At 43.5% G+C, this 60,948-nt stretch overlaps 3 protein-coding genes across 3 annotated transcripts; all 3 read right to left on the bottom strand.

Annotated features, from left to right (window-relative positions):
* Positions 1-328: 328 nt before the first annotated feature.
* LOC128571075 (C-C motif chemokine 8-like) lies at positions 329-11,841 on the bottom strand. Its single transcript, XM_053570743.1, has 4 exons — positions 11,756-11,841; positions 2,029-2,105; positions 1,296-1,413; positions 329-869 (listed from the first exon to the last, which is right to left on the bottom strand). The coding sequence occupies exons 1-4, from the start codon at positions 11,839-11,841 to the stop codon at positions 773-775; spliced, it is 378 nt and encodes a 125-aa protein (XP_053426718.1). The 3' UTR covers positions 329-772.
* A 16,276-nt stretch (positions 11,842-28,117) lies between these two features.
* Positions 28,118-30,371, bottom strand: LOC128570636 (eotaxin-like). The gene is made up of 3 exons (XM_053570002.1): positions 30,244-30,371; positions 28,971-29,082; positions 28,118-28,621 (listed from the first exon to the last, which is right to left on the bottom strand). Exons 1-3 carry the CDS (start codon positions 30,317-30,319, stop codon positions 28,516-28,518), a joined length of 294 nt encoding a protein of 97 aa, XP_053425977.1. The 5' UTR covers positions 30,320-30,371; the 3' UTR covers positions 28,118-28,515.
* A 23,788-nt stretch (positions 30,372-54,159) lies between these two features.
* Positions 54,160-56,373, bottom strand: LOC128570352 (C-C motif chemokine 7-like). The gene is made up of 3 exons (XM_053569383.1): positions 56,198-56,373; positions 55,056-55,173; positions 54,160-54,643 (listed from the first exon to the last, which is right to left on the bottom strand). The coding sequence occupies exons 1-3, from the start codon at positions 56,271-56,273 to the stop codon at positions 54,538-54,540; spliced, it is 300 nt and encodes a 99-aa protein (XP_053425358.1). The 5' UTR covers positions 56,274-56,373; the 3' UTR covers positions 54,160-54,537.
* Between the last annotated feature and the right edge of the window lie 4,575 nt (positions 56,374-60,948).

The following is a 60,948-nucleotide window of genomic DNA, read 5'->3' as shown; positions in this document are numbered from 1 at the left end:
GAAGACTATTATAAGAGGTCAGGAGAGAGTCTTGGGTAAAGATAGGTGTGGTGAGAAAAGGGAATAGAGAAGGTTCTAGTGCGTTGAAGGGCCAGTGACAGTTAGGAACTAGAGCCAAAGGGCTGGAGCATTCTGCCCAGGTCCCGCCAAGTTCCCCCTGAACCTTGGCTTGAGTCCAGACCAGACAAAAGACATTCCTGGAGAGTGGCCTCATATGCCCCAAAATGCTACTCGCTGCTGTCATTTTCTCCCTCCCTCCCTCATTTCACCCCATGAAAAGTGAAACTAGGTAGTTTAAAATTATGTATATTTTTTCCCTTTGAAAATTACATAATCATAAACTGTAATATTAACCTCAGCAACAGCAGTAGAAATCACACATTTGGCTTGGAAGAGCAGCGATTCCCTGAGGAGTTTCACCCAGACGATCCATGTAAGGACCTTGTAACACCGCAGCCAGGCAGGAGGGAGAATGATGACATTTTGCCATGAACTTAACTGAGCTCACAGAAAAAAGAAAATATGAACACATCACCAGGATTTCGTATTTTACATTTGAAAATAGAATTTATGGCAGATACAATCAAAGCATCACTATCTTAAATATAATTAAATATTATTGAAGAAATATTGTGCATTAAATTATTAAACAAAGTACTTCTGTTAGGAAATTATAATAAGAACGTCACACTGCACATGGGGAAAGTTGGAGATAATAAATAAGGTTTTCTTCAGGTTCCATCTCTCAGTCCTGGTATGAAGGTTCAAGGCTTCATGTTTTAGACGTTTGGTCCAGACGCTTTATGGAATCCTGGACCCACTTCTCCGTGGGGTCAGCACAGACTGCCTTGCCCAGTTTGGTCTCGAAGCTGTGGACAGAGGGGCACAGTGAGACGAGGACCTTGAGGGTTCCACCCAGGAGCATGGCCTCTTAGCCCCTGCATCTGATCAGCTCTCGCTCCCTCGGTGCAGGGCCTGGGTCCAGGAAAGGAGGGAGGTCGAGGCTGGCAGAAAGAGGCCCCAGGAGGAAGCTCTGCTCCTGCTGTTCAGGTGAATCAGTCCAGGCTCTGGCTAAAGATACTGGGACAATCTCACCAAACACTTAGAAGGGCAGCCTGGAGTGATGATGGACCCCTTCTCCTGGGCTCAGTTTCTCTTTGGGGATGGGGGGCCCACGGGATCGATAGTGTATCCTCTCCTCTGACTCACTGGATGTGAACCCTGACCTCTCTCCCTTGCCCCTCAGAACTTTTGACTGGGGGATAGGGGCTGGGTTGCCAGGGTCATCCACTCACATCACAGCTTCCTGGGGACACTTGGTGCTGGTGATTCTTGTGTAGCTCTCCAGCCTCTGGATGGAGATCTTCCTCTTAACTGTATTAAAGCAGCAGGTGATTGGAATGGAAACAGAATCTGAAAGAAATTTTCCAAAGAACGAGGCAGTCAGGGTGCATTGTAAATATGCATTTGTAAGAGGAGGAGGAGAGGGTAGGTGAAGACCTAGATATCACCATCCCAAGTTTACCGTCCCAGTCTGGATCCCAGAGATAAAACGTCACTGTGCATCAGTTTCATCTGTTGAACTAGGAGGCCCGTCATGAGCTTTAGAGACAACCTATGTCATATGCTGAGATTCCCCTGAGGCCTTATTCCCCTGACACAGCTGCTATTCTGGAAGCTACACTGGATCACAACTGACACTTGAAACTTTAAGCAGTACCTCCTTCCTCTCCACTACTGCTTAATACACAGCGAGATGACCTCCACTTCCCCCAGCGATGAGAGAGTTTTTGCCGCAGTGGCTGCCCTGAATCTCTTCCCAAAGCCAGGGTCAGGAGCTCCTGGGGCCTGGTGGCAGGGGCTCTGTCTCTGAATAGCTGACATAGTGACTCTTCTTAATAACTCTCTTGGTCTCCCGTCTCCACTTGTGCAATGCAGACTCTGCAGCCAGTCTGGGGGTGACTCTCGCTGGGCTGCTAGAACCAGTGGTAGTTACAGTGCTGACCCTTAGGGAAGGAGGGGCCTCACCTGGCTCAGCGAGCCCCTGGGGGGTAAAAGTGGCTGCTGCCAGCAGCAGACCCAGGAGGGCTGCAGAGACCTTCCTGCTGCAGGGTGGGGGCAGGCTTCAGCCTGAGAACTGGAGGTTTCTTTGTCTGTCTCAGCCTCTTTGCTCTCTAGCAACTCTGCCTGCCTATTATAGGTGCCGCGCAAGCTCACAGTCAAGGAAGGATGAAATAAGACCCTGAATGTGCTGATAAGGCACCAGACCCTGAGGTGATTTCCAGAGATGAAGAGGAAGCAGTGCGCTTTCTATCTTTGGCTCAGACTTCTTGGAGAAAAGGCGGAAGGGAATGTGGTTGTGTCCAGATGAGTGTAGGAAGTGACCTCACTGGACTATGAAGGGCTCTGATTTCTTTGAAATGGAAAATAAATAAGTTGGTAGGAAAGGAAAAAGGGAAGCTGAAGTCACAGTGGAGTGAAGTCATCCTAGGGCCTGCCGCTCTGCGGGTGCCAGGAGGCCAGGGATGGTCAAGTTCTAAGGCTTTGACTGTGCTCTCTCCATCACACTTGGGTCCCTGGGGTTCTCAGCCGGACAGGCTCCTTTATAACCCAGACAGGTGGCTCCACAGAACCTGGAAAGCCTTACTGCACTGGGGCATCCTCAAGTCTCAGCGCTCTGGGATCTTCATGCCGTGGAGCAGGAACTGGACAGAGAGTGCTGGTATTATAATATTCTGGTTCCCAAACATTTACACACTCAACCGTCTTTCCAAGTGCAATTCTATGGAGAAGCCAATATTTCATGCAGATTGAGGTGAAAGGGGGTCTTTTGCAAAAGACCTCCCAACTCCCATTTTTCACATACAGGGACAGGTGGGGCAAGGAGAGGAGGAGCCAGCTTTGATCACCACCAGCCACACCTACTCCCCTCCCCGCACGTGTCCATCATCACAGTATCATCATACAGAAGTTCTGCACTCCCAGAATCTCCTGCAGTCTTCTTGTCATCCTTTACCCTCCCCCCCCCAGCAGATCTCTGGCTGGCTACCACTGATCTCTAACTCTCTCTGTGTCCTTCCCCAGCAGGTCTCTGGCTGGCTACCACTGATCTCTGAACTCTCTCTCTGTTTTGTCTTTTCCCAAATGCTGTCAATGTCGTTGGAATCAAACAGTCTGCAGCCTTTTCAGACTGGCTTCTTTCACCAAGCAGTATGTATTTAAGGTTTCTCCATGTCTTTTGGTGGTTTCATAGCTCATTTCTTGTTTTTTTAAATTAATTGTGTTTTTAATCATTGTGAAACACATGTAATATAAAGTTTACCATCATAATCTTCTTAAGTGTACAGTTCAGCAGCATTAAGTACATTCATATTGTTGTGTAACCCATCTCCATAACTCTTTTCATCTTGTAAGCTGAAACTTTATGCAAATTAAACCTCACTTCCCCTTCCCCCCAGCTCCCAGCTACCACCTCCTACCATCTGTCTCTATGATTTTGAAGACTTGTTTTTAATTTTTTGATTATATATCCAGAAGTGAAATTGCTGCCCTGCATCATACGGTAATTCTATTCTTTATATTTTGAGGAACTACCATACTGTTTTCCACAGTGGCTACCCCATCTTACATTCCCACCAACAAAGCATGAGCATTCGAATCTCTCCATATTCCTTCCAACACCTGTTAGTTTTTGGTTTTGGTAGTGGTCCCCCAAATGGATGTGAAGTGCTATCTCATTGTAGTTTTGATTTTCATTTCTCTAGTGATTAGTGATGTTGAACGAATCAACATATTAGTTACTTGTATGTCATCTTGGGACAAAAGCCTATTCAATTCCTTAGCCCATTTTTGAATCGAGTCTTTTTTGTTTGAGACAGAGCCTCAAGCTGTCGCCCTGGGTAGAGTGCTGTAGCATTACAGCTCACAGCAACCTCAAACTCCTGAGCTCAAGCAATTCTCTTGCCTCCGCCTCCCAAGTAGCTGGGACTACAGGCGCCCACCATAATGCCCAGCTATTTTTTGGTTGCCATCATTGTTGTTTGGGAGGCCTGGGCTGGATTCAAACCTTCCAGCTCAGATGTATGTGGCTGGTGCCTTAGCCGCTTGAGCCACAGGTGCGGAGCCATTGAATTGGGTTGTTTTTTTGATGTTGTTGTCGTTGAGTTTTAGGAGTTCCCTCTGTATTCTGGATATCAATCACTTATCAGATATATGAATTGCAAATATTTTCTCTCATTCTTTGGGTTGCCTTTTTATTCTGTTGATATTGTCTTTTGATGCACAAATTTTTAACATTTTCATGAAGTCCGTTGGTCCATTTTTTCTTTTGTTTTCTGTACTTTTTGTGTCTCATCCAAGAAATCACTGCCAAATCCAAAGTTATGGAGGTTTTTCCCTGTGTTTTCTTTTCAAAGCTTTATAACTTTAGGACCTATGTATTTAGGTCTTTGATCTGTTTGCAATTAATTTTTGTATATGGTGTTAAGTGTCCAACTTCATTTTTTTTTTGTATTTGGATATCTAGTTTTCCCAGCACCATTTGATGAAAAGACAACCAAATAGTCTTGGTACCCCTGACAAATTTTTTGACCATGTATGTGAGATTTTATTACTGGGTTCTTTATTCTATTCCATTGGTTTATATGTCTGTTTTTATGCCAGTACCATACTGTTTTGATTATTGCAGGTTTGTAGTAGATTTCGAAAGTAGAAAGAAGACCAGCTTTGATATTTTTCAAGATTGTTTGAGCTATGGGGGTTCTTTGACATTCTAAATTAATTGTAGAATGGACTTTTCTATACTTTTTGCAAAAAATATCATGGGTATTTTGATAGGGATTTGTATTTGTAGATTACTTTGGGTGGTGTTGACATCTTTATTTATTTATTTATTTATTTATTTATTTTTTGGTGTTGACATCTTAACAATATACTTAGCATTTCAATAAATGAATATGGAACATGTTTCCATTTATTTATCTTTAATTTATTTCAGCAATGTTTTATAATTTTTAATTGCAAAATTCTTTCACCTTCTTGGCTCATGATGCTACCTGGACTGAGAGATGGAGCCTGAAAAAAACCTTATTTATTATCTCCAACCTTCCCCACGTGCAGTGTGACATTCTTATTATAATTTCCTAACAGAAGTACTTTGTTTAATAATTTAATGCACAATATTTCTTCAATAATATTTAATTATATTTAAGATAGTAAAGCTTTGACTTTATCTGCCATAAATTCTATTTTCAAATGTAAAATACAAAATCCTGGTGATGTGTCCATATTTTCTTTTTTCTGTGAACTTAGTTAAGTTTATGGCAAAATGTCAACATTCTCCCTCCTGCCTGGCTGCGGTGTTACAAGGTCCTTGCATGGACGTCTGGGTGAAACTCCTCAGGGAATCGCTACTCTTTCAAGCCGGATGTGTGATCTCTACTGCTGTTGGCTGAGGTTAATATTACAGTTTATGTAATTTTCAAAGGGAAAAATTATACATAATTTTAAACTACCTAGTCTCATTTTTCATGGGGTGACATTGAGAAGGAGAAAAAACAGCAGCGAGTAGCATTTTGGGGCATATGAGGCCACTCTCCGGGAAAGTTTTTTGTCTGGTCTGGACTCAAGCCAAGGTTCAGGGGGAACTTGGCAGGACTTGGGCAGGATGCTCCAGCCCTTTGGTTCTAATTCCTGTCACTGGCCCTTCAACTCACTAGAACCTTCTCTATTCCCTTTTCTCACCACACCTAGCTTTACCCAAGACTCTCTCCTGACCTCTTGCAACAGACTTCTAACTTTTCTCCATAACCCCAGGTTTTCTCCATCTTATTAACTCTCAAACCAAACATAGTATCCCAGGAGTGAACCTAGGCATAAGAGGAAACTAGATGTGGAGTGGCTCAAGTCCACTCGGGGCTTTTAATAGAAGGTGAGTCTCCAATACATCTGGTCTTCAAGGACAATGTGTGTTGTGTGACAGACAGCAAAGGGAGAGGGAAGAATAGGGTCCTTCAGGGCTGCCGTAGGAGGAAGAGGAGGGTAGGGGGCCAGAGGGAGGAATCCCATCTGGATAGACTCCAAAAAGACAGGGAGATGGGGTTTTAGAAATACAGGTTGCAGCTAGATTGTTGGGGCTCTTGAATTTTAGATTAGGGAGTCAGCAGGGAATTGGGACTTATAAAAGTTTTGAAATAGCAAAGGAGAGTGGCACGTTTGCAGACATGGATTCAGAAAGTTAGCACAGGATGGAGGGAGGAAGAGAGGGCCTGACAGCAGTCCCTGCAGAGGAGCACGGGAACTCGGGAGGATGGTAGTGGGGGTACATTGAAGAAGAATGGGCCAGAGAGGGCCAGGATAGGCTGAATGTGACAACTGACGCAGGACATAGACTCATCTCATTCTATTTCACAAGGGCCTGCAGTTCTGAGAGGCAGAATTCACCCATCTCTGCCGTGGTGTGAATGTCTGTGTCCCTCCAAAATATACATGTATATATACATGTATGTATCACACGGGTGTTTATGTGTGTGTATAAGATATGTGAGGATATATATAAACACACATGTATATACTACAGTTTACTGTGTATAAAATATACTTCAATATAAAGTAAATGATAGAAAACCTCATAGAATTATTTTGCTTACATTTTAATTTATTGGATTTTTAAAAAGTCTATGTTAATTCCTTTACTTTTCTCCCTGTGATAAATATGTTCTTATTCTTAAATCAAGGCGATTTTAACTTCTTTTGATTTAGAATATATGAAGTTTTCATTTAGTATAAATACTGGATGAACTTTAATAGTAAAGAATTTGTAGGATTTGGAACACATGAGCCTCCTCAGGGTTCCCTCTGGCCAGAAAGGAATTTTCACTGCTCCAGGCTGGGAATTTTTTACTCATTTCGGGGAACTTCCAGCTGTATTGTGTAGCACCAGATCTTTGTGGAGGTTCAAGTTTGTCTTGTGTTTTTAATTCAGAATAAAGTCATTGTCTGACTTAATACCATCAGGAATTGGCCAGTTTCTCCTCTGAGCTGACTTCATCTGAGAAATACATCCATAGGCAGACAACAGAAATAGTTGTGAAAATCATAGCTTTGGGGAATAACATGGGCTAGTAAAAATGAAGGGAATTAAGACCTAAGGAACTTGGGTCTAGGCCAGGCATGGTGGCTCATGCCTGTAATCCCAGCACTTTGGGAGGCCAAGGCAGGTGGATTGCCTGAGCTCACAGGTTTGAGACAGCCTGAGCAAGAGTGAGAGACCCTGTTTCTAAAAATCGCCGGGTGTTGTGGCAGGCATCTGAAGTCCCCAATACTCTGGTGGTTGAGGCAAGGCAAGAGTTGCTTGAGCTCAAGAGTTTGAGGTTGCTGTGAGCTGTGAAGCCCAGCATTCTATTAAGGGCGACAAAGACTATGTCTCAAAAAAAAAAAAAAAAAAAAAAAAAAAGAAAGAAAGAAAGAAACTTGGGTCTAGTCCTGATTTATCTAACTAGCCAGTAACTTGCCTAATGTGACCATGTGTAAATGTTTTTGATTTTAAAGTTCACTAGCCTCATCTGTAAAGTATGGGGTTTGGCAAGTTCAGTGATGGCTAATAGCTGTCAGTCATATGTTAGCTGTTTGAATTGGTGGTGGATGACTGACAATCTTTGTCATGAAAACAGAGCCAAACCGTGAGGCATTGCCTTGGGTGTTTTAATATCATTCTGGGATTAATTAGTGATGTCTGCTACAGGCCCGGCAATAGGGAGTGATACTGCCTATGTGACACAGTTGCTATTCCAGGATTAAATAACACATGAGCTCTTCTTTAACTTGGTTCATCTATGGTGATCTGCAAAGGATCAAACCAGAAGCAAAGGGTTGCTAGGAATTGGAGTGTTCTTTGCTGCGAGCCCTAAGAGAAGTGAAATAGCATGACAGTTATAAGTCTGGACGTGGATGCTGCAAATACTGGTTAATATTTGTGTCAGACAAGGCATGGATTATTTAACTTCTTTATATTCAGATTTCTTACCTATTCTTTAATTTCTTTTGTGGAAATGGGTTTATTATGAATACTAAATTATCAGACACCAAACACGTGCTTTGAAGAGTGAGTAGCATATGGTAAATGACCAATGAGCTGGCTGTGCTCAGGAGTCAACTAAGGTGGATGTAGGTGGGTTATAGGGATAACCCTTGTAAGGTGGATGTAGGTGGGTTATAGGGATGACCCTTGTAAGGTGGATGTAGGCAGGTTGTAGGGATGAACGTTGGGAAATGTTTGTGCCTTAGATGAAAAAAAGAAACAAATGTTTCCCATAGACAGGGGAGATGCGGGGTCCTGGGATCCTGCCATGAGCCAGAAGAGTAGAATGTTCTGGGAACTCAGAGGTAATGGGAGTCAGATCCAGTGTTGATCGACACCAAGGGCTCCAAGTTTCTTGCTCTGCAGGGAGTTTGGAGAGGTCAGTTGACAAGACACTTTGATTATGCAATTTCCCTCTCTTGCCTTATTTTTAAACTGAATTTGAGAAATCCACAAGTAAAAGGTTAAAATGAAACTTCAGGATGCGCATGTTCAGACGTTGTTCTGCCCAGTGTCCAGCTGTGTTGTCTAGAGAAGGGGTCGCTCCACCTTTTCTCCTTGCTGACTTCCCAGTGAACAGTTTTCCACAACAGATTTGACAACTGTCTCAAATACAACACTTATGACAAATGTCTATGGTTCAATGGCTAATGGAGCAGCGTTTGAGATCAGAAACAACAATCTGTGTTGTTGTTGTGAAGGACAGTAAACAGCTACTCTGCGGGGAACCAGACCCGGATTCCCCCTGGATTCCCACATGGTCCTCAGGAATGAGAACATCCTGGGAGTTAGGACTCTGCTTCACATCTCAACTCTGACCCACGTGTTCTTAAAGAGCACAATACTGTAGGACGAGTTGGAAGTGGCATTTACACTTAATTTATTCGACCCTTTCCCTATACAAATGAGAGAAAGAATTACAGAGGGGAAATGATTTTTGTACCTTGAACAGCTACTTCATGGCAAGCCGGGACTTGCATGGGGCACGCCAGGACAAAAGCTGCCATGAAATTCCGTCTCAAGGGTAAGAGCCAGGTGGAGATCTACAGTGAGTTGCCCAGAAACCTCAGTGACCGTTCCCCGCACTGTTCTCCAGATCTGCCTGCGATACTAGGATGCCATGGGCACTTGCTATTAATACACGGGGTGGAGGCCTTACCTCACCCAAAAGTACAGAGTCAGAATCTTTAGAGATGATGTTTCAAATTCCCTGTTTTTGAAGTGCTCCAGGTGACTAGGTGATTTTTTATTTATTTTTTTTTTTGAGACAGAGTCTCACTCTGTTGCTCTGGCTAGAGTGCTGTGGCATCAGTGTAGCTCAAATCCACCTCAAACTTTTGGACTCAAGCCATCCTCCATCCTCGACCTCCCAAGTGGCTGAAAGTATAGGCACTCACCACAACTCCTGGCCAGTTTTTTTTTTTTTTTTCTATTTTTAGTAGAGACAAAGGTCTTGCTGTTGCTCAGGCAGGTCTCAAATTCCTGAGCTCAAGCAATCCACCTGCCTTGGCCTCTCTGAGTGCTAGGATTACAGGCATAAGCCACTGCACCCAGTCAGACCAGGTGATTTTTAACCATTCGAGGGCCATTAATCTAGTTCAAATGTATCACTCACATATATAAACTGAGGCACAGGCTAGGAAGAAGATTTACCCAAAGTCACTTTGACAATTTTGTAAAGAACCAAAACCAGAACTCAGAGATGGGGTCACCATGCCTAATTATGCACTGGAGCTCCTTGTTGGGTCCCTGATGATACCTCATAGCATCTTCATTCTAATACAGGCTCCAGAATCTTCAATGTTGTCTCTGTAAGTTCATGCAGCTGGGTTAGGCAATCGTGGGTCCAGCTAAAATGTAGATGATTTGAAGGGGGATGACTTGATGTGTCTTAACAAATGGAGCATGAACAGATTCTATGCATGGAAATGCACAGTGCAGTGCTTCAAGTCCCTGCAGCACCAGTCCCCATTCAACGCCTGATATTTGCTCGGCACAGGGAACCTTCTGAGACCCAATAAACTATCTGTTGATATCTGTCCTTGTCCTTACTAACTCAGTTAGAATGATAAGATAAACTCTTAAATCACGCTTGGACATAGGGCTGGATGTGAGGAGAAGAGGCAGACAGAGCTATTTTGTTATAAGAACTAACTTTTCATGATGACAGTGAATTCACTGTCCAGTTGCTCACAGGGCTTTGGGAGTGCCATTGGGGTGTGCATGGAAGTGTCCTGGTCTGCCTTCCTGGTTATTTGGGGGATATTTCATGATCCCAGGCTCCTGGCTGGCTTTGTAGTATAGGCTCTATGCACTGCCTCACTCTGTTCTTCCCCTGTCATTCTTTTGTCATTTGAAGAGCCATGGGAGTGAAATGGAGTTTGTCTGCTGTATCTCCTCATTTCCTAGATGCATACATTATTATCTCTATTGTATTGATTTAGCGAGAGAGAGAGAGAGGGGGGAATAGATATGCCCTAGAAGGCATGAAACAAAGTACCCAGGTGTCTGGCTGTTCAGACCAGGCTCTTCCCAATGCCCCTAGTTTCAAGTGTACTGCATGGAACAGTGTGGTAGGACATGGCACAGCATAACATGGGTTGCCTCTTATCCAGATTCTAATAGTTTTCTCACTAATTGCAGAGGTGGGGGTTATGCTCTGCTGTCACCTCACTTAGGCCGTTGGAGTCATTATCATGGGAACATCCCTGGTGACTATGGCAGAAAGAGACTCTTGTCCCAGCTCTTAAATGCTTCTGCCTGGAACAACACAAGTCACTTCTGTTTACATTTTATTGACTGAAGTAGATCACGTGGCTTGTCTGTTTTCAACATGACTTGGAGATACAGCCCTGCCTTGTTCACAGAAGAATAAGAAGTGGACATATTACCAGATGCCTCTAATCACTACCTCATGTCCACATTACCCACATCAGTTTAATAACTGTTAAGGGTTGCATAGAAGCAACTGTACTGTGTCATGTTACTAGACTAAATAATTTCTAATGCGTCACATTCAAATAGTCCATTCATTTAACAAACATTTTTTAAAATTGTAACTTGGAACAGAGTGGTGGGTCTAAATGGCTTCATAATACTTCATGTACTCCATAACATTTTAAACAAAATCCACAAAGAAACCCGCAACTGACTTTCATGTAAACTTCGAGAATAGTATTGATGATTGTCACATCAAGTTATTCACCTCAACTTAGACAAGTGGGAAGTTATTATAAAGCCCTCAGTCTACATAGGTATTAGTTGGTACTTAGAATGACATTTTTACTTCATTTTTAAATAAAGATCACAATTAAGCCTACAAAGACTAACAGTCCCTGTGTTAGTTATCTGTTAAGCTCTGAAAAGGAGCCAGTGACCAATTAAATGCTCCATATCACATGTGAAATAGTCAGTTTTGTTTATATCACTGCTTTTAAAGAATTGAGATCAAGTAGCCTACTTGATTTATCATGGTGAGTTACGCTCCATAACATTGTGAGCTAAACTTGTTCATTATCTTTGTGTCAAAATTAACAGTTCATTTTCATTCTAAACTGTTAGTATAAGAAAGCATAATAGGAAGTCAGTTGCAGAGTAGTTAGGCCAGTATAACAAGCTCTGGTGTGTTTTATGTTGCAGGAATTGGTGGAAAGACGCAAGCCATCTCTTTCAAGGCACCTTCGCTCATTGGCGTGTATGGCCACGGGGTGGCGCCTTCTCCCCGGCGCGCCGCCCGTTCGCCAGCAGCCTCGTGCCGGGACCATTCCCGAGAGAGACCTTCGGTAAGAACTTGATACTGCAATTTACAGCTCCCTGGTAGCTCCCTTTTAGCGTTGTGGTTTTTAATTCGATTACCTTTTTCATTCAAGTCTCTGAGACCGCGCTAAGCCTACATAATCTGTTTTCTCGCTGACCTGTGGCGGCTGCAATCCATGGGAATACTGTGCTTTTTGGAGAATCTGCCCTCAAGTCGGAAGGTTTTTATTTCCCCGGTGGAGGGCGCTCTACTTCCTTCACTCACCTGAAGCATTTCCAGGATTTGCTGTATTTCTAAGAACGTCTTCTGAATTGTTCCTGAGACCCTAAATCTGGCATTTTCCCCAACAGAGAATAAGACACTTGGAGGACTTTTATTGACTTTTAAATGACTGCATGTTGCTTGTAGGAAAGGACAGAATTTATCTGCATTTAGGGTACTAATTCATTCTGATTTTACCTGGATTTTCTCACTTTTAGCACTAACTGTCTAGTGTTCCAGGGAACCTCTTAGTTCTGGGTAAATCTGTGTTTAAAGCCGGAAGATGGAATCTGGCTGTGCATTTGTGTCTTTCCTGCTTTCTTCTTTCTCCATCTGTGTGTGTACATATGTGTATATGTGTATGTATACATGTATGTATCACACAGGTGTGTATGTGTGTGTATAAGATATGTGAGGATATATATGAACACACGTGTATATAAATGCACATATATGGAAATAATGCACATATGATTATATTTACAGATTTTTTTTTTTTTAGAGACAAAGTTTCACTATGTCACAGTAACCTCCAACTCCTGGGCTTAAGCGATTCTCTTGCCTCAGCCTCCCAAGTAGCTGGGACTACAGGTGCCCACCACGCTGCCTGGCTATTTTTTAGTTGCAGTTGTTTTACCTGGCCCGGGCCGGGTTCGAACCTGCCACCCTCGGTGTATGTGGCTGGTGCCATAACCACTGTGCTACAGGCGCTGAGCCAATATATTTACAGCTTTTTGCACTTAGCATGGGTCACTCACTCTTCTAAGTCATCATTTGCTTGAATTTTAGTGGCCTTATACTGTTTCATTATGTAAATATATCATAATTAAAGCATTTCATTATAGTTGGACATACATATTATATATGTATTCATTTAAAAAATAATTGTAATTAACATTATGATGAAAAAAAATCCCAGTTTAAAAACATTCGTTCATGCCCTTTATTTCTGTAGCTGTGGGATGAATACATAGCAATATGTGAAATGTGAAACGTTAACATAAATTGCCAAATTGTTTCCTAAGAAGTTTTTACTCTGGACAACATTTATTATTTGTGGCAAGCAGAATAATGGCTCTTTCCCTAATCCTTGGAACCCGTGAATCTGTTGCCTTCCATGACAAAAGAGTCTTTATGGATGGGATTAGGTGAACAGACCTTGACACGGAAAGATTACCCTTGATTATTCAGGGGGGTGCCATCTAATAATATGAGTTTTTATTTTTATTTCAGATTAGTACGAAGGTACAAGTGATTAGGTTACATTGCTTGTCTTGGTTAGGTAAAATTCAAGTTGTAGTTGAGCCCTTCTCCCAGGGGGTGTGATGTATACCCTTCCATTGTCCCCATGAGGTGAGAGCAACACGAGTTCTTAAAAGTGGAGACCTTAGTAGCTACATCAGACAGAGAAGAGAGTCAAAGGGGGAGAAGTGCTTGAGCCACTGTTTCTGCTGAAGACTTGCAGGAGGGGGCTATGAGCTACAGAACAGAGGCATCTAGACGCTGGGAAAACCCTTGATGACAGACATCAAGAAAATGAGTCTCTTGGTCCAGTAACCCAAAGGAAGTGAATTCGGCCAACATCCTGAGTAAGCAGACAAATGAATCTTTCCTAGGAACCTCTAGGAAGGAACACAGTCCTGACAGTGCCTTGTTTGGTCTGAGACTCATATTTGACTTCTGATCTTCAGAAGTATAGGATGTTTAAGCCATTAATTTGTGATAATTTATTCCAACAGTATAGAAAATGAATACATTATTATTTTAAGACTTATGACACTTTGTTAATAAAAATATTATAGGCGGAACTAATGTATAGTGGTGGAATTAATTCTAGGTGCTCCCTTTGGGGGATATTGACTGGCAGGGCTCACCTGGTTTGGAAATCTACAAATGATCTGGGTGGCAACTCTGGAGGTGCACATATGCAAATCTGACTTAATATCACTGAACGTTAGGAAAGTATAACCTCAATTACAAAATAAATTAAAAGAAAAATTCCACTATCAGCTTGTTTAAATGCTTATGTATCGGTTGGTATTTTTATGTCCATGTTGAATGGTTTATGTTTCTATCTTGTGAATCGTCTGACAGTCTCCTTGGCTTAAGAGTTCAATTATTTTTATCATTTATTTATAAGAGACTTTAGAACTTCTATTTCTTGTTCATTCCATTAAAAAGGAAAAACACCATGTCATCTTTTAATGATACAGAAGTGACAAAACTTGAAACATATCCCTGACCTCAGGATTTCCTCTTACAAGAGGGAACCTGAGCCCTTTAAAAAAAAGTGGGGACTGTCCCTTGCCAATTGCATCATACAATACTGAGGCACAGAGTCAAGTTTTAATTAGAAATTAAGTTTGTGTAAACCCCCAGCCCATGTGGAAGGTCAGTGTCAGACCTTCCTGACAGAACGAGCTCAGGATGTTTTTACCCTCCAGCGATGTGTCTTGATGGAGAGGAGCATCTAGAGGTGAGCGACAGGCACAGTAATAAAAGTCAGCTCTGTGGGAGCAGAGCCAGTGAGCAGAGTGCAGGGGAATGAGGACCCCTAGTCGTGTGGCCTAGCTAGGTAACATCAGACCCACTGTGTCGTGCAGACAATGAAGGGACATGCAAGACCAAGGAGGCAAACAGGTTTCAGTGTAAGTATCAGCCCGAGTGGTTCACTGGAAAACATAATGAGGCCTCATAAGGGCCAGGAAAAGTAGTGATGTGCTTCTTGATGGATATCCTTCATGGGCGCAGGATTAGGGAAGAGCTCCCTCTGGGATACGTCAGACATTTCTGGGCCAGGAGATACCTATTCTCCTCGCTAGTTTATTCTCCCAAGATTGTTATCTTGAAACAGGTCTAGTCTGAGACTTGGACATTTAGGGCAACGAATCCTTAGAACAGGCAGGGTAGTGGTTTAAATAAGAGACTTTGGAGCCAGACTGCCAGGATTCAGATGCCTTGGGTACTGAGTGCAGCTCTCTGTACCACAGTTTCCCCAGCGGTAAAATGGACGTGAATTAGACTAGCTGACAGAGGAAAAGGTCATTGAACAGTGAGTTGTTAGCATATGGCAAGTGTTTAATAAGTTAGTTGTCATGGATATTGATAAAGAGAATGCAGTGGTCAGGGGAGGCTGGACAGAGACCCAGGACAGGAGGTTTCCCTTCACTCTCTCCGTGCTTCCCAGTGAAGACATATGACAGAGATAGACCTTCAGGAATGCTGGTGCTACAGATAAGGAAATAAAGAGTCTCCTGGAAGCAGGGAGCATGGGGTCTGAGGATCCTCGTATGACCTGGAGGAGCAGAACCTTAGGGCCCCAGAAGGAATGGGCCCCGGGAAGACCCCAGGCCTGAGGGACACCAACAGGCCCCAGGCCTGAGTTCTGCAGTCGGAGATTCTGAATCTTCAAAGATTGCAGTCGGAAAGTCCCTTTGATTTTGCAATTTCCCTCCCTTGGTTTTCATCTGGGTTTGAGAACCCCTGGTGTTAAAAACTGAAATGAAACTCTGGACTTCCCACCTCCTGCACACGTTTGGCCCAGCAGCCTGGCTGTGTTCCCCCGGGAGGTGGCCGCCCTGCTTTCTCTCCCTCTCCTCTTTGGTGTCTTCTTACTTAAACAGTTATCTAAAGCAGATACAACAACTTGTGCAGGGGCTGGTGAATGGCAAGACTGTGTCCTGGACATGAAGTTAGCCGTGGACAGGGATTAATTAGCATTGGAAAAGAAATGAGTTTCCTGCAATGGAAGCTGTTTTCTGTCTTACGTGATCTCCAAGGAATGTAGCCAGGTCAGGTAGAAGAACGTCCGGGGAGCCACAAGTTTTGGGGACATCCTTCAGCTTCATCTCACATCTGTTCAGAGATCAAAAAAATCATAGAGATAGTAGAAAAAGACAGGAAAAAGAAGGAGAGGTGATGAGTTTTGCAGCAGGTCACACAGCTGGTCTATGATGAGCCAGGACCTAAGAGTGAACAGAACCCAAGGTTGGACTTGGGCAGGTCATACATTGCAAAGGCTGCCCTTCAGGTTCAAGACAGTGGAGGCAGAGCCTGTATGTGAGAGCACCAAGGACCCTCAGAAAACATCTAGTGTGCTAGTATGGCCTGGGCTGAACCTTAGGAGCACCAGGAGAACTGACCATTAACCTGATGAGGCTTTCCACAACCCTATGTCCTGACTCAGAATCTTGGGATAAGGCCAGGAAATCTGTGTTTTCAGAAGCAACCCTGGCGATTTTGATTCACAGCCAACTTGGAAACTATCAGCCTAGTGCAAAAGCTAAGTGGAGTCCCCCGGAGGGAAAATCGTTTATACAAGCTCACCTGCCAGTTTATGGGGAGGCACAGCCTCAGGGGAGAGCTGAAGTTTCAATAAGCAAAGATGTGCAGCCCTTTGGTGTTTGGGTCCTGGGCTCTCCAAGGCTCCAACATCTCCAGTGCTTGGAGTTTACCAACAGATTCATGCCACAGGAGTTGGCTGAAGGCTTTCTTTTTAAACATGAAGAGACATGGCGGTCACCATTTCCCACCTTCTGCCCAAGCCTTGCCTAGCTAGAGGGCCTTCTGAGTATTAGCACATGTGGTAACATCTTAGTCATTTTTATTCCAGCTCACTTCCTCACTTGGTTGGCATTTTGGTGTTCACTCCTGATTGACGTTTGCAGAAGAGATCTTGGTGGCAGGAGAGGAGGTACACAGGATTACTGGTTCTGGCATGAAAATGAATGATCTGAAACAAGATGGTGGCTCACAGTTAGGAACTGTCAAGGGATGAAAATTGGTTTTTCCTAGAAGCAGATTTTAAAACCAGTGTTTCTTCAGAACATCTTTTTTCATAAGTATCTTGACACACCGTGGCTGGAGCAGCAGTAAAATGGGTGATATCAAAGAGAGCCATCTTGAAACGTTTATTTCCAATCCAAAATGGAGCTTTATGTTGTGTTTGTCATAAATCTACATATTCTTCTCTACCAGATGACTATAATTGCAAAGTAGAGTTGCTTTGACATCTGATGGCAGGACAATAGTATGCTACCATCCTTCTGTGGACATTCCATATGAACACACAAAACCTATTCCTCTACCAGATCGTGTGTATAATAATGAAGAAACACATCATCAAGTGCCAAAAACCAGATTGGCAGAAGAAAGTGAACACCTTGAACAAGGACCCATGATAGAGCAACTTAGCAAAATGTTCTTTACTACTCAGCACTGTTGGTATCCTTGTGGACAGTATCACACTCGTCCTAAGAAACCGAATCCTCCACAGATGATACTGAGGTTCTCCAGGGAGAGAAATGTGCCTCATTTGCCACCTGAGGAAATGCAATCTGGTATATTCATTAATAGGTTATATAGTAAACTAGTAATAATAAACTGTCTTTTCATAAAAAAAAAAAAAAAAAAAGAAGATGAATGATGTTGTCGGGGGGCTAATTGCTCCCAGAGCTTTGGGTGTATGGTGGGGGCTTTGATAAAAGTCTGTGTCTAGGCAGGCAGTGCCTGAGCTGGGAGTAGGTTCGTTGTAATCCAGGTTTCTGGCTGGTAAGGGAGGGCAGGTTTGAAATACTTTCTCGTCCAACTCTTTCCTGGCCAGTGTACAAGAGGATGTTTGCCAAAATGGCTCCTGAATCATCTGCTAGACTCTCTCGCTCCCTGCCTGTAACAAAGGGAAACTGAGGCCAGAAGGAGCGTAGACTATGCCTCAGTGCACAAGGCATTAGGGACTCTTCCGGAAGCAGCCCCATGCTTCTGAGCGCCTTGCATTGTATAGGAGTTACCTCTGTCCCCATGGCTGGTAGGCATGGGCTCCGCTAATTGATCTTTATTCTTGGTGAGGAGGCTGGTTTCCATATGAGCAGCTTCTCTTTCAGAAAGAGGAGCTGGTCAAGGTCATGTACTGCAGTGGAATCTTATGAAGCATCCAGAAGGAGGATGCCCTGTGGTTTTTGTTGTTGTTGTTTTGTTTTGTTTTTAATGCACATTCCAGACCTCTGTAGTGGGGACTTAGAGGGATAGTGAGAGAGGAGGAAAGTAAACTCAGAGCTCAGGGTGGGTCTGTCCCTAAATGTGGCCCCAGGTTCCTGACCCACTCTAGTCTACTGAACGAAGGTCTTCAGTAAGCCCCTGTCTATCTCACTCTTGCTGTGATCTGCCGCCTCTCCTCCCCACTCCCCATTGCTTCCGGTTTGGCTCATTGCTGAGACCTGCTTCCACAGCCCATGCCGACCCCCCATCAGCTTTCTCTTCTTCAACCATACCTCTGCTCAGGCTGCTTCCTGCCCCGCTATCTCAGACACACTCAGGTTTCCTGATGACCATCTTGACATTGAAGATCCTGCAAAGCATGGCTCTAAGCTTGCATTCTACAATTTGTAGGTGGAGCTCAGTGGCTCAAGCCTATAATCCTACCACCCTGGGAGGCTGAGGTGGGAGGGTCTCCTGAGGTCAAGAGTTCCAGAACAGCCTGAGCAAGAGCAAGACTAAAAAAAGAAATGAAAAGAAAAGAGAAGAAGGCACTGTGGCAGGCATCTGTAGTCCAGATACGCAGGAACTTGAGGCAGGATTGCTTGAGCCCAGGAGTTTGAGGTTGCTGTGAGCTAGGATGATGCCGCTGCACTCTAGCCTGGGTGACATGGCAAGACTCTGTCTCAAAAAAAAGAATTCTTAACATGTCTCCTATTCCTGGAGCAAATTCTAGCCCGACTAGATTTCTGCGTCTTCTCATTCTTCTGTCCACCCTAAACTAACCCAGTCAGGCCCTCACCTTTGATGTCACTCCATCCTTTTTCTTTTTTCTTTTTCTAAGACAGAGTCTCATTCTGTCACCCTGGGTAGGGTGCCATGGCGTCAACCTAGCTCACAGCAACTTCAAACTCCAGTTCTTAAACGATCCTCTTGCCTCAGCCTCCCAAGTAACTGGGACTATAGGCGCTCACCACAACGCCTGGCTAGTTTTTCTACTTTTAGTAGAGATGGGGTCTCACTGTTTCTGAGGCTGGTTTCAGACTCTTGAACTCAAGTGGTCCACCCACTTCAGCCTCCCAGAGTGCTAGGATTACAGGTGTGAGCCACCACAACTGGCTACTCTGTCCTTTAAGGTAGGCTCTCCTTAGCCTCTTCCTCACTGGAAAGTGTAACCTGACCACTAAGTTCATTGCCACCTGCTGTTCCTCTGAGGTCTGGATTCACAGACAATTGGTGTTTCTCTGGGATTGAGGGTGAGATAAGACAGGAATGACCAGAGATAGGGAGAACAATTCAGAGGCTGTTGCATCGGACTGGGTGGGAGACGTCTGGCAGGACGGGGTGTGGGCGGGAGAGGGTATGGGTTCTCTGGACATTTGCACTCTCCGTGTGTATCTGCTTCCAACTTTGCTCATGCCCAGCCTCACCACCAGCTCCTTGCTGGACAAGAGACTAAAGTCCTTGAGTTCTAGGAGGCTGCTGTTGGGCACTGGAGCTGCAGTGCCGGAGATGTCCTGTCTGTCTTGAGTCTACACGGAGAGCAGCCAAGTCCATGGCCCTCACTTCCTAAAACCATGCTTCCGTCCCAATCTTCACTCTTCCAGCTTCATCTTGCCCCCAAAGAAAATATAACTGCCTGATTTCATAAGTAAAATGTACTCTTGAAAATCCCAGAGTCATACGTATAAAAATCAGAAATAGTTGTGTTCCCAGAGCTGGTGTCCTGGACAGACCCCAGAGACTGGGTCTGGTGGCCTCTACTCCCAGGTCTCCCTTGTACCAATCTGGTCCTTCTGGAAATGTATTTCCCAGACACAGCAGATCCGTGGGCTCTTTCATGCATGAGGGCAAAAGCCAGAGGCTTCTAGGATTTTTTGGCCTCTCCACTCCTCTGGCTTCTGTCTCAGAGTTTTATAGACTTAGGAGCTGTTATTTTATAGGAGTTGAAGAGTTAGGGAAGGGAGAGAGAATTCCTTGGCCCAGTCATGGTCAGGAGTGATGAAATGAGACCAGCAATCTGCAGAGTAGGCACTGAGCCCTGGCAGGTTTCCAGGAAGTGAAAGAGTATCCATGGGCTGGGACTGGGCATACTTTCCATTCATTGCCGAGGTTGGTGGGGGCGGGATAGGAAGGATGGTGCAATTGTGCCCAGCCTAAGAACAGGAAGTGCTCTGAGTTGGGTCATCTCCTGGGCTGCACTTCCTCTGCACTGAAATGCCTTCCGAAGAAAAGGGAGGAAGAAAGGAAATTGAGTCACCAGATTGTAAATAGGTTCAAAATTTCTCCTATCTCTGCCTCTGGCAACATCCCCATCATGGGCTCAAAGTGACTGGGATTCCAACCAGGAATTGAAAAGACCTTCACATCTCTAAACCTTGCTGGCTCCTGCTCAACCTAGTGTGGTAATAAGTTAGAACTTTGAGTGAATGAAATGCTCCAGGAGTCCCGGAGTTGGATCTGAGCCTCAGAGGTTATCAGAGCTGGGCAACACCTGGAGATCTAGGCATGCTCTGGTTTTCAAACCTCAGTTTAGCTGTCAAGGTCTTTCCCCAAATGAAACTATGAGAAAATGCCAATAGATCCCCAAGGCAAATGGAGCGGTCTGTGTGATGCAGAGGCTGGGGGCTCCCATCCCTCACACCAGCTCTAGGGGATAGCGCAGTATGAAAAGGGCCGACCTGTAAAGGTCCCCTCCCTGCCCAAGGCAAGGTATTGATAGAGAAGGCATGAACACAGTCCAGATGTAGCTTCTAGTGGACGCTCAGTGCAGGGTTGGGAAATTCTATAGTAAAGAGGGAAAATCACTACATCCACACAATCCTGGAAGCATCTGGGGGACATTTGTCCAGCTACCCTGCACTCCGTGTGTGTATCTGCTTCCAACTTTGGTCATGCCCAGCCTCACCATCAACTCCTTAGATGCTTGTCTTTTTCTCTCCACTCTTCCAAATTGACTTCCACCCTCCCTCCTCCCTGTAGCTCCTCAGACAATGGCTCTCTGTCCCCTGAGTTGTACATTTCATTCAACTGGCAGTAAACCTGCCAGGCCAGGCCTGCATCTTTTCTAGTCAAAGAAGGAGGTTTCCCCCCAGCTTCCTATGGACCTGTGTCTTCAATGAAACCCTTTGAATGGCATCTGGGCCTGGAAGAAGGAAGAGAGGTCTTGCCTGGAGGGGACTGGACACCTCTATTAGATGTCAGATCACAAATAGGTCAAGAGCTATGACCTTCCACTGAACTTCCCCGAGGTAAAGCCTTTGGGTGCCCCTGTCCTGAGACCAGGCAAAATGGCCACTTGTGTCTACTAGATAGACACCCTGGGCTTATCAATCCTTGAGAGTGGGAAAGGAAAAGAACAGGAAGCCATACCTTGGTTTCCCCTTATGAAAACAGGGGGACAACAGTGTTTTAAGGGTTAAACGAATTGACAAATAAAATGTGCCTTGATCAATGACTGGCATATTACAAAGGTCTCTATAAACTCAACGGTCATACTTTTTAGGAACTTTGGAAGAAGTATGTCCAGGAACACTGGGAAGGGACTCAAAGTGTAAGAAAATGGACTTTTTACAATTTCTTTCAACCGTTGACTCATGCTTCCAAATGGAGACATGTTACAGTGGTCATGGTTTTCCAAGGAATGCTTTGTGTTATAGAAAAGAAATGATGAGGAATTCCGGAGAGAGGAAAGAGGCCCAGGTATCTTGCCAGCCTTCAGATGTTTGGAGTGCTCTGGGCCTCAGAGAAATGAGGCTGATATGGTCCAAGGACAGCAGTCTCTTTCTTAACTGGGCGGGTGTCTAGGGACCCCAGGAACCTGGTTTGCTATTTGCTTTTTGCTGGTTCCCTCCCCAGACTTCAGCTTGGGGAACTTGAGCATGGAATGTCAGGCCAGCTCCCCAGACTTGCCGAGTCCAGCTGCTCCTACCCGCTGACTTATTTCTGTGTTTTTTTTTTCCTTTGGTGATGTCCCAGCAGTCACTATCTAAAGTGGATTCCACATTCTCTGTGGCTGGAGAATGAGAAGTCTGTGGTCAGCAATCACTCTGATAGGGGCCGGAAGTGAGTCCCCTATTGCAGAAACAGATCTCCTATTTTTCTACCTGATCCCTAGGGCTCCGGGATCATCAGGGAGGAGACAACCTGGACATGTGGCCTCCCAGCTTTGTCCTGTAGCTCTGTCTTAGACTTCCTCTGAGCCACGTAATTAGAGAAAGAACTGAATGGATTCTGAGAACTCAATGCTATCCATCCTGTCCTTTCTTAGATAGAAAAACTGAGGCCCGAGGACAGAAACACAAACTTTAAGGCCACACAGGACATGAGAGGCCCGTGTGTGCTTGGGTCCTCTGACATACTCCACGAGTCTTCTACTCCGGTGTGCCTCCCAGGGCCTGTGCCTCCTCTCTCCTTTCCACAGAGCAAAACCAGCTGGGATTTGCTCCCAGCCTTTCCCAAAGTTGCCTGGAAATCCTGGAAGAAACATTCTACAAAGTCATTTTCATAGGGAGCTTAGCAAGGCCGCTGACACACGGTAGACGCCTCAGTAAATAATTACAGCTGATTTTGTTGAATTCCTTCTCAATGCCAGAGACTACAGATTTTGTGTGTGTTGCCTAACTTCATCCTCCTGACCTATGTGTGAAGTAAGGGCCCTTTTGATGCTTCTCATAAAGATAAAAGAATTGAGGCTTAGAGAAGCCAAGTGCCTTATTCACCAAGCCTGTGAATGTTTACAGTGCTGGCTGCCAATTTTGCATAATCCTCTGATAGTGGGCATCTGTACCCCTATTTTACCGGTGAGGTAAGTGACGCGGGGGCAAACCAGAGCTGGAGTAAGTCCAGGAGGTACAGTACAGCCCCTAAGCCCCATTTCCACTTGGATACATTGAACTAGAATCTGTGGTGAGGATGATTTAGACTCTGTGCTTTTAGACATATGCATCTCTGGTGATTTTAATACACAGCCAATTAGAAGTCATATATCTAGTTCAAAAATTCATCATATGGTTGGGTAAACTACAGCCCAGTGAGAAAAACGTATAAGTTTTTCAAAGTTATTTTGCAAGTTAGCTTTGATAATGAAAAAGACAAAGAGCTCTGGGGGGTCTTGCATGGGCACAACATTCTGACTCAGAGATGACATGTGTCACTTTATCTCCTCCCTGGGTGGTCTAAACTAATTAACCCAATTTTGATGGTGAATGGACAATCACAGCAGCCAACAGCCTTGTTTTGAGAACATGAAGACCAGGGCTGAACCCCTGTGGGATGAGGGTCTGAGGCACTTGGACTGGCAGGGTGCTTGCTGAGGCCGAGGGAAGTCTAGAATGGGCGTCTGAGCAGGGGTTCCCAGCATCGCTTGCAGCCTCAAGGTCAGTTGTACCAGCTGTGTGTGTTCTGGGGTGGAGGATAGTTCATCCCATTAACCTTCCCCTTGCAAGCTTCCCAAAGAAAAGAGGCTTAACGGTTCCTCGATGTGTTTCCAAAACAAACACTTGATCTGAACAGCACAAGGATGGGCCCCATGGTGGAGCCCGTGATGTGTTGCCCAGCTCTTAACCTCCCAGGGCTGAAGTGTGCATTGAGAGCCAACAGCACTCAGCTGAGTTTCCTCTGGGGAAATCTGCCGCCTTGCGCAGAGTGGTGTCCTGTCCCAGGAGCAGCCTGCAGCCAACACTAAGCGGGAGCGGGTAGAAAACCCTGGTTCCTTGCCCTCATCTGGGTTGTCACTATTCTTGGAAAACTCCCTGTGGGGTTGCTGGGAGAAGGACTGTGATGGCCCCACGATAGAAACCCTCCCTCTGCTCAGCTCTGCTTCTGTCTCAGAACACACTGTGAGATTGTTTTCAGCGAGTTGGTGGCTTCCCTGGATCCTGGCTGGGGCTTGTGTGGCACCAGAAGCTTAAACACCTGCTGGGCTCTGTGCCCACGGTTACACAGGCCAGGCACTGCTGATACTGTTCCTAGTTGCAGGTGAATTGGGTCAGGAGGCCTTGGAAGAGAAGAGACAAAGCTTGGCATAGGGGATATGAGCAAATTCTATCCAGTCTTTCGCAGAGGGTGCCTTTCTCTTCTACTCCCCCTTCTAAATCCAAGATTCACCTTGCACCTAGGGGCCCACAGATCCTGGTGAGTGATTCTGTGGCTGTCCCATGGCTGGCACCTGCCTTCTAGGCATGCTGGAGTTCGGAGGGACATCCCAGGGTGGTGTATAGGGCTGAGGTCTGCCAGGCTATAGGAGAGGCAGAGAGGCATTTTGTACCCGGGGTGCAGGCCAGTGATTGCTCTGAGGAGGAGCTGTTCTGTGCAGCTCCTGGGTTCCATGCTGCCACCTAAGGGTCCCACCGGGAAGCCTTCTGGAAGTGGAGCAGGTGTGCCAATTTCCTCAGTTCCTCATTTAGGAGCGTCACTGTAGAACACTCTGCCGACCTCTTTGGTCCCAACAGATTAAGCTAGTGGTGTTTTCCAAGAGAACATTTGCGGAGTAGATCTTGTTGGGTCACTGGTCAGATACTTTAGAATATGTGATTCCCGCCTGCTCTGCAGGGACTGGGAAACTGGGCCCACAGCAACACAGAGGGAGAGACCAGTTCTAGAGAGAAAACTGAGTCAGCTGCCTCCCCGTCAGTGCTTTGTGCCATAGCCAACATGCAGAGTGATTCAAGATGTCTTGAGTGTGAATGGAGCCCCTGAGAGCCACACAATGTAGTGACCCTGCTGGACAGAGTATGACCCAGCAGGCCATCGGCCTCCAGATCAACAGCCTCAGCCCGTGCAGACTTTCATCAGTCGGGTACCATGACCATTTTCTATCCTTGGGGACATAGTCTCTGGGTGCAGACATAGCAGTCACATGACTGATGGGCATGCAGGTTGATTTTACATGCTGATGGAGAATCCCAAAGACGAGGTCTTATCCATTTGCTCTCCAGCTTATAAGGTTAGGATGTGAGGGAAGAAAGGTAGAGGGATGTGAATTTTCTGGGTCTGAGCAGTTAGCCTTTCAATTCAGCTTTGTGGGGTTCACGGCATTCCACCCTGCCTCAGCCCATCCAGCTCCCTTTACCTCTTCTCCTCCCCACCTGCCAATGCTCCGGTTCCTCCCCAATTTCCCTCTTGCCCGCACATTGCACAGTGTGCCAGCTGCTTCTCCCTTCCCATCAGATCCAGCCCCCGGCTGCCTGGCCGCTGGTCCTAAGCCCCTCTGGTCATGGCACTCCTCCCCACTGAATCAAAACCTGCAGTGCCTGCGATTATCAGGGGGACCACGTGCTCCAGTTTGCCTGGGATGGTGTTCATTTATATCTGTCATTTTATACTAATCACCAACATACCATCTTTTGCTCTTAGAAGCATCCTAACTTGGCTGATAAACATCGTGTTCATCTTACTTATTACCATCCGAATGGAGAAAAACCCTACACTCTAAAACAGTGAGAAATGGGAATGAAAATCTGAGCCACACAAATTGACTAAACAAAATTCTTCTTGGTCAAGGGGACCCCAGAGAAACTTAATAACTGTTCATAAAATCCCAGCCGTAACAGGATGGGCAGCCAGACATAGCTCAGTTTACCTACTTTCTTGTTAGTTACCACTAGGCTTTCCTCCCTAAGTGTTAAACAGAACCAGCCCTTTGGAAAGACTTGTCCCACCCCTGATTTCAACCAATGCCTAAGGCTTTCTCCCTTTGGGCTTTCGGCACAACCAACTAGCACTTCTTCCCCAAAAGAGGTCGCCAACCATGGGGTGGAACTGGACTCCCTATGTACAGGGCATTTCATTTATTTTTTAATTTATTTTTTATTTCCAATTAAAAGGAGGGAGGGTACACATCTTTAGGTTACATTGTTCTCACTTCCGGAGTTAAGTTCCAATTTTAAAGAGCCCCTCCCCCAGAGGCATGTTGTTCACCCTCACAACGCGCAGGTGAGGTGAGATCCCTCGGGGCGCGCTGTTCGCCCTCACAAGGTGCACGTGAGGTGAGATCCCGCGGGGCGTGCTGTACGCCCTCACAACGCACGTGAGGTGAGATCCCGCGGGGGCGCGCTGTACGCCCTCACAACGCACGTGAGGTGAGATCCCGCGGGGGCGTGCTGTTCGCCCTCACAACGCACGTGAGGTGAGATCCCGCGGGGCGTGCTGTTCGCCCTCACAAGGTGCACGTGAGGTGAGATCCCTCGGGGCGCGCTGTTCGCCCTCACAACGCTCGTGAGGTGAGATCCCGCGGGGCGTGCTGTTCGCCCTCACAACGCGCACGTGAGGCGAGATCCCGCGGGGCGTGCTGTTCGCCCTCACAACGCGCACGTGAGGCGAGATCCCTCGGGGGGCGCGCTGTACGCCCTCACAACGCGCACGTGAGGTGAGATCCCTCGGGGCGCGCTGTTCGCCCTCACAAGGTGCACGTGAGGTGAGATCCCTCGGGGCGCGCTGTTCGCCCTCACAAGGTGCACGTGAGGTGAGATCCCGCGGGGGCGCGCTGTTCGCCCTTACAATGCGCACGTGAGGCGAGATCCCGCGGGGGCGCGCTGTTCGCCCTCACAACATGCACATGAGGTGAGATCCCTCGGGGGCGCGCTGTTCGCCCTCACAACGCGCACGTGAGGCGAGATCCCTCGGGGGCGTGCTGTTCGCCCTCACAACCTGCACATGAGGTGAGATCCCGCGGGGGTGTGCTGTTCGCCCTCACAAGGTGTACATGAGGTGAGATCCTGCAGGGGCGCGTTGTACGCCCTCACAACGTGCACGTGAGGTGAGATCCCGCCTCTTGCCTTCCCTGCTTCTGCCAGTCGTCCTCCCGCATCCTGCTTCCTGCTTCCCCCTACCCCCAAACTAGACTATATGAGTGTTTTATTGTTCTTATGAGCATGTAATTGTTTATATATTGATTTCATATTAGTATGGAGTACATTGGATGTTTATTTTTCCATTCTTGCAATACTTTACTAAGAAGAATGTATTTCAACTCCATCCAGGTAAATGTAAAAGAGGTAAAGTCTCCATCTTTTTTAATGCACAGGGGATTTTCATGTCCCCTGCTTCACCTTTTGAGGTCAGAGAGCCTGAAACTGCACCCTTGGATCTTGCTAAGGCTGGCATTTTTTGTGCATGTAACTTGGGAAGGGGCATGAAGCTCAGTTGCACAGGTGTAGTTTTCTCCTTTCATAAACATTCATGACTCCTCCTATAGCTGGTTAAATATGATACATTCAAACCACCTTGCTTAGCATAAATTCCTGTTTCCCCTTGCTGGTCCCTCAAAGTGTTTGCTTTCTACTTCTGGCTGGAGGCTACTACGCTTCCCAAGATGGTCAGTCTGCAGGCTGCAACCCTTGATAAGAAATGAAGCTCTCCTTTCCAAAGTTATGAACTGCGTCCTTCTTGAGTTGACTGCAGCCTGACCTCAAGCTTCTGTCTAAATTTTCCCAGCATTTCACACATACTCCAACGCTAACTCCTTAGATGGGCTTCCACCCAAATTCATAAACACACTGTACTCATCCCTCCTACCTGGCATTTGCCCAAACAGTATTTCTTCTGTCCAGACTGAAATACCTCTAAGAGAGCTGCACTCTGTGCAGCCACCGAGATTGCATTTAAGTTCCATCTTTCCCATAAAGACTGCCTATAAACTGGTGAAGGGTCATCTAGCCTTCCTTTGATTTTCCAAGGTCTGAATAATCTGCCTGGAGGACCCAGAAGTGAGGCTGGGAGGAGGGAGAGCAGCACAAGGCTGTTGAAATAGGTCACCGGAGAAGCAAGCAGCCCCTGATGAATGAACGGCTGAAGTATCTGGGGTCTGTAAAACTGCTGTGGGGAACGGGAACCAGAGGACTAGAGTGGGTTTGTCAAGTTCACACTGCATTTCAGAGAAGAGGACAGCCAAGCCCAAAGGTCACTTCTCAAGAACACAGTCTCCACCGCACTACCGTGCCTCCCTCACCCCCACGTCCCCTCCTGCCCTTCTGCTCAATATCCATTCCCCACATGCAAAAAATGCTAACTGACTACAATAAAATACGCATGTGTTGTATGTGTTCCTAAAACAACATTTATTCCCATTTAACATGATGAGCCGCACTTTAGGTTTACAAGAGCAGTGTTTTCCTAAAAATACAAACTATTTCTACACAGATGATTTTTGCCAGGACCCTTACAAAATTCCAGGAAGGTAGACAGGGGAGACACCACGCTACCCACACTTGGCAGGAGATTGAATGGAGGCTCACAGCAGGCAAGGCACTTGTTCAAAGCTTTACATTTTAAAAATGAATGCTAAGTTTTTAAAACTCTAATAACTTAAATGCAATACATATTTCAAAGATTATTAAATAAAACTCATTCCTTTTGGAATGATAATGAAATTATCTCAGAACACATCTTAGAAAGGCAAAACAATTGCAGCATTTCTCAGGCTCTAGGTAGGTTTCAAAAAGGTGAGTATTTATGGCTTTGGAGATGGGGACTTTTGATCCAGGTACTTCATGAAATTCTGGACCCACTTCTCCTTGGGATCAGCACAGATCTCCTTGGCCAGTTTGGTCTTGAAGCTGTGGGAGGGAAGGAAAGCCATTAGAAAGAGCCTCTTTGAAGATTCTGCCCATTAGGACCATTTGTCAGGGGGTGAAAGGGTTGCCGTGGTAGAGGAGGAAGGGGAAAGAGGAAGGATGGCCCATTAGAACCATCTTTGCTCTTGACTTGAAGGGACCTCATGTGACCTGCACAAGCTCTCAGGCAGGACTGGGAGCAAACACTTACTGCTGTGAAAATTCATGAATTGGAAATTATAGGGTCAAATGGTCTGAGTCCACGGCTCCAAGTAACTCTGAGGCCATTTCTGACTCTGTGCCCTGGACATTCCCTTTTGGTCTGGGGGAGGGTGCAGCTTGGTCTACTTACATCACAGCTTTCTTGGGGCACTTGCTGCCGGTGACCCTCTTATAGCTCTCCAGTTTCTGAATGGGGATCTTCTTGCTGGCCACAGCAAAGCAGCAGGTGGTTGGGATAGCCGCTGTGTTTTGGGGGGAAAATGAACAGAGAGAATGAATCTCTAATGATAGGTAGACATTTCCAAGCAGGAGGTTGTAAAGAAAGTTAGCAGAAGACGCACAGCTGCAGAAGGTGGAGGTAGACTCCATCAGTTCTAAAGTCCTATCTGCCTGCCTAGGACTCAGCATCCTTCCCTCTGCACTGGGAGCCTGTCACTGCTGACAAGCTATGGAAAAAGATTTGGTGGGTGTGACAAGCTGTAACCCTGTCATGGCAGGGATCTCTGTGGCCATGTGATCATCACGGTACCCTTCATCAAATATTCTCTGTTCTCTGCTCTCTGGACACAAGGTGGACTTATATGTCTTCACCACTTTTGTTTGATTGGAGCCACTAATTAATTTTGACCAGTAAAGGAGGAGACAAGGTGATGTGTGCAATTTCTGAGCCAGAGTGTGTTGCCTTGGCAAGACCCTCAAGAGCTTTCTTTTGCTTTGTCACAGTAATGTGCCCAAGGGTACTCTTCCTTCAGTTTAGAATCCTGAGTCTGTGTGATGCAGAGAAGCCTGAGCCCGCATGTTACAGAGGTCCAGTATGAGCGAGAAATGAATCTTTGTTAATTTAGTTCATTTTGCTAGACCATTGAACTTTCGGGATTGTTCATTTCCACAACATGCAGCTAACTCATTGGTCCATGGTTCAGTCCATGTAAGCCACTGAGGATGGGAGCTTGAGTATGGAACAACTGTTTTTTCCAAACAGGATCAAAATAAGTTGCATGGAGACATTTTCCTGTGACCTCAATCCCTCCTCTTAACATGCTCTCTCTGTCTCTGAAAGCTGTCCTGGAATCTAGCAAATATTCTGGGTTTCTAATCAATAGATTTTCCCTTCCCTCCCTGCCAGAAATGCCCCGTTGCAAATAGAGTCTTTCTTGTGCGTGCCCCACTCCCAGCTCATCCCTCTCAATACTCATTTTCTGACATCAGTAAATGGGGACTGGCCACAGAGGCCTGGGCTTTTAGTTCCAGCAACTGGATCAGAGGTGGGGGCATGTCTTGCCCACTGATAGGACCTGCTTTTGCACCTTTAAAATGCAGAGTTTGCAGCAAGTCTCTAAAGATTCCTGCTGATCAGATAGTACTGGAGGTGGTTATCCTTCCCTACAAGGAGCTGGCCTTACCTGGCTGAGCGAGGCCCCGGGGGCTGAAGGCGACTGTCCAGAGCAGCAGGCCCAGGAGTGCTGCAGAAACCTTCATGATGCAAGGAGCGGAGTGAGCCTCACCTTCTCAGTGGGTCACAGCCTCTGCTCCTCTGGCTGTTCTGCCTGCCTTTTATGAGGAACACAGAGGGTGGGTGCTTCCAAGGAAGCCTTTGACTGAATAGGGTCATGATAAAGTGGGGTTCAGATTACTGCCAAAATTCCAAACCTTGGGATGTAGCAAAACAAAAAGAGAGGCGTACTAGCAGGCGGGACTTGGCATAATTTTCATCTGCCCAGGGATTGGGGTGAGAAGGAGGGGAGCATGTGATGATGAAATTAAAGTAAACATCTGTAGACTGTGTGTAGGGGAGGAGGGAGGAAGAAAACAAGGGCCTGGGAGATGAATAAATCTAAGAATGTTCCCGGGTCCCTGTGTTCACCTGGTGTTCTTGAGGATTTTGAAGGCTAGGAAGGGATTCTAAAACCTCCTCTCCCACCCAGATGCTGAGAGAACTCTGCAGCTATGACTGTTGCTGGGGCTCTGTGAAGCAGGAAGGACAGCACATGATAGCCTTGTTCCAAGGATTTAATCCAGGGATAATAGAATTTTATAGCTTTGGAACTCAGAGTTATGGGACATCAGAACAAGATGGTTTCTTTTAATTGTGACTGCCTGTGCATTTTAAAACTATTTGCTTAGCTACTAAAGTCCTTTTCCAAATGGTGTCGAAACAACCCCCTCTATGTCAAATACAATTAAGTTCACGAACTCATCCTAGAAAAAGTGCTACATATATCATTGCTGAATATCATTTAAGTCACCTTCACAGTTCTCTCTCTGGGAAAGCTATGCCAGCACCTAGTCCACCTTTCAGAGCAATTTTGGCACCTTTTTTCAGGAATGGCCATCAGAGCTGTTGTTGTATTACCCTTGAGGTCTTGAATGTCATCAAAATGGCTTCCACATTTTCTTTAACTTTGAGTATAGAAAAAAGTCACTGGGGGTGAAATCAGGTGCATGGAATAGGTGTTCAATACAGTTATTTGTTTACTGGCTAAAACCTCCTTCACAGACAGTGACATGTGAGCTGGTGCCTTGTTGTGATGCAAGAGCCATGAGTGGTTGGCGAAAAGTTCAGGTTGTTTCCATCTAAACTTTTCACACAACCTTTTCAGCACTTCCAAATATTGAATTTGGTTAACTGTCATTTGGTACAAATTCATAATGAACAATCCTTCTGATATCAAAAAATGGTAGCAACATCATTTTGACTCTTGATTTGGACTGACGGAACATTTGGATGATGGAGAGAGAATTGGCTGACTTCCATTGTGCACTTTGATACTTTGTTTTAGGGTTGTATTTGTCCACCCATGTTTCATCATCAGGGATAACATGGTGGCCAAAACATCGCCTTGCCTCTTCAAAAGGTCTTGGCAAACTTTAACTCTCCTTTGGTTTTGTTCCTTGGTAAGCTCTACTGGGACCATTTTAACACACACTTTTCTCAAATCAAGATTTTCAGTTCATATTTTCCTAGCTGTTTCTCTATTGATATTTACTTGGTCTGCTAGGCTTCTTACAGTTAGCCGATGATTTTGACACAAAATCTGATGTAGTTTTGCAATGTTTCCATCTTCTGCTCTGACCACTCTTCATCAGTGACACTTTCTCTCCCCTTGGAAAAATGTTTATCTATTTGTACACTGCTGTTTTCTTCATGGCTTTATCTCCATAAACTTGGACTAACATGTTCCTGATTTCACTTCCACTCTTGCCAAGTTTAACAAGAAATTTAGTTTGTTCCTTGATAAACAAGCTTCAACATTCTCATGATGGTACACAAAACCATGCAATTCCACTCAGCAAGATACCACAAAACGTCAACACGAACACAGCTGTGAGACACTGAAATACCAAGGTTATGAACCCTTACCAGGTTGTTTACACAGTGCTGCCAATGTAAGTGCATGGTGGCAAGTTCACAGACTTAATAGTCAGACCCTGTACACTGCAGTGGATTAGATTTGTTTGAAGCAGACTAGGCAGTCCCCTAGGACTTGGAGTATGGGCCTTCATACCCCAAGGATTTAAGGAACATATTCAGAAAACCAGGCATCTAGCCATCTAGCCTCACCCCCTGAGCATACATTTCAGATAAAATATTTATCTGATGGCTAAAAATATCAAAGACAGAGGGGACACAGAACTGCAAGGAGCCCTTTGTGTATAACTCAAGGTCCCCTCATTGGGCAGGGTGTGAGGGGAGGCAACATCTTTAATGGGGTCACCTTGGTGGACTGATGCTGGCATAGAGGCACTGCAAGGCTATTTCCTGGCTTTTCCTGAACACTCACATACGAATTGATCAGTACAGGTAGCATAGATGAGTGTGTTAACAAGAACTCTGAGGACCTGCCTTGGGTCAGTCAAATGTAGTGTTGTGCTTGACTGGCAATGTCTGTCATGGGCACGAGAGAGTGCCTTTGCTGGCCTATGAAGTCTCTAATTGCCCACTTTGAATAATTGGGTCTATAATTACCTAAGAAAGGGACCAAGTAAAGGCCAGAAAACCTGGATCTTTTTTCTTCTTTCCTTTTTAACTCTAGATGAGATAGTTTAGTGTAGACTCTGGATCCAGGAGGCCTGAGTTTAGATGATGGCTCTGTCACTGACTAGCTTTGATACCACACTTGGGACAATTTACTTAACTGCTCTCTGCAAGGGTCAGGGAAGGATGCTCATCATGCCTACCTTAGAGGACTGTGGTTTGAATTAAATGAGTTCATATATATAAAGTGGTTAAAGAGTTAACAGATGGTTGTAGGTGCTCAGAGAACAAAACTTTATATTTATTGTTATTAGGAAATGGGGCTGATTTTGTAGGCCAGGGCATGCTGGGAAGGAACTCTGGGGTCTGGGCAGATGGCTTTCTTCCAAATTTTCTCCCTGCTTCCAAGTAAAGACATGCCACCCTAGAGATGGTTTACAGGAATGCCTGAGTTGCCCATGTGGGAGATGTGATGCCTCAAAAATTATGTGAGTACAAGAAATTTGGAATGTTCTTGACCTCAGAGGTGTTTGGCTGATGTACTTGAGAGATTAAATTTCTTTAATAGGAATTATTTCATAACTCTGTGGGGAGTTGAAAGGGCCTTATGAGCAAGCAACATTTTCATTTTTGTCTTTTTCTTCCGGGGTTCTGGATTTAATCTGAACTAGAGAAACCACAATGGGAATAAATAAATCAGTCTTTAGATATCCAAGTTCTGTAGCTGTTTCATCTAGCTGCCTGGCTTTCTCTAATAAGGAGGTGGGGCAGGGAGTATGTCGGGGGTGGAGGGTGGCTTCAGGGTTTTTTTTTTTATTTCTCTTTCTTCCTTAGGGGATTCTCATTCATCAATGACCTAGAGTCTATCTACTACTTACCTGTGATTTGGTAAGTGATAAGGAGGACATGGATCTCTCTCTCTGTGGAACCAAACAGGAAACAGCCAAACACCTGAGCTCAAGAATCTTCCCAGTTTCCCGTACTCACCTAATTTTTGAGACCTCACATCTCCTGCATGTGTGACTCAGGCATTCCTGTAATCTTGGCTGCTTGAGTGTTTTACAAGGAATGGTGAGTAAGCAGGAGAGAAGGACCCCAGCAGAACTCTTGGCTTTGTTTTGCAGGTCTGCTTTGGACTTCCTCTACATTACACAGTTATAGACAGACAGGAAAGAGACGTCCACATTGACTTTAGTCCAACCCACTTTCCTTAAAAAAAAAAAAAAAAAAAAAAAACTGTAAAAGATTATCAGTGAAAAAATCCCTATGAAATGTGCGCGTTGTAGGCTGAGCTGATTCTAGATCTCAGTCTCTCGTGAAATGCATTATAACTTGAAGGTGCTAAGGAAATGTTACTACAAAATATGACTACTTGATATAAAGAATATTTTGAACGAAAGGCCTTTCACAATCAAAAAGCATTGGAGGGGCTTTTCATCCATCTGCAAAAAACCAGACTGACCCGATCAGGGGACCAAAATGGGACAACTAACTCCCTTGCCTCCCACTAAATGCTACCAGACCTGGCCCAGGTCACCCAATGGTGACCCTGGTCACCGTGTAAAACACAACACCTGTCTCTCAGTCCATCTGTTTCCCCCATCTATTCATCCTCCCTAGCAACCACTTGCTGCACCCACCCTCTACATTCTCCCCCTTTCTTCAAAAAGGCGTCTATGAAGGTATCTGATCCTCACTGAGATATTGGGTAATCATTCTCATGGTTCCCCCTAAGCACGTGGTATTTGAAAATAAACATTTCTCTTATTAATCTGCCTTAACTATGAATCAACCCTTTAGCTAACTTTCTTGGGGGAAAAGGGTACGTTTCACTGTGATCCCTACAAATTCCAGGCCTCGGTGCAAACCGTACAGTTTGTTATCTCCCCTTCTCTAGGGTAACGGAAACCATGAGTCTCCTTTCTTGTCACTTTCGGAGGAAAGGTACCCCAAATGATATGCTAGCATAGAAATTCTAATAACGTGTCTAGCAAATAGCAAGTTGTCATAAAAACAGTAATCTATGTGTTGGGGGCCGACCGCAGTCACACACAAAATTTTCTACCCCCCTCTCCTCCTCTCCTTCTAAGGCAAAGATACAAAGGATCTGGCTAGCCCCACTCTCAGAAGTACCTGTCAAAAGACCCTACCCTGACAGGCAACCTGTGGAATGTGCCCCCTCCCTGGGTAGAGTGTCCTGGCATCACAGCTCACAGCCCCATATAGAAGTGGTCTCTAACCGCCCCCAGGTGCAGACACTAGACACCATCTTTGCTCTGCCCAGGCGGGTCACCCTCCCCTTTCAGTAAACCTGGCCTGGACCTCTCCTCTACAGCCTTGTCCCAGGTGCCACTGTTTATACCTTTCACTATGCAATTATGCAAGGTACTATATTATTTTATTTCACGGAAGTCAAGTTATTTAATCCTCCTGATAACTTCTTCTAATTAAGTCTAATTTAAAAATGAGAAAACTGGAGAATTTGATAAGTTAAGTATCTTCTTCTTCTAAGAAATCATTTATAAAAGTGAAGCCTCATAAGTTTGAAATTTTCAGCAGGCAATTGGGACAGGGAGATGAGCTACTTTAAAAAGTAAAAAAAGAGGCGGAGCAAGATGGCAGCCGAGTAACAGCTTCCTTGCATCTGGGCACCGTGAGTCTGGGGAGATAGGACTCCAGGCATCTCTGGCTGGTGGGATCTGCCTATCATCACCCCTGAGAGGATACAGGGAGTCAGCGAGAGACTTCTGGACCCCAAGAGGAGGACTAAAACAGTGGAAAACCGGCAAGTGGTCGCGTGTGTTCAATCCGTCTAAACCCGCCCGCAACTGTAAGTTCAGAAGCAGTGAGACTGCAAACCAGAAAGGCCTTACCTGTGAACTGTTTTGGTGTCTTTGGACTTGGCACTCAGCTAAACTGCCTTGGGGAGAGCCTGAGCGGGAGTGTGGAGAACTTTGGCTGTTGTCTAGGGCCCCAGTCTGAGCCGTTGAGCCAGACGGAGCTAATAGTGTTTGGCTCTGGGGCACAGGCAGCCATTGTGAGCGATCTGCCCCAGCAAGCTCCGCCCTCAGGGTCGCAGAGCTAGAATTGGGTGGGAGTTGGTAACCCAGCGACCAAGTAGCCTAAGGGTGGGGTCTGAGCCGCCTTGCAGCCCTAACCCTAGGGAGCAGAGGGAGACCAGTTTTGGCACACAGGGTAAGTGGATAGCCACTTCAGCAGTGATTCCAGCGACAAGCACTTCCCTGGGAAAGCTTCTGCTCAGCAAGTGAACAAGTTCAAAGTGCCTTTTAAGTGGGCTGAAGAGAGATTTAGGGTGTCTACCTGCTGGGGTTTGAGAAACTAGCAGCCTCCAGTCGTATCAAAACTGTAATTAACATCTCATACCCCAGAAGACCATGTGTTGCCCAGACAATATTCAATAACATATACATACTGCTTTCTTTTTGGTTGTGTTTTTTTTTTTTTGGTTTGGTTGTTTTTTTTGTTTGTTTATTTTGATGTTATTGATTGTTGTTTTGTTTTTTAAGTTCAACCTTTTCCATACAGATCCTTTTTCTTTCTCAATTTTTCTAGTTTAATTATAATTTCCCATTGCTGCCTATTTCAATAATTAGAACTTCATTTTTGTTAGTGTTTCTACCACTATTATTTGGTTTTTCCAGCCAATTTTATCACGTAAAGTTTTCTGTTTGCTTGTTTTGGTTTGATTTATAGCATTTTTGTCTTTCCTCTCTACTTGGTGGAGGTGGGGTACTGTGTCTGATCAGGTTACCAAGGGCTGCTGACTTCAAGGGAACCACCCAACTGGGCACCCCCAGAAGGTGGTATTTTTTTTTAAGGTTGTATCAAAGTACCCTACTGTACACCTATATTGCTCTGTGTCCCTCTTTCTGTGCCTCTCTTCTTTTTGTCAATATTCCTTTTACCCACCCCCTCTCCTTTCTCTATTTTTCTTTTTTTTTTCCTTATCATTCGGTCCTCCTTTCTTTCATCCCTTTTTTGCTCTTCAACCTTCTCACCCTTCTGGTCCTGTAACCCTTAGTCCACAGGCACGAGAACTTAAAGAGCAAGAGGAAGTGAAAGGAAAATTAGGGCAAGGAAACAGATAAAAGAAATCACTCATGAGGAAGAATCAGCAGAAAACTCCAGGCAACATGAAGAACCAGTCCAGAACAACCCCGCCAAGGGACCATGAGGTAGCTACTGCAGAGGATTCCACCTATAAAGAAATGTTAGGAATGACAGAAAGGGAATTTAGAATACACATGTTGAAAACAATGAAAGAAATGATGGAAACAATGAAGGAAACTGCTAATAAAGTGGAAATTAACCAAAAGGAAATCCAAAAACAGAATCAAGTAAGAGATGAACGATATGAAGAATATAAAAAGGATATAGCAGAGCTGAAGGAAATGAAACAGTCAATCAGGGAACTTAAAGACGCAATGGAAAGTATCAGCAACAGGTTAGACCATGCAGAAGAAAGAATTTCAGAGGTAGAAGACAAAGTTTTTGAGATAACTCAGATAGTAAAAGAGGCAGAAAAGAAGAGAGAGAAAGCAGAACGCTCACTGTCAGAAATATGGGACTTTATGAAGCATTCCAACATACGAGTTATAGGAATTCCAGAAGGGGAAGAAGAATGCCCCAGAGGAATGGAAGCCATACTAGAGAATATTATAAAAGAAAATTTCCCAAATATCACCAAAGATTCTGACACACTGCTTTCAGAGGGCTATCGGACCCCAGGTCGCCTCAACTCTAACCGAGCTTCTCCAAGACACATTGTGATGAACCTGTCCAAAGTCAAGACAAAAGAAAAGATTCTGCAAGCTGCCAGGAGTAAGCACCAGTTGACCTACAGGGGCAAATCCATCAGAGTGACTGCAGACTTCTCTAATGAAACTTTCCAAGCAAGAAGACAATGGTCATCTACCTTTAATCTACTTAAACAGAACAATTTCCAGCCCAGAATTCTGTACCCTGCTAAGCTAAGCTTCAAAATTGACGGAGAAATCAAATCATTTACGGATATACAAACATTGAGGAAATTTGCCACAACAAGACCAGCTCTACAGGAAATACTTCAACCTGTTCTGCACACTGACCACCACAATGGATCAGCAGCAAAGTAAGAACTCAGAAATCAAAGGACAGAACCTAACCTCCACACTGTTGCAAAAGATAAAACTAAGCAGTGGACTCTCACAAAATAAGACGAATAGAATGCTACCACACTTATCAATTATCTCAATAAATGTTAATGGCTTGAATTCCCCACTGAAGAGACATAGATTGCTTGACTGGATTAAAAAACACAAGCCATCCATTTGCTGTCTGCAAGAAACACATCTGGCTTCAAAAGACAAATTAAAGCTCCGAGTTAAGGGTTGGAAGACAATTTTTCAGGCAAATGGAATTCAGAAGAAAAGAGGAGTTGCAATCTTATTTTCAGATACATGTGGATTTAAAGCAACTAAAGTCAAAAAAGACAAAGATGGTCACTTTATATTGGTCAAGGGAAAAATACAACAAGAAGACATTTCAATTCTAAAAATCTATGCACCCAATTTAAATGCTCCCAGATTCTTGAAACAGACCTTACTCAGTCTGAGCAATATGATATCTGATAATACCATCATAACAGGGGACCTTAACACTCCTCGTACAGAGCTGGACAGATCCTCTAAACAGAAATTAAACAAGGATGTAAGAGATTTAAATGAGACCCTAGAACAACTGTGCTTGATAGATGCATATAGAACACTCCATCCCAAAGATAAAGAATATACATTCTTCTCATCACCCCATGGAACATTCTCCAAAACTGATCATATCCTGGGACACAAAACAAATATCAACAGAATCAAAAGAATTGAAATTTTACCTTGTATCTTCTCAGACCATAAGGCACTAAAGGTGGAACTCAACTCTAACAAAAATGCTCGACCCCACCCAAAGGCATGGAAATGAAAAAATCTTCTGTTGAATAACAGATGGGTGCAGGAAGAAATAAAACAGGAAATCATTAACTTCCTTGAGCATAACAACAATGAAGACACAAGCTACCAAAACCTGTGGGATACTGCAAAAGCAGTTTTGAGAGGAAAATTCATCGCTTTAGATGCCTACATTCGAAAAACAGAAAGAGAGCACATCAACAATCTCACAAGAGATCTTATGGACTTGGAAAAAGAAGAACAATCTAAGCCTAAACTCAGTAGAAGAAAAGAAATATCCAAAATCAAATCAGAGATCAATGAAACTGAAAGCAAAAGAATCATTCAGAAAATTAATGAAACAAGGAGTTGGTTTTTTGAAAAAATAAATAAAATAGATAAACCATTGGCCAGACTAATGAGGAATAGAAAAGTAAAATCTCTAGTAACCTCAACCAGAAATGATAAAGGGGAAATAACAACTGATCCCACAGAGATACAAGAGATCATCTCTGAATACTACCGGAAACTCTATGCCCAGAAATTTGACAATGTGAAAGAAATGGATCAATATTTGGAATCACACCCTCTCCCTAGACTCAGCCAGGAAGAAATAGACCTCCTGAACAGACCAATTTCAAGCACTGAGATCAAAGAAACCATAAAAAATCTTCCAACCAAAAAATGCCCTGGTCCAGATGGCTTCACTCCAGAATTCTATCAAACCTTCAAGGAAGAGCTTATTCCTGTACTGCAGAAATTGTTCCAAAAAATTGAGGAAGAAGGAATCTTCCCCCAACACATTCTATGAAGCAAACATCACCCTGATACCAAAACCAGGAAAAGACCCAAACAAAAAGGAGAATTTCAGACCAATCTCACTCATGAATATAGACGCAAAAATTCTCAACAAAATCCTAGCCAGTAGATTACAGCTTATCATCAAAAAAGTCATTCATCATGATCACGTAGGCTTCATCCCAGGGATGCAAGGCTGGTTTAACATACGCAAGTCTATAAACGTTATCCACCATATTAACAGAGGCAAAAATAAAGATCACATGATCCTCTCAATAGATGCAGAAAAAGCATTTGATAAAATCCAGCATCCTTTTCTAATTAGAACACTGAAGAGTATAGGCATAGGTGGCACATTTCTAAAACTGATTGAAGCTATCTATGACAAACCCACAGTCAATATTTTACTGAATGGAGTAAAACTGAAAGCTTTTCCTCTTAGAACTGGAACCAGACAAGGTTGTCCTCTGTCACCTTTACTATTGAACGTAGTGCTGGAAGTTCTAGCCAATGCAATTAGGCAAGACAAGGAAATAAAGGGAATCCAAATGGGAGCAGAGGAGGTCAAACTCTCCCTCTTTGCTGACGACATGATCTTATACTTAGAGAACCCCAAAGACTCAAGCACAAGACTCCTAGAAGTCATCAAAAAATACAGTAATGTTTCAGGATATAAAATCAATGTCCACAAGTCAGTAGCATTTGTGTACACCAATAACAGTCAAGATGAGAAGCTAATTAAGGACACAACTCCCTTCACCATAGTTTCAAAGAAAATGAAATACCTAGGAATATACTTAACGAAGGAGGTGAAGGACCTCTATAAAGAAAACTATGAAATCCTCAGAAAAGAAATAGCAGAGGATATTAACAAATGGAAGAACATACCATGCTCATGGATGGGAAGAATCAACATTGTTAAAATGTCTATACTTCCCAAAGCAATCTACCTATTCAATGCCATTCCTATCAAAATACCAACATCGTACTTTCAAGATTTGGAAAAAATGATTCTGCATTTTGTATGGAATTGGAAAAAACCCCGTATAGCTAAGGCAGTTCTCTGTAACAAAAATAAAGCTGGGGGCATTAGCATACCAGATTTTAGTCTGTACTACAAAGCCATAGTGCTCAAGACAGCATGGTACTGGCACAAAAACAGAGACATAGACACTTGGAATCGAATTGAAAACCAAGAAATGAAACTAACATTTTACAACCACCTAATCTTTGATAAACCAAAGAAGAACATACCTTGGGGGAAAGACTCCCTATTCAATAAATGGTGTTGGGAGAACTGGATGTCTACATGTAAAAGACTGAAACTGGACCCACACCTTTCCCCACTCACAAAAATTGATTCAAGATGGATAAAGGACTTAAATTTAAGGCATGAAACAATAAAAATCCTCCAAGAAAGCATAGGAAAAACACTGGAAGATATTGGCCTGGGGAAAGACTTCATGAAGAAGACTGCCATGGCAATTGCAACAACAACAAAAATAAACAAATGGGACTTCATTAAACTGAAAAGCTTCTGTACAGCTAAGGAGACAATAACCAAAGCAAAGAGACAACCTACACAATGGGAAAGGATATTTGCATATTTTCAATCAGACAAAAGCTTGATAACTAGGATCTATAGAGAACTCAAATTAATCCACATGAAAAAAGCCAACAATCCCTTATGTCAATGGGCAAGAGACATGAATAGAACTTTCTCTAAAGACGACAGACGAATGGCTAACAAACATGTGAAAAAATGTTCATCATCTCTATATATTAGAGAAATGCAAATCAAAACAACCCTGAGATATCATCTAACCCCAGTGAGAATGGCCCACATCACAAAATCTCAAAACTGCAGATGCTGGTGTGGATGTGGAGAGAAGGGAACACTTTTACACTGCTGGTGGGACTGCAAACTAGTACAACCTTTCTGGAAGGAAGTATGGAGAAACCTCAAAGCATTCAAGCTAGACCTCCCATTTGATCCTGCAATCCCATTACTGGGCATCTACCCAGAAGGAAAGAAATCCTTTTATCATAAGGACACTTGTACTAGACTGTTTATTGAAGCTCAATTTACAATCGCCAAAATGTGGAAAGAGCCTAAATGCCCACCAACCCAGGAATGGATTAACAAGCTGTGGTATATGTATACCATGGAATACTATTCAGCCATTAAAAAAAATGGAGACTTTACATCCTTCGTATTAACCTGGATGGACGTGGAAGACATTATTCTTAGTAAAGCATCACAAGAATGGAGAAGCATGAATCCTATGTACTCAATTTTGATATGAGGACAATTAATGACAATTATGGTTGGGGGGGGGACAGAAAGAGGGATGGAGGGAGGGCGGTGGGGCCTTGGTGTGTTGCACACTTTATGGGGGCAAGACATGATTGCAAGAGGGACTTTACCTAACAATTGCAATCAATGTAACATGGCTTATTGTACCCTCAATGGATCCCCAACAATAAAAAAAATAAAATAAAAAAAAGTGAAGCCTCTTCCTAGATTTACCTTGAGGAAAGCCAAAGCTTTTTATTTAAAATTTTCTTACCACTCTTTAAGTCATAGGATCCTTTGGGGTAATCAACTTTAGTCTTGTATAGAGGCAAAAAAACCCAAGGCACAGTATGCTGTGGCTATTTTCCTGGGCCAAGTGGTCATGGCAGTGCTAACCTATAATTCACTAATAACAATAACAACAATTTCAGTGGCTCGCTGCAACAGATGTTTGCTTGTTGTATCACACCCTGATGTTGGTTAGGCAGCTTGCCAAAGTGGATCTTCTAAGGAGTGACTCATGTATTTTGGCTGCTTGTAAGTAACAACTGGTTTTTGTAAAATGTGGCCTTCAAGTTCACCAAGGCGAGAGGAGAGAGGATTGATAGGGTCCCTGCAGGATGTTATTGAGAATCACACATAGAAGCAGCTTCCCTTCTCCCTACAGCCTGTTGGCCTTAACTCATCGTACAACCCAGCATAACCACTAAGGAGAACTGGGAAATGAAGAAGGGTACATGAATATTTGATGGAGACGCAGTTTCTGAGAAATGAAGAAGAATACACGAATATCTGGTGATATTACTAATTACTAATCGTTTCTACCAGAATTTGTCCTTTGCTTACTTTGTTGTGGGAAAACGAAGCCCAATGGAGAGAACGAACACCCAAACACTGTATTTAAGAGAAAAAGGCCTTTTATTCAGCTGACAGAGCAAACGGCATAGAAGAATTCAAAATGGCCATGCTCTCTGACTGGCTTGGTCTCCCCACCTCCTTTTTTTTTTTTTGAAACACAGTCTCAAGCTGTGTCCCTGGGTAGAGTGCCATGGTGTCACAGCTCACAGCAACCTCAAACTCTTAGGCTTAAGCGATTCTCTTGCCTTAGCCTCCCAAGTGGCTGGGACGACAGGTGCCTGCCACAACGCCCAGCTGTTTTTTGGTTGTAGTTGTCATTGTTGTTTGGCAGGCCCTGGGCTGGATTTGAACCTGCCAGCTCCGGTGTACGTGGCTGGTGCCCTAGCTGCTGAGCTACAGGCACTCAGCCTGGTGTTTCCCTTTTTTATCTCCTCTCAAAAAGTTCCAGCCCACAGGTACCTTTCTCAATAGTCAGTTTAAATCAAGCTGGAGAAGCTATTCCAGCCCCCACAGAACTATAGGATTTCACAGAAGCGGAAATTTCTAGGGCCCGGGAAGTTAAGTTTCTATAAATTCCTAAGAGCCGAGTCACCATGGGGAGGACCCTGCAGGTGTATCCTTGGGGTCTCCTTGAGAAGAACTCTATTCTCCTAGACCTCATCCTTCCTGTGTACCCTCTCTCAACTTCTCAAGTACTGAAAGCACAATTAACCCATCCTCAAGAGAGACAGCCCAGAGTCCCATTTAGTCACTGTGTTAACCTAAATATATAGGGTCTCTTGACAATAAGGGGACCTCTCTTTGCCACTTGTCACTGTCAGCCAATATGCAGAGATGGGGATAGGTCCACCAAACTTTATTTGTCAGAAGGCTGGCAATTCTGGAGAACAGTGAGAGTAGCCTCTCCAAGCCTGTTCTGTTCTTCCATTTCCAAAATCACAGATTTATATATAATGGTTCACACCAAAGACCACAATAACCCATATTTTAAATAATAATCAGCACAACTCAGTAATAATCTATTACAATATTTCTCATTCAAAAGTTAATTTCCTGGCTTGGTACCCATAGCTCAATGGTTAGAGCCCCAGCCACATACACCAAGACAGGCAGGTTTGCATCTGGCCCGGGCCTGCTAAACAATGACAACTGCAACAAAAAATAGCCAGGCATTTGGTGGGCACCTGTAGTCCCAGGTTCTTGGGAGGCTGAGGCAAGAGAATCACTTAAGCCCAAGAGTTTGAGGTTGCTGTGAGCTGTGATGCCACAGCACTCTACCGAGGGCGACAAAGTGAGACTCTGTCTCAAAACAAACGAAAACACAAAGGTTAATTTCCTAAATCAATCCTCCTAAAGCAGAGACCACAATAACCTTTATTAAACAGCACAAGTCAGTGACAATCTATTACAACATTTCCAATTCCAAAGTTCATTCTGTAAACCATTCAAGAAGGGCATCTTTAGGGTGGGAGCTAAATTTACTAAACAGTAAGAATGAGACAGGAGGCAACGGTCTCTGAGGACCTAGTCATGTCTGCCCTAGCTTGAGTGACTCTGGCTTATTCTCACTACATGTGCTTTCATTCCCCACTCTTATTACTGTATTTTACATCTATGGAATAGACTTTAAATAGAAATAATTATTGCAATTTATTGTATTCATCCAGGGGTCGAACTTATTCTGGCAAAAGATAAGTTTGAAGTTACCCTGGGAATAACATGTAGTACAGTTAACAGTAGATAACAAGGTGACAATAACTAACCACAGGGCACGGACATCTGAGAATAACCTGCTTCTGATTCTCATAACTGACGCTCTTAACTTTTGTCTCCACAGTTCTGCAGTTTACTGGTTGGGCATGAATTTCTTGGGGGATAATCCCAGATGTGGGTATGATGTAATCTGGATAACTTGACCGCTGTAGGGGTCATAAGCAGGATGTCCTAGAGGTCAGTCCACTTTTTCTTGAGTTGTTTGTCAGGTTTTCCCTTGCAAGTCCTGAGGATCACCTGGTCACCAACCGGGATGTATTGCAAGGTTTCACAAAGCCAGGGAGGGGGGCTCTTTTTCAGTAGTTTAGAGGATGGCATAACGTAACTCAGGACGTGGCAGGGCATGCTGTGACAGAGATGGAAGGTCATCTGCTGGGGGCCTTGAAAAAGTGTGAAAGCCATCATGGGTCGAAGGTCCAAGGCCCACTGAGTAAGTTCTTTGTCTGGGTAGGTCACTGGAATGCAGGATCTGGAAAATGTCTGAAAAACTATTCCAGGGTAAAGAAGTAAACAGAGGCTTAATCTGGCTTCTTTAAGCCAACTCAGATGAAGTCAGGGTTGTGAAACTATTTAGCAGTCACCTGGGCTAGTGAGTTGAGTGATTTTTGTTGAGTCTCAAGGCTTTTGGAGGTTTTCCCCATTGGTCTTAGAGTCAGAGACGAGTCCAATCTTCAATCACACTTTTTTTGGGCATGTAGTCTATAGATTGGGGCCAGCACTTTTGCTTACTTTTATAATGTTACTTCTGGGGTAGCTATCTCAAAATATGTCAGAGACATGTACTTTGGGGTAAATATTTTTAATTTTTTTCAGTGTTTACTTTGAAATTAAAAGATTTTCCATATTAAAACTCAATATGTTCTTTCCGAACTAAGAAACAGAAAGAAAAAACAATCTGGTGCAAATCTGACCACTGTATATAATTTATACCCTTCCGCCAGGCTCTTAGTCTTATGAACAGATCAGTTTGGGTAAATAGCTATGTGTTGTTTTACGAGCTGGTATTGCAGATAAGACTGGCATCTAATACAGGTAGGCCAGAGTTTCTTATTTTTGAGCCATATTTTCTCTCTATTTTCTCATTTTATTAAAGACAAATTGTAGCAGAATCAATTTACTTGGGCCAGAATAAACAGCCCTCTTATTATATATACGGTCTGATTATTTGTATAAAGTGTAGTAAGAATAATTATTAGCCATTTAGATTTTTTTTTAATTGGCTTTGCTGCAATTTTTTATCAGGAATCTTAACATTGACTTAAAAGCCTCTCAAAAGCCAAGGTTTCATCAGTACCATTAGACACCTGTACGCATTGGGTAAATTTCTCTTTTCTCAAGGTCCTAAAGCAACCTGGAGTTCTTGGACCTGTCAGAAAGTGACATTCTGGGAGGTGGGCAGAGGAGGGTGATTGGTGGGATTACACCTGCGGTGCATCTTACAAGGGTATATGTGAAACTTAGTAAACATAGAATGTAAATGTCTTAACACAATAACTAAGAAAATGCCAGGAAGGCTATGTTAACCAGTGTGATGAAAATGTGTCAAACGGTCTATGAAACCGGGGTATGGTGCCCTATGATCACATTAATGTACACAGCTACGATTTAATAAAAAAAAAAAAAGTGACATTCTTTACTTATCAAAGATCAAGAACTGTTATTGATGAGATATCTGGCCAGATTTTCTCACAGGCTTTTTATTGGCTTTATAAAGTCAACTTTAATTCTTTAACACAGTCCGGATATCTTTGAAAATGTCATTCCAGTCAAAGCCTTGGCAGAATAACCAGTGTCCTATAGAAGAAAACAGATTTTTATTGAACTTACATAAATAACTATATTGTCAGAAGTTAAAAATATTTGCAAACCGTTTTTAAATTCTGGAGAAATTAATGAGAGAGAAAAACAAATGTTTCAATTTTTGTTTATAAATACATACATTGTTGCAAGCTATACACAGCTCAAGAGATGGAACATGGAATCTGCAATATTTTAAACAAAAAGTTATAAAAATCAGCTCAGTCCTCTGTAATTAATTTCTGTTCTATCTGAGGTAGGTTAGCCGTACTCATGGAAATGTTAGTTTTTTACTTTATTGTTTATTATTTTATTTTATTTTATTTATTTATTTTTGAGACAGAGTCTCTGTTAGCCACCCTGGGACTGAGTGCCATGGTGTCAATAGCTCACAGCAACCTCAAACTCTTGGACTCAAGTGATTCTCTTGCCTCAGCCTCCCCAGTAGCTGGGAGTGCAGGCACCTACCAAAATGCCCAGCTATTTTTAGAGATGGGGTTTCCTCCTTCTGGCTCAGGCTGGTCCAAACTCCTGAGCTCCAGCAATCCACCCACCTTGGCCTTTCAGAGTGCTGGGATGACAGCTGTGAGCCACCTTGCCCCACCTTGTCATGTTAATTTTTAAATTGAAGTCCTGAAGGTTTGTCTTTAGTCTGATGTTACATAATTTCCAAAGCTATCAGCCTTTCTGTTCCTTTCCTTGATGGATAAATTTTGGACTTAGCCAGTTTAAAAAAACATTTTCTGAGATGAATTAAAAATGATCACTGATAACAGACATGAAGATATATCAATATTTTATAATATCAGAACATGTGCATATATACAAACATAATCTACTGAAAATTAACCATCATTTCATATTTGACAGTATTTCCTATATAGTTTTCACACACTGACAAGCCTAATATGTCTTTTTTAGTCTTTCAGTGGTCTCAATATTTTTAAAAGACCAAATTTAGAGTTTCAATTTTAGAAGTCTTGTTAAAGGTTTGGTAGGATCACAAGTTAAAGGAGTCTAAAGGCAAGATAGGAGGGTATTTGGGTATAAACCTTAATCTTTTTAAAGTTCAGTCTTCTCTAGTTAGCCACAACCCTAATACAGACAACACAGGGATGGTTTCTTTCAGGTCAGTTACTGAAAAGGTAAAAACAAACAACAACAACAAAAAACTTCCTGTAATGTGACTCTTAAATTAAAAGGAAATAGGTAACCAAATTTCATAAACCAAAGCCAACTGGATTACATGCAAATTCTTTCATAAATTCCCTTTTGTGAGTTCCATTCAACATGCCCGGACAATCTATAAACATGTTAAACATTCTGTTTTGCCCTTCCTTTCACTTTTAAAAAAATAACCAGTTATTCTGGTTATTTTATCCAGCAGATAAAATAACCATTTATTTTATCCTTTATTTCAGGATAAAATTTACCATGAAAGATCTTTTTTAAAAATAATGATATTTTGTTTTCTGTTTAATCTTTTTCACTTCCAAAACTTTTTTTTTACAAAACGGTGTTATAAATTACTATAAAGTTAATTACTTACTTGGCCAAGCAGACAATTAGAAGATTTAAAAGGCAAAAGTCTTATTCTTTGCTAAAGTTTTCCAAACACTCTAAACAGCCAAAATATTACATTTTATAAATGAGTCAGACATTTTATGAAACATTTAAGGTTTTAAATTGACTTTAGGTTTTGGTTTTAAATTACTGAAAAGTGTTGTGAAATGAAACATTTCAGATGTTTTTCCTGGTCCTCAAGTCTGACATGGCCATGTGGCATCAAAAATGGCTGCACAGGATAGGACCTATCTTTGTCTTTAATTTGGTTACTAGGCACAGAGTTCAAGACAGAAAGCAGGAAGATGGGGGAGGGGGTTCAGTTTTTTCCCAGAATAGCCAGGGAGCATAGCTGGAGCAGGGAAAGGGCTATGTGGGCTACACTGTGCCTTGTAGCTGCTGGTATGGGCAAAGAAAACATGTCCCTAGGCCTCAGCACAGCCACCATCAGACCTCAGAATTCAGAGACTCAAAATTAAGAGTATAAAGTCACAGTCAAATCCAGCAACATTTAGAAATATCACAGAGGTGGCCGTTCTATAATCTTTGATCATCTGAACTTTAATAACATTTTTAAGACTAGTTTTATTTATCAAAGAATATCAAAGTCACCTAAAAAAAGATGTCTGGATTCTTTTCTGTTTTCCTGAAAAAACACTTGATGTAAGTGCTTACTTTTTCTTTCTTTTTTTAAAGAAAATTAATTAGAGTTCTTTTGTATTATTTTGATAGTAAAATATTACAGGCATATAACATATACGGATACATAAACAGATAGACAGAAGCAGAATTTATATTTGCCAGCTTTTAAGCATACATTTTTACTCAGATTATTAATCTTTAATTACCTAATTTGCTTATCTTAGCAGCTTACCTAGGTTTTAGTTATCATGTTATTTTTCTGTTAACCGTGTTTATGCCCTGTAAATTAGATATGTAAATATAGTTTTAATCACTGCTTTTGAATTCATAAATTCTACCAAGAAAAAACGAGCCTAAGTGTTTTCACCAGAGTTATGATTTTAAACAATGTAACATCATTATAATAATTCAACCATCCATTTATTATTTTAAAAATTTTTTTTAATTTCAGTTTGCTTGTTCATTCTTCTTTGTTTGAAGTACTCCTTTTTTGTTGATTTTCTTCTTCCTCTGGCAGTGCTGGCTGTTTTTGATATTATTAGTAGAGACGGGGTCTTACTCTGGCTCACTGCTGCTCATACTGGTCTTGAACCTCTGAGCTCGGACAATCCACCCGCCTCGGCCTCCCACAGTGCTGGGACTATAGGCGTGAGCCACCACACCGGCCTCAACCATCCATTTAAAGATTATTTTTCTCCAGAGTCAAAATGATACACCAGGCAGGCTGTGTTATAGTAAAATTTCACTGTCTTTTTAGTTACAGGCTGGTACTGAGACCAGTTAGACAAACTACACCCCAGTGGGCTGTCACTTAGGATTGAGGCCTGAGCTCCCATAATATAGACTAGTTATAGAAATACCAGATTTCTCAAGAACGAAAGCAGAACTGATGAGAACTAAAGTTCTCAGTGTGCCACCAGGAGGCCTGAGCTCTCATAACACTGACTAGGAAGAGAGATATCAGATTTCTCGAGAACAAAGGCAGAATTCATGAAAACTGAAGTTCTCAGAATAAAGTAGGTGAACCTTATTGATTAGCCATGGGGGGGTGTGTGAGTGCAGAGCCTAAGACTCCCAGGAGAGATCTCTCTGCAGCGCTGCTAGGAATATGGAAGAACTGCACCCCCCGGCCCTCCTGTCCAGGGTACAGCGCTTACCAGAGCAGTCTAAGGGGCGATACAGTCTAGAAAAGGTACCGGACAAAGAGGGTCTGGCCGCCTGTCACTGTCAGCCAATATGCTGAGCTAGGGATGGTCTACCAAACATTGTCAGAAGGCTGCAGTTCTGGAGAACACTGAGAGTAGCCTCTCCAAGACGGACTGTTCTGCTCTTCCCTTTCCATCATCACAGTTTTATACATAATGGTTCACAGCAAAGACCACAGCAATCTTTATTTTAAATAATAATCAGTACAACTCAGTGACAATCGATTACAACATTTCCAATGCAAAAGTTAATTCTGCAAAGTATTTAAGATGGGCATAAGACGGGCATCTTCAGGGCGGGAGCTAAATCTACAAAACAGTAAGAATGAGAGACAAGAAGTGAAGGTCACTAGGACCTGCAGGACCAGACCAGCTGTACCAGGTCCCCCCTACCCTGAGTGACTCCATCTTATTCTCACTATCTGGTGCTCTCATCTTCCCACCCCGCACCCTCTGTTCTCATCTTAATGAAGTAATTAGGCTTGAAGTGGTAAAGTGACAACTTCAATCTGACCTTTGCTCAATGTCACCTCATCCAACTAAGAGGCTTTTATCACTGACTTACTTTTAATCTTCTAATACTTCTCCTTAAAGTTTGGGATGTAGAAACAGATGGCTTTTTTTACAACTTGGTCCTGAGTTTGTGACCTCACTCTCTTTCACTTCTACTTTAAGCCCAGCTAATTTTTTCCTCAGCTCATCCCTTTCTTTTCATACCTTTACAAATGAAGACAAAACAACCAACATACCACGGATGGGTATTTTTCAAACTTTCTCCCTTGGAGTCACAATTCCAGCAGACAGGACCAGACAACTTTCCTACTCTGTGACACGAATCTCCACCTTTTCGAGCTGCGATATCAGCTTCCTCTCCGTCTGCTTTTGAATGTCTAGTCAGTGCACATTTCAGGTTGTGAATAGTACTGCACGATCACAGCAATAATTTCTCTATTAACCAAGGTTAAGCTGGGCTACAAACTCCAGGAGCTTAACACAACAAATGTTTAAAAATTCTGTCTCCTGTCACAGTTGGTTGAAGATAGGCTAGGTGGCTGTCTTCTGAGCAGTGACCAGTGATTGGGGATGTAGGCTGTGTCTACTTTGGGCAGAAGCTACAAGGCACAGTGTAGCCCACATAGTCCCTTCCAGGCTCCTACTTTGAAAATGAGTGTTATAGGGAACACGTTGCCTGAAAAGGATTTGGCAGTGTACCCAGAGACAAGACCAGGACAGGTCAAGGCCAAGTTTAATGAAAGGGAACTGAGACCTGCCTGGACAAAGATGGCGGCTACACCAAGAGTGGGTGCTGGGTGTAGGGGAGGGAGATTCCATAGGTTGCTGGAAGGCTTTGGCGGGCAAGGGTCTTCCTAGAGATACTCTTGGGGCAAGCCCAGGCAGGCCTCATGTTCTAGTAGGGGAAGTGGCAGAAGGTTTTAGGTCCCTAACATTGTTCCCAAGGTCACCATAGCAGAGAAAGAGAGGGCTGAAAGTATGGGTTGTTTACAGAGCCTGTAGGGAATCATGGAGAAACCTGCCTTTTTCCCTTTGGTTGTTCAGCTGAAAGCTCAACTCACAATTATGGTAGATGAATAAGAGAAATGGTATTTCCAAATACCATGTTCCTGGGGGGAATCACAAGAATGATTTCCCGAAGTCTCAGTGATGATCAGAGACTTTTGAAGATGCCTTTTAGAAGGGAGGGGGAGAGTGTAGAAAGTATCCCTGCCGCAAGTGATTGCTGCGGGGAGGAGAGTGTGTAGATGGGTGGAAACAGATTGAATTGTGATTAACCTGAGAGACAGATCTCATGCTTCAAATGACCTTAGGGCCAGGTCTATTAATATGCAATAAGGCAGTCAGCAGCCCCTTCTGATTCTAAATCAAGTTACTCAAGTTTTTTTTTTTTTTTTTTTTGTTACTCAAGTTTTATAGAGGAGAGGCCAGTGCTTTCTGATCATGAATGGCCTTTCATTCAAAATATTCTTTATACCAAGGAATCATATTTTGGGGAGAAATTTCCTTAGCTCCCTCAGGGCCAAAGTCTGAAAGTGGCTTATATCATTTTAGTGCTCACCCAATTGGTTAGAATTCTATTATGTGGGCCCCAGTAAATGCAATTCAGGTTTGAGTCTTATAGGCCGGAGAGCGTAGAAGAGCCCAGGGGTAGTTGGTGGGCATTTACAGTCTCTGTTGCTTCAAGGATGGTGCATGTCCCACAGCCCAGTCCAGGAGGTAGGAAAGTTCCAGCAAAAGACACCCTTTGTGTCAAAGTCAGAGGTCATAGGCCAAGCCCAAAGACTACATTGATCTGAAAAAGAGAAGACTGGGGACCCTCAAAGTGTATCCATCGCTGGTCCCCCGACATGGCTGAGAACTAGTTAAGAAGGTGAAAGGTCACCTTCCCTACCCAACACTCCATAGCTAACTCTTTGGTGTTGGTACCTGGAAATCCATGTTTTTATTATTATAGGTGTCTAACTGATGTTGATGCCAGTATGAGAGCCATTGATTTACTGCTCACCTCTGTTACGGAGGCCTCGTCAGGCAAAGTAACTTGCCCAAGTTTACAAGGCACGTGAATTGTCTAAACAGTCTAACCTATGAATCACCCTGAATTTGACGCCCAGTTATTCTCCGTTATGTATCAACCTCTGTCCCTGGTCAAGGTTTGGGATTTCTTTCTAATTCTCTGTTTCCCAAGAGGACGCAAGGTCCCAGGCCTGCATGAAGACAGATGGGTTCAGAATTTCCTGAAAGTGAAAAGATAGGCTTGACCAAGCCAGTTTGAGCAGACTCTCTTTGGCAGTGGGCACCCAGAGCCCTTTGCTCCTGGTCTGTCCTACTATCTGATGCTGTGCTTAGTATTTGCCTGTGCCGGGCAGCTTGCTCTGTTTCACTGGGCTGCAGTATCTCTCCAACCACTCCTGGTCGTTCTCTCCTCAAATTTAAGAATGCGCTCCTTACTGGTGTGTGAAATTAAATAATTCAAACTTAGGCTCAGCGTCTGTGGTTCAGTGGTTAGGGTGCCAGCCACATACACCAGGGCTGGCAGGTTCGAACCCGGCCCGAGCCTGCTAAACAACAATGGCAACTACAACAAAAAATGGCCGGGTGTCGTGGTGGGCACCTGTAGTACCAGCTACTTGGGAGGCTGAGGCAAGAGAAAGCCTAAGAGTTGGAGGTTGCTGTGAGCTGTGACATCACAGCACTCTACCGAGGGCAATTTAGTGATACTCTGTCTCAAAAAAGTAAATAAATAAAATAAAATAATTCAAAGTAAAACTGTTGGAGTTTTAAATTATGCTGAGTTTTTTGAGGAATGTGGTGGTTGCAACCTGAGTTGCCTGCATGTAGCTGCAACTTCTGCCCCCCCCAAATAAATAATTAAGAAGACCAAGTAGTATTAGAGATAAGACCCCCTCAGATCACTACTTCTTCTTGTGAAGTAGCAAAGTAATCTTCCTTGGAATGTAGCAATCTGTAAGCAGGCAAATCTACTATGCATGGAAAATGCTGTATTCATAATCCTGCTGGAACTTCTCTGTCTTTGCCCATAGGATTGAGATCTTAACTTTGCTACTTTGGAAACACAGACTCCAAATAAATAGACTCCATTTGTTTGGAGTATAGTATGTGTTTCCCAAGTGTCTACCCTCAAGCTTTGTACTTGAATAAGTTCACATGTACTCACATTTTTTGAATCTCCTTAGGGCTGACACAGGTGCGTGGGGTAAGGACTGGTGGGCTAGAGAAGAGGTAGAGAATGCTGTCGGACCTGGCCTAGCATCAACATGGCAATGAATGACCACCAATAAATTGCTTGACACCTTGACATTTTAACCTGGGGGCTTTGGTGGGAATCTGCCTCCAGGAAGCTCAGCTGGAAGGTATGAAGAATTTGTCAACACCCTATATTGGGTTCAGGACCCTCATCTTCCCCACATCCCCTCAGCCCATAGAGATGGAAATTTTCTAAGACACATGGTTTCCAGATGTGGATGGGAAACTTCAAGGTCATCTGTTGGTCTCCTACTCAATTTCTCAATGTAGATGATGTTTGTATTATTCTGGATTAGAGGAAGGATTGAAAGGGGAAAACCATCCGGTCACAAGACTAGTGTAATAGACAAGAGGAGAGAGTTTTGGATAGGGTGTGAGATGGTGAGAAAAAGATTTGGAAAGGAAGAAAGGTATCTGAACAAGTGGCTGAAGCTGTTGGCAGACCTGGAGCTTGCTGCTGGCTCAGCCTGGCCCTGGGCTGTCCGTCCATCAGTGACACAGAGGCAAGTTCAGGCTCTGATGGTCCATTATGCTCATTCCTCCACAGTGAGAGCCCACTCTTTGCATCCAAGCCCTCTTCCCTGTCACCCTGTAAACCTCCACCCCAGCTTTATTTTATCCTTTCAACAAAACATCAGAGTCAGGGGTTATAGAAAAATCAATTTTATATAAAAGTTCAAAATTCATACACATAAAAATATCTAATTCTATAATAATATTATGGCTTCATAGGGCCATCACTTGCTAACATTAAAAAAAAATCTTTACATTGATTCTTACAAGGAATCAATACCTTCATATTAAATGAGGTAGAGAGGTAAGTAGCACCCCACAGTGTTTACAGGCCTGAGGTGACTTGATGTGTCCAAGGCTTTACATTTAAAACCCACCAAAATCCATGACAGATTAAATATTAACTTAAAATACCAGTTAAGAAAAACTATAATGCACATTACTACACAACAGTCATAATCCTTAGAATAATAAACTAATATCAGAACAACACTCAGAAAAAATAGACATAAATTATGTCTCAAGTCTTGGCTTGGTTTCAGTTCACGCATAAGTGTTCAAAGCTTTGGAGGTGGAGTTTTCTGGTCTAGCTGTGCTATGGAATCCTGGACCCACTTCTGCTGGGGATCAGCACAGAGCTCCTTGCCCAGTTTGGTCTTGAAGCTGTGGGGGAAGGGAGGACAGTTAGATGGAACATCTTGGGGGCGGGGGGCGTATAACTTGCTCAAGTTCTTTGGGAAGCCTGCCTGGCCCATTAGCCCGGAGGAGGAAGATGACAAGACAGAGGATGGAGCCTCAGGGAGATGGCTGCATTTGCTGGCTCAAGTGAAGCCTCCTTGGATGCTGGATAAAGAAACTGAGACCAGAACCAATGGCTGGAAAGGGAGCTAGTATTGGAAGGCACTTTGTTTTCTTGAATTCAGTTTTGCCACTGGAAAACTTCCAGGATTGAGTTTAAGGTGATCTTAGCACCTGAGTGCTGGATTCTAGCTCATTCTGGTACCAGCCCTGTTCACTGCCCTCAGGGAAGAATTGGGGACTGAGGGTCAAGGTTGGGAGGTCCTGGCCCACTCACATGACAGCTTCCATGGGGCACAGGCTATTGGTGATTCTTCTGTAGCTTCTCAGCCTCTGGATTGGGATCTTCTTATTGGCAAACTTGTAGCAGCAGGTCGTTGCGGTATTAACCCCATCTGGAATGAAACAATGACAAGGAAAGGCTTTTGAGGGTGTGTTCTGAGTCTTTCTATTTGGAAAGTAGGAAACGGTAAGAAGAGGTCAGAGAAAAAGCTGCCCTCCCCATGTTCAATGTCTCTGCCTTTTGAGGTGTTCCTTAAACTCCTCGTCGCTTTCATAGACTGTGAAGTAGGAATGAATCACCAAGTAACAGGTGGAAGAGAAATGAGAAAATGCTACTCTGGGAGGCCGAGAAAATGTCACTCTGGATTCCCTGAGCTCACGAGTTCGAGATCAGCCTGAGCCAGAGTGAGACCTCGTCTCTAAAAATAGCCGGGTGTTGTGGCAGGCACCTGTTGTCCCAGCTACTTGGGAGGCTGAGGCAAGAGAATTGCTTGAGTCCAAGAGTTTGAGGTTGCTGTGAGCTGTGATGCTACGGCACTCTCTGGGGCCAACAAAGTGAGACTCTGTCTCAAAAAAAAAAAAAAAAGTTAGGTGTTGCTAGAAAGGGCTAATAAAATAAAACAGCTCCTTGGAGCAAGGGGAACCCTACTATGGGTCCCCTTTTAAGCTCTGAGCAATCAATCTCTGTCTGGTTGTGAGTTTCCCCATACACACTGCCTCTGCAGAGCCTCTATCTCTGGAAGCTGGACTGAATAAAGCACAAACCAGGTTCTGGGGTCCACCCCTTCTGCCTCCAAACCTATGTCTGGAAACAGCCTAAATTCTCACCCCCCAGGAGCCCCATCTCTTCGATCACTCTGGTCCCCAAACTCTGCTGGAAGCAGGTGGGGCAGTAACTGCATTGAGGCTGTTCCCAGGGCTGGAGTCCTGGGAGGAGCTGGACAGGGGTCCACAGCTGGACTTCTAGCTCAGGCTCAGCCCAGGAGCACAGCTGTGAGACGGTACTCAGTCCTTGCCCTTCTCTAAGTTGCCTTATCTTGGAAAAGCAGCTGTGGAAGTGAGACTGTGGGTGCCCCTTCTGCCAAGATCACACAGAGGGGGTCCTGGTGCTCCAAGGGGAGAGAGGAGGGGCCTCACCTGGCTGAGCAAGGCCCTGGGGGCTGAGGGCGGCTAGTGCCAGCAGCAGGCACAGGAGGGCTGCAGAGACCTTCATGCTGGAGGGCGCGGGGCAAGCGGGTTGCGAGCTGCTGGCTGAGCTGAAATCAGTGCAAGAGAGCAAGAGAGAGCGAGAGAGGGAACAAGCGCACTGGAGATTTTCAGGTTGGTCTCAGCCTCTCTGCTCCTCCGGCGGCTCTGGTGCTGCCTTTTATAGCCAGAGGGGCGGGGCTAGATGCCTTTGCTATTCTGAATGAATCACGGTGTGTTGCAATTCCTGAGCCAGTGTCTTCCTCCGGGGGGAGGGTGATGGAAAGTGTGAGAGGAAAGTTTGAGTAAGGCTGCTTTCCTTTTCGGAGAATAGGGGGATAAGCCCAGGCAGACACAACATGTGACCTATGGCTATTATTGAGAGCTCAGTTTCTTTGAAACGAAACTTATTCTGTAGAAAAAGGAAGGAAGCAGGTAAGCCAAGGTCAAGGAGCTGGGAGGGATTCCCCCTTTCTACCTTTCTGGCAGAACCCCTAGGACCCTAGAGTCCACAAAGAGACGCTGAAACTTTGGCTGGACCCTACAATGGACTCAAATGATTATTCACTATCTTAACAACAAACTAGAAAACTGTGTTTTTAAAATAACAGAACTTAAAGTTGTAGTGTCTATTCTGGTAATATATTGCTGCATAACAACCTTCTGAAAAGGTGACTTAAGATAATAACAATCATTTATTTTGCTCTTGAGTGTGAAGGACAACTGGTCTCAGCCGGGTAGTGCTTGCTCAGGGTCCTTCATACCATCGCAGCTGGATGGTGGTTAAGACTGGAGTCATCAGGAGGGCTTCATGCAATGTGTGGGGTTTGGGTTGTGAGTACAGAAACAGTGGACAGTTGGGCTAGATGGAGGTCCCTGGGCCCCTTCCTCTTTCTCTCTCTCCCTTCTCCACCACAAATATTTAACCCTCCACATGGCTAAATATTTTACATGATGGCTTAAGGATCCCAGGTGCAAGGCTAAGGGCTGTATCTCTTAATGGTAGGAGCGTAAAAGATTTGCAGACATGTTTTAAAACCACTATCTGTTTCATGGACTCTCAAACCTGCATGGCATGTAAAGATTTTAGAATGCTGTGGTTTAAAAAAAAATACCTGATTAGCTATGAAAATATTTTTTTCAAGGAAAAGAATATATGGAAGCCCAATTAATTGACAAAATCAGAATAACCTCAGTTTGAAGCAGAGAGGAGAGACTTCCTGTCTCCCTCTCAAAGATACAAAGAATACATTTTAGAGGCCACTAGTCTGATTTTCCATATCACACACTCACAGTACAAGATCACCAACTAATTGATGATGATATGAATGACAAGGGGGTTGATGAGACGCCAGGGGCTCATATTTTGGGGTGAAATTTTCTTGGCACCTTCACAGCCTACTTCCTACCTCCTTATCTGTGGAGTCTTCCCAGCCCACTCTGATGCAACATGTTACAACAGTGAACTTTCTAACCCCATGTGTATGTTCCATCTACTTGGTTCTTCTAAGAAGCAGAACTCTTCCCCTTGAGTTTTTTTTTTTAATCCCAAAGACAACCGTTGTGGATAACCTGCTGGTAATCCACACATTTGGAGTAGAACACAAGGGTCCTGCCCAGAAGTTATCTTTCCTAGATGTGGCTGGTCAGTCAAGTATGTACTCATGGGCTCCAGCTGATTCAATCCTTTTCCTTCTTAAGTCTCCAGAGTGAAGTCCCTTCCTGAGACCCCAGAGAAAACGCCTGTGTATGTTCAAGATGAAAAAGCCCTTGCTTATCACCCACAGGAGCTGGGAATGGGAGAAATCAAAGAGGCTGTTGAAGTGTTGGAGGGTTGTATGAAAACTTTTTAACGATGTAAAGATAGTATCTACAATCAGCTGATGGCAAAATTAGAAACACTTAAGAAAGGGACAAAATAATTTATTATTATTAATTATTATTAACACCCAGAGATGTAAGTGGTTAATTTTCTTCCGGATTAAAAAAAATATTTTAACCCTTTATCACTATAGAGTATTTTTCTTTGTCTCTAGTAACAATTTTCGTCTTAAAATTTATTTGTCTAATACATGTGTTAGTACAAGCACTAGGTCTCTTTTGACTACTGTTTCCATGGGGAATCTTGTACCATCCTTTTCTTTTCTTTCTTTTTTTGTAGAGACAGAGTCTCACTGTACTGCCCTCGGGTAGAGTGCCGTGGCGTCACACGGCTCACAGCAACCTCTAACTCTTGGGCTTACGCGATTCTCTTGCCTCAGCCTCCCGAGCAGCTGGGACTACAGGCGCCCGCCACAACGCCTGGCTATTTTTTTTTGTTGTTGCCGTTTGGCCGGGGCTGGGTTTGAACCCGCCATCCTCGGCATATGGGGCCGATGCCCTACTCACTGAGCCACAGGCGCTGCCCACCATCCTTTTATTTTCAAATTATTTGAGTTTTTGAATTTAAAATGTGTGTCTTATAGATAGCATAAAGTTGATTTATTTTAAAAATCCATTCACCAAATCTTTGCTTTTCGTTGGAAGGTTTAATCCTTTATATTTAGTGTAATTAATAATAAGGTAGGCTTACCATTCTGATTTTTTTGTTTTCTATGTATTTATCATTTTTGTTCCTCAATTCTTCCATTAATGCTTTATTTCATGATACTTAGATATTTTCTAGTGTACCATTTTATTTCTTTCTTTTTTTTTCTTTAATATTTTGAGTTATTTTCTTAGCAGTCACCCTGGGAATTGCAGTTAACATCATAATTTAAAACAACCCACTTCACATTAATACTATTTCAGTTTCACTAGTACACAAAAATGTAGGTACTGTATAGCTCCATCCCCTTTCTCATTTTAATATTGTCACAAATTATACTTTCACTTATTGTGTTTCCCCCTCAACATAGATTTATAAGTATTGCTTTATGCATGTGTATTTTAAATCACAGGCAAGAAAGAAAAACTACCTACAAGTAAATAAAGAAAAAAACGTTTATATTGCTTTTCATATTACCTACGTAATTACCTTTACCAATGTTCTTTGTTTCTTTGAATTATTGTCTGGTGACCTTTTGTTTCAGCCTAAAGGACTCTTTTTAGTATTTTTTGAAGGGCTTGAAGTATCTTTTTTTTTTGAGACAGAGTCTCACCATGTCCTCCTTGGTAGAGTACCATGGCATTATAGCTCACAGTAACCCGAAACTCTTGGGTGTATGTGATTCTCTTCCCTCAACCTCCCAAGTAGCTGGGAGTACAGGTGCTTGCCACAGGCTATTTTTTGTTGCAGCTGTCACTGTTGTCTAGCTGGCCTGGGCCGGGTTCAAACCCTCCTGCCTCTGTGTATGTGGCTGGCACCGAACCACTGTCCTACGGGTGCTGAGCCTCTTTTTTTTTTTTTAAATTCATTTTTGAAAAAGGTAGTTTTGCCTTGTATAGAATTCTTGATTGATTTTTTTCAGTACTTTTGAGTATGGCATTCCACTAAACTCTTACATTCATAGCAACATTCTTCACAATAGTCAAATGTCAATAACATGAATGGATAAAGAAAATGTGGTACATATATACAATGGAATAGTATTCAGCCTTAAAAAAGAAGGGCTGCTTTTATTATTGACAACATGGATGAATCCTGAGGACATTATTCTAAGTGAAAGCAGTCAGTCATAGGACAACAAATATAGTATTATGACATGTATACGAGGTATGCAAAATAGTCAAAGCTACAGAAACAGAATGTTAAGCAGTGGTAAGCAGGTGCTAGAGGGTAGCCAGTATTCTCTATTTTTATATTTGTACCATGATTATGGAACATGTTCACAGCAAGGAAAACTGGGTGAAGGGCATATTGGAATTCTATGTACTATCTTTACATCTCTTTTGTAAGTAAAATTATTTCAAAATAAAATACTAAAAAACAAAAGAACATATTGTGCCACTCCCTGCTGGCCTCTCTGATGAGAAATAAGCTGTTGACCTTATGGAGGATTCCTGTACGTGATGAATAACTTTTCTTTTGTGGCTTTAAAAATCCTCTCTGTTTTTGGTTTTTGATGGCTTGATTATGATATATACCCATGTGGAGCCCTTTGAGTTAATCTACTTAGAGTCTGTTGCGCTTCTTGGCTGTGAATGTAATGTAAATTGATGCCTTTCACCAAACTTAGGGAGTTTCACTCACCGTTTCTTCAAAGATTCTTTCTTCTCCTTTCTCTCCCTCCTGCCCTCTTGACACCTCATCATGGTTGGTGCACAGAATGGTGTCACTCAAACAGATCCCTGGACTTTGCTCATTTTTAATTTATTTTTTTGTTGTTTTTGTTGTTCCTCAGACTGGATGATCCTAGTTCCCCCTATTGTAAATATGTTACATAGCCATAGTCCATGTGTAAAAAATTAGGAAACTTGCATTGATGCATTGCTATTAAACATCATACTTTATTTAGATTGTACCTTTTCTTTTTTCAAAATGTTCTTTCTCTGTTCTAAGATCCAATCCAGGATACCACATTGCATTTAACAGGATCTGTATTGAATTTGAAGGGACTCAAGATAAGATTCTACTTAAGTCTCAACTCCTTTGTGACCAGTGAGGGCATCCCAGAGAGATGTCTTAGAACTGTGGGACCTGCCTTTGGGTTGGAGTTCATGGTGTATGGCTGACAGGCAATGCTTGCCAAGAGCACAGATTTAGAGATTGGTCTCATTCTACC

Source organism: Nycticebus coucang, chromosome 18 (assembly GCF_027406575.1).
Source record: "Nycticebus coucang isolate mNycCou1 chromosome 18, mNycCou1.pri, whole genome shotgun sequence".
NCBI classification, from domain to species: Eukaryota; Metazoa; Chordata; class Mammalia; order Primates; family Lorisidae; genus Nycticebus; species Nycticebus coucang.
The sequence above is the reverse complement of the archived record's forward strand: the minus strand, read 5'-3'. Positions and strand labels throughout refer to the sequence as shown.

What these genes read in the sequence shown, in the direction of transcription:
- LOC128571075 (XM_053570743.1), bottom strand. Translation starts at nt 11,841, where the DNA reads ATGGTCCCGGCACGAGGCTGCTGGCGAACGGGCGGCGCGCCGGGGAGA. An exon ending in ATACACGCCAATGAGCGAAG is followed by an intron (nt 2,106 to 11,755) that starts GTGCCTTGAAAG and finishes CCCACCCTGCAG; the next exon opens with CAGGAAGGTCTCTGCAGCCC. An exon ending in TGTCCCCAGGAAGCTGTGAT is followed by an intron (nt 870 to 1,295) that starts GTGAGTGGATGA and finishes CTCTGTCCACAG; the next exon opens with CTTCGAGACCAAACTGGGCA.
- LOC128570636 (XM_053570002.1), bottom strand. Translation starts at nt 30,319, where the DNA reads ATGAAGGTTTCTGCAGCACTCCTGGGCCTGCTGCTCTGGACAGTCGCC. An exon ending in CCGGGGCCTCGCTCAGCCAG is followed by an intron (nt 29,083 to 30,243) that starts GTAAGGCCAGCT and finishes CCCAAAACACAG; the next exon opens with CGGCTATCCCAACCACCTGC. An exon ending in TGCCCCAAGAAAGCTGTGAT is followed by an intron (nt 28,622 to 28,970) that starts GTAAGTAGACCA and finishes TCCCTCCCACAG; the next exon opens with CTTCAAGACCAAACTGGCCA.
- LOC128570352 (XM_053569383.1), bottom strand. Translation starts at nt 56,273, where the DNA reads ATGAAGGTCTCTGCAGCCCTCCTGTGCCTGCTGCTGGCACTAGCCGCC. An exon ending in CCAGGGCCTTGCTCAGCCAG is followed by an intron (nt 55,174 to 56,197) that starts GTGAGGCCCCTC and finishes GTTTCATTCCAG; the next exon opens with ATGGGGTTAATACCGCAACG. An exon ending in TGCCCCATGGAAGCTGTCAT is followed by an intron (nt 54,644 to 55,055) that starts GTGAGTGGGCCA and finishes CTTCCCCCACAG; the next exon opens with CTTCAAGACCAAACTGGGCA.